The following is a 71,138-nucleotide window of genomic DNA, read 5'->3' on the forward strand; positions in this document are numbered from 1 at the left end:
ATACATTCAAAATCAGTGTGCGAAGGTTTAAAATTGGTCAATTTATATTTCAAAAAAATATATTTTTTAATTCACTCTCTTTATATTATTTTCTATACCACACACCATAATTGTCATTAATGTCATGACAACTGTATTAATTGTTATTTTTTCAAATTTGAAAATCGCCACCATTATTATCTCCTTCTCTTTTTTCTTTAAATCTATTTATTACAACAATTGTTATCTTGTTCTTCGGAAAATAAAAATCACGATCACTTGATTCTCTTTCTTTTGGTAGAAATATATAAATTTTTAATCATATAGTATGAAAATTAAGGAAAAAGAGAGAAAGAAATAAGGATAAAGAACGATGAAAACAGTGGAAAATTTAATTTAAAATTAGAATAAACTCAAATCTCAAGCAAAAAAAATCTAAATATAAATATTTGTATGAATATAACGAATATAGTTGCCTAACACTTAAAGAAAAAATCTTTTTTTTTCTTTACATAACATCTCAAACAGTTGTTGCGATGATACATATCAAAACTATAACTATTGATCCTTGTTAATAAGGCACAAACTATAGCAATTTTTGAAAAATTCTATTTTATAGTATGAGTTTCTAAATGTCGTTCCCTTACATCTTTTCGTTTTTAATAAAAGCAAATCTATTAGGCATGACACTTTTAGCAATTTTATAATACCCATATTTTTTTTCTCAAGTCCAACAAAACATAATTTTTAGATATGGAAATAAATAAAACAGTGCAAACTAAAAATTAAAAAAATACGGACCAACTTAGGATTTATTTTCCTAAATTGATACTATGATGTGAAAGATTAAAAATGTTAAATGTTCGATAGGTACACTAAAAAATTTATGCTTATAAGTATCCTATCATTCGATCAAAATGAGCTGAAGGCATTGGCATTAACATAGCCAAAACTGGCCTCAATCATGAGCAACAAAGCTTGCGCGACATGGCATGACATTAGCACCAGGGCTGCGCATCCTGGCAAGACAGTGGCATCAAAATTTACACGATGGAAAAACATTTACATCAAGGTTGATCAAGACATAACCTAGAGTAAAAAAAAAATCAAACATCAAATAGTAATATACACCAAGATTGAATCTCTTGATGCACAAATATTTCGATCAAAGTTGAATCATATCCTCTCCCTTTGAAAAATAATTAATGGAACAATAATATATATCACACTTGGACCAAATTTTTGCCATATCATACCTTATAAATTTAGGGTTAGTAGAAAAATAATAAGCATCATCCATAAATTTCCTTTTGACTACACTTACGTAACAACACTAAACTACCATAGTGATCGCATAGAGAACCAGTGAATCTATTACAATATTTAGATAATGGATAACTAAATTCTTCGCTCCTAGACAATATATATTTTATAATAAATATGAAAATGACATGTTACTTAGAGCCCATTTGGATTGACTTAAAAAAAAGTAGTTTTTAAGTCAAAAACAAAACGTCAAGTTGAAATGACTTTTAAGTCAAAAAATAAAAAGTAGGGGAACGCCTACTTTTGGGTTTTAACTTATTTTAAGTTATTTTTATATTTGTCAAATACTTCCATAAACTGACTTAAAAGTAGATTTGACCAACTTTTAAGTCAATTCAAACACAATATGGTCTTTTTAGTGCACACACACATCAAATAAAATTGACCCATATCATATTCACCAGGTAACTCGATCGCGCTACACACGAATATCAAATATTTTATTTATGATGTACACTATATTTATTATCAAAAATTAAAGATCTACAAATACTAATGACCTATCGAGCTTGGAGGTCATAACACCGTCTCCATTCTTAAGCCATGAGCCTTGTCCACCATGTAGAGATAATAAATCAATATAGTGTTATGCATGAATATAAATTTGTGGTATTTTTTTATTTTTAACTACTTGAAAATAAAGTAAAAGTTAAAATTTTAAATATAATACCCTAATTTCATTGGGATGTTTCACAAATAATTGATCAAATTGATTTTTTTTTTTAAATTATATATATAAATCATACACAATTATATACATATTATACATGTACATACCGTTTTAAGTTTAAGCGGCTAATTGACCAACTATCTACATTACTTCGATTCATTGAGACATTTGCTCTATTGAAACTAAACAATGTTTTAAGTAATTTGTACCCTGTTCGTACTTAGATATTTTGGGTTTCATCACATTGTCTTGTGAAAGAAAGTTTAGCTACACCTTATTATATGATTTTAACTTACTGATAAAACATTATTAGAAGGAAAATATGTACTAACCTTTTTGCATTATTCTGGACTAAATTTACTGGCGAACTTGTACAAAATAATGCCTGCAATCAGTTGTATTGTGACACCGCAAATAAAATAGACAGATTTTTAAGAAAAAATTACCTAAATACACGTCTTATTTTACCATAATCTCTAAAATTTCCTACCATTTTCAAAAAAAATTCAAAAATCTTATTCCGGATACATCACTCCCCTCTAGCTGATACATCCGTATCGCCCTCTCGGATACATCTCTTTCCTCTATGATACATCACTCCCCTCTCAGATACATCTCTCCCCTATGTATCCGGATGGCCTATCCCCTCTCTGATACATCCCTATCCCCTCTCGGATACATAGGGGGCATCTCTCCCCTATGTATCTGGATGTCTGCTGATGTCTTCGAAAGTTCAGTGATATATCCAAAATTCAATATTTTTAAGGGAATTTTATAATTTGAAAAGGAGTTGGGAAATAATATAATTAACTCTTAACACTATGAGATTTATGTAAATTATACTTTTTTTTAAAATTTGAATTGTGGAATGGGAAGAAACTAAATGAATAGGAAATTTAATTGGAAAGAAGAAGGTGTAGCATGTGCATATAAGAATTTGCAAATCCTCCTAAAAAATCAAATATATTGATTAAGTAAAATATTGAATTCATCTAAGACTGTTTGTTAATAATAAAACTTGAGGATTTCAGTATAGTAAATTATCTTATTATAATAGTAATAAAATAAGTTTATCCTTGCTTAAATTATTTTCATTCAATTCATACTTTTTTATTGAGGAATAAATCTTGACTCAAACATAAGACACAAGAGTCTGAATTTAACCAAATGATTTTCAAACACTAAAACCAATCCTTCATATGTTGAAAGAATGAAAATAATAAAATTAATCAATTTTAATAAAATAAGATAGTTTCCATTCAACATCCATATTCAATCCTTTTTGATAATGTAGCACATCTTAATAACTATATTCATAAAAAAAATCGGCTTACATAAAATAATATGGCAAGAAAATAATAAAGACCAAAGAGAATAAAAAAAGCAGAATAAACATTAATGAACATAAAGATTTTAAAAATAGCTGATGCCTTGCATGTAACAAAATCCAGTAACTACACCTTAAAATACTTTGAAATTATTTATTATCCTACTTCTCAACGCACAAACTTCTATCATTTGTCTGCTCTGTCTAGATCGAGAAGGAAAAAACAAATTGTTTCAATTAAATTTCATTTAGAATATTTTATTCATTTTATTCAATGTCATTGTATTTGATTGGATAACTTTTCACTTATGTAATATATTAGTAAGTAGTGAATGTAGTATTAAATGATTTAAATAATATCTTTTAAATGATTGTATAAAGGAAAAATGTTATTAAATGATATTTTTTTTATTTTATTAAATTTTAGTTTTAAATAAAAATTTCATGTCAATAAATTTTATTTAAAAATTTAATTAAATATGTTGACTGACTTTGTAAGTAAAACACATGTACTTGAGTGATTTTTGCCATTTACTGTCGTCTTCAATATTTTTACAAATAAAAAATTATAGTCTTGCTCTAATACCAATGTAATGTGTTTATTTGATTAAACACTAATATGTAACCTAAGAAGCTAAAGATTGAAGAATAACTTCTTAACAATAATATATAAAATAAAGAAATAGTTACAAGAATTTTGAAAGAAAAGAAATAAGAGATATTGTTCATTAATGAATTATGATTTGAGTATGCATAGCCATAAACCATAGTTAGCTTTTAACCTCCCTTGACTATTAACTATTTGGGTAACAAACTCTTTGATAAGTATCCTTGTATAATGACTACAATACCCCTCCTTAACCACATACTGACAAAAGACATGAATATCTTTTCTTCATAATTAGCATATAACATTTTGATTCTATATTGAGATTTAAAATTTAGAATTGTCAAACGTTTATAGTTTATTTATTTAATTATATATCCAACAAAATTACCAAGGATACTGAACAAAATTTTCATAACAAGAAAATAGAAATGGCTTAATTTTGATGATTTTTTCGGGATATATAATTAAATAAATAATGAAATTTCTTCATAACTAGAGAGTAGAAATGGATCGAATTTGAGCTTGATTTCAGAGTTTTTGAATGTAATCTAGATATATATTCATGAGTTGATTTCTCAATTTTCATATGGTCACTTATTCCTGTTGAAGAAAAATGACATTTTGAAACAACGGCTATTACTAATTAAGTATTGATTGATTTAAAATAAATCATGTACGATCCGAATAAATTTTGAAATATATTGGTGAAAGGTAAGCATGCATAATTGTTGAGATTCGTCAGAGCTATAATATGCTTGGGCATCCATTTCTCTGATCAGCTAACAAATCTTCAATTTATTAGTATTTGGAGACAAAAATAAAGTCACATAATTATTTAACTGATAAATAATTCAAAAATTAGATTCTCTTACAGCATATATAAATAGCTAAATATCAGTGTACTGGTACAAATACTGACGATTCTCTTCTAATACTACATAATTGATTAGAAGATTAAAAAATTGGATTATAAAAATAGACAAAATAATTATAATTGTATCACATGTTCTCATTTGCAGGCCATGCGGCATAACACGTGGTATAGATTAATATCAAGGATATTTTTGAGTTATAATATTGATGTCAGAGATATATAGGGGTCGAAAGGTGGATGAAGGGTAATTTTATACCAATTCAGTTAAAGAAAGTTTTAGGTCATTCTCTTCCGTTATAGCTATTATACCAAATAAGTAAAGTTCCTTGTGATTAGCTAAAATATATCATTTTGGACACTTGGAGGCTTTTGGCTTGTTTTTTATTTAATTGAAATTGTCACATTATTTGAATACATGAAATCGACTTGTTGGTCCCGAATTTGATAAGGATGCCAAGTAATCTTGACACGGCATGGATTTAGGCTTCAAAATAAATAAATCTTGCACTTGAGTTTTGTTAAATATATAATCTTTTTAATAAAAGAGTACAAATTAGCTATCCAATCAAAACAAACATATATTTAATCCAATAAAATTTATATATTTATATATTTTACTTAGCCTAAAGAATTCAATGGTAAACCATGAACGGTAAGACTAATTGATCAACTAGCAAATCTTCAATAATCTTTTAGTATTTGTTGATAGAATAGTCTAGGGCTGCGTATCGGTTGGTTCGGTTTTGAAGTTTATTGATTTGCCTTATTGGTTATCGGTTTGTAGAGATGCTAAATCGTTATAGAACCATTAAGATGTTGACTAATCAGTTATTGATTTATTGGTTATTGATCGTTATCGGTTTAACCGTTAAAATTTGACAAAACAAATAATGAAAATCACTTAGAAACAAGGTAACAAACCAAATGAACCATGCACATAAATTCACAAGTTTTACATTGTAGAATAACCAAGAGTTTGAGACAAAGATAAATAAAAGTAGGAAACCAAACTCCTAGTCAAGGACTTTATATACAAAATGGTATAAATATAATTATTTAATTTACTATCGAATTATCGGTTAACCCGTTAAGAAAAAACTTCAAACCGTTAAGAACCGATAACCCGATAAAAAAAAATTCAAAAATGTTATCAAAACCGCTAAACCAATAATCCATTACTGATAAATCAATAACTTTTTTCGGTTCGGATTATCGGTTTCAGTTCGATTTTGAACACCCTAGAATAGTCCCATTAATTAATTATTTAATTGATTAAAAAAATCAAAATTTAGAATCTCTTACAGCTTATAAATTAGATTAATTAAAATTAAATACTGAGCATCATTCTCTCTAATGACACTTGGCTCCCCATTTAACGAGTAGATCAATGTAGATACCACATGGTTAATTTATTACTTGTTCAACATTATATTACTGTTGGTTTTGTTTCTTTTTAGATAATTAAAAATTGTATTTTTAAAAAATAGACAAAATAATTATGATTGTAATTTGTATCACATGCACTCATTTGCAGGCAATGCGGCGTAACACATGGGTAGGAAAATCAAGACTTTCACACACACAATAAATAAATTCATAAAACAAATGAACTATTTTTATTTTATTATTTGTTTTTTTCTAATCTAAGTTATGGACTACTTATAGATCTAATTAAGTCTTATTTTTTTGAAGTTAACATAAGATAATAAAACTAATGAAAATAAGAAAAATAATTTCTTTAGTAAAGTAGAAAAAATAAGTTTACGGCATCTACTTTAGTTGCGTCTTCTTCATCCTCCGATATATTTTATTTTACTCCGTCCCATCCTCATTCCCACAACCTACACCCCTATCCCAACTTTATTTTTCATAATATTTATTTAAATTATATATAAACATTTTTATTTATATTTCAAACATAAATAAATTAGTATAATCCGACCCCACTTATTTTCAACATCAAAATTTCCTTCATACCGTTAGTGGGAAAACAATTAATGGTGTCCATTTGAACACAAGATTGTAGTAGTTTTAGATTACTAGTCATTTGCTGTCAACAGCTACACAATGATATTACAAACTGGGAAATCAATATTATTAGTTAGTAATTCTTAGAAAATACTAGGTTAGTGACCTAGATAATTCTACTAGTCTTGGTAGTTGTCTTTGAATTAAACTTGTTTGTATAAGTATTACTTTATTTTTGAACTGCTTCTATAAGTTTTTATAATTCGTACATTTATATTATTGTTGTCAATAGTCACTAGTCTATATTTCATAATTTTCTAATATTTTGAATGAAAAAATCTTTGATAGAGAACAATTTTTATCAAATGAATCTTATATTGTATGAATTTAGATTAATCAGACAGTAATGCTAATATTAAACACCAAATAAAAAACAAAACATAATTCTAACAATTGTTTTCTGTCATGTGTTATATATCAAATTTCAACTTTTCCTTCCTCCAATCCTTTACTTTATTCATTCAGTGTTTAATTTAGAGATTATTAATACAGTAAATGATAAAGAATGACGAAAGTCCCACATTAATGATTAATGAGATAGGTGGACTCCTTATAAAACTTGAGCAATCAAGTTAGGCATAAGACCTAATTTCACATGGTGTCTGCAAAGCTCATCTCACCCAATATTGGGGACCCAAAAAATAAAAAAATAGCCCAAAAGCATTGGGCGTGAGATGGAGTCTTAAAGAAGAACAAAAGTTCCACATTGATGAAATTTCATTAATACATCTCAACTTGATTAAAATAAACATTTTAAAAATAATATTTATAAAAGCTGGGTTGCTATATATACTCTTTTTCTTGTTCTTTTTTGTAGTTTCTCCCTAATATTTCATTACGAGTTTGAGTTTTCAGTCAAGAACATGAAAACGTCAATGTTTTGGCATGGATGCCTCATCTTTTGGAGGGATAGCATCAGAGGGACATTTTCATTTTTCTCCCATGGTCCAACTTTAAGAGATTAATTAATTTCAGGAATAAATTTGACACTTATTTCCTGGTAGGAGTAGACGACCAGACTAAAGATCAACTGGTGAGGAAGACATAATTCATCTTAGGTACCCTTCCTATAAGATATCTAGGCTTACCTTCATCTTCTAAGGATTGGAGTAAGATGGAGTGTCAACAATTGATAGACAAGATAACATCCAAGATCACTAGTGCTTATTCAAAGCAATTGTCCTATGCAGGTAGACTTCAAATAATTAATGTACTTTTTATCAATACATAGCTTTTGGAGTTCCGTATTCATATTGCCTCAGAATGTATTATAGAATGTGGACAAAAAATGTAGAGATTATTTGTGGGGAAGTACTGAGGAAGCAAGAAAAGTGCCATTAGTTTCATGGGAACAAGTGTGTATTTCTAAGAAGTTTGGTGGCTTGAACATCAAAGGTAGTAAGTTGTCGAATATGGCCTCCATTGATAGACTGCTCTGGCAACTCGTTGTGAAGGAAGATGTGTTATGGATCAAGTGGGTACATGAAGTGTATATGAAAAACAATGATAACATATGGATACATACTCCACAATTAGACTTAAGTTGGTACTGGAAGATGGTTAATGCCTTAGTAGAGATGCAAATTTGGTATTCATCTAGTGCTTACTTGCTCACTCCCGAGGGAAAGTACTCACTGTAGACACATAAATTTTATTAGATTAAATTCATACAAAATTTGAATTAAATCCATGCTCATTTGGGCTAAATGATTTATTTGAGTTTTACAAATAAATGAAGCCATTTTATTAAATTCAAATCCAAGGTTCATTTCACCTTAAAACCCAAACCCATGTCACGTGTCATAGTGACTAGGCATCCAAGACCAATAAAATGGCGCCACATGTCCAAATGAGGTGGTAGTCCCAATCAAGTGCAAGAACCAATCACAATCTGCCAAATGTCAAAATGACATTCTTTGGCCAATCATATGCAGCCTTGTCCACCCCCTACAACTACAAATAGGGGATGTACATGACATTCTAGAGGAAGAAAACTCTTCAACAAGCATTATGCAATTGGATAAAGCTACAACATCAACTACATAGCTCTTCTAAGGAGTGATCAACATATTTCCTCCCAGAGATCGACTTGAAATGACGAAGCACTTTCCGATGTTCCCGGAGATCAACAACATCTCAAGAAGGTCTACATCATCCAACAATTAGAGAAGTACGCTACTGAAGGCCCTCGAATCTTAGAGAAGTTTAAGAGAGTAGAATCAAGAGAACAACAGAATTGTACTCACAGCGATTCATCAATAAAAATTATATTTTTCTTTTATTTATTTTGCTTGCAGTCAATTTTCAGTTCTTAAGGAAATTTGTTGCGAAAAAATTTGGCACGCCTAGAAGGACCAATTCTGCTCTTCATCTCATTCTATTGCAAACCAGAAACTACAAAGTTAACTATTGCAATGGCTTTCAAAAAAAATAGTGATTTTTCTTACAAGGACTCTATTGATGTCGTATCTGTTGATCTCAGTCATGTTGGCCCGATTACTCGGCGTAAGTTCAAGAACAGTGAGCTAGATGGATCTGAATACTTCAGTTCTTTGGAGACGGTGAAAAACAACAACTCTGATATGATGATTGTAACTGCAACACCTGGTGTAGCCTTACCCTTCGAATTTTTAAACTTGGAAACAACTTTGATAGATTGTGGAGGGATATTTGGTGTCACATTGGACTTTAAAGAGTGATGAAGCTTTTCTTGAAGTTAGTCTCCTTTGGTTGATAAGGAAGCATCGTTTTTTTTCGAACCTCTCAAAATTATGTGGGTACTTCGTCTCAACAAAATCTCTCGATGGGATGGCCACCAGTCTGAATACTCGCAAGTCATTAAAGACCCCTTATTGGATGGACGCATTGGTATGATGATCTTCGAAGAGCTTCCAAAATGAATACATAAATTCCATAGTTGCACCAAAGCAAGCAATGAATCATCATAATGGTGCTTTATGAGTGCACCAGGAACATTTTGACAATACCCAAATTGTCGACTAAATCGGTGAGGGCTATAAGGCTCCACAATTAATTCATCATCCAGCCTCAAAGTGACAAAACTTGAACGGAGGCCTATAAGGAAATCGCTCCAGGAAGTGGACAATTTTCCACTATCATCAATATGCGGCTCTTTTCCTTGTAATATGGCCAGATTATGGAGGTTATGCAGATTCACTTGTTGAAAATAACTTGCGAGCGTCAACAAGATCAAAATGTTTTGCCATCTTTTCTCCATAAATCTATCACATTCGCACACCTCGTTGGGGGAGGGTAACACGGTAGTAGGTCTCAAAATACTCACATATACATAATGAATAGGAAGTAGTATGTCGCAAGCACCCAAGTTTGAAGAAGTGGATATATTTCTGAGGCCATGATAGATGCTTGCAAGGACCGAAACCGCCAAAGAAAATATTTTCCCATAAGCCATCAAGCTTGCAACTTTGAAGACACTAGCACGAATACAATCAACTTTCTTGTTAGGAAGAACTAACTTGCAAAGCCAACATGCAAGAAAAACCGCCAGATAAGTCTCATCTCTGATTGATTTTTTTGCGCCTAGCTCGACAAAATGAGCATTCTCTTCTTTAGTTCGTGGTAAAAATATCATGTCAATATTTCCAAAAGGATCATGATTCATCCTTGGCTTCGTACGATTTTTGGATATCATTGGTGAAGGCTCAACATATTTTCTCGATCTCCTAAATCAGAACTTTGTCCATTCTCGAAAGGAAACTCCATCGATGGAATATTTGGTAAGTCGGTAGAACAACGAAAACAAGTAGGAGCAGCTTCTTGGGAGAAAAGACTTCCCTTGATTATCTACATGTGTCAACTCCTTATCTCAGGGTATAACTTTATCATAAAAGGAACCATGAACAGGAAGGCCTCCAATGATTCTCCAATCCCATAAAGAAATAGATAACTCTTTGACGAAGGTAGAGACTTTATTGGTGGATGGACGTTAATTATCGCAAAAGGCCTGGAGAACATTTTCATTATGGTCACATGTGAACAGTGAAGCAAATATAGCATCATAAGTCTTGATGTTGTCCAAAGTCTCCTTGCAACGGGCAAGCACATCCTCTATCCACTCTCAATAGTCAGACGTCTAACAAAGCTCACCAAATTCGAGAGGAGGAACACGCCAGCTGCTAAGACTCTTATCACGGCTAGGAGGATGGCGGCAACAACATTTTGATGAGTGGAAGACTTCAAGAAGAAAAAATTTTCAGGTGTGACTTTGCCAGAAGAATTGTCCATGACGTCCATCATTTTTGTTGATGACTACTCCGAGAGATGATGAAAATTTTCCAACAACTTTCTAACAAGTGGGAAGGCGCCGATCAACAGAGGATGAACTTTCAAGGTGAGAACTTTGGCGCGCGAATGTTGCTTGTTCTCCAGGATCTCAAGGCAAGGGTATGGTGCCTCTCGTTCACTAAAGTCCATTTTTGTTGCTTGAAATCAAGATTGCACAACGTGGCTCTAAAAGAGTGTTACTTCGGCGAAAACATTATTGGAGAAATCAAAAGACACAAAAAATCTAACAATCAGAAAGGGGTTCAACATTGAAGATCAAAACTATAGCAATTAAAGAGGAATTTGGCTACAAATATTTTATATGTCGTATTTTCATATTTCTAGTTTCGAAAAAACCAAACGGCTTGTGACTTTAATTTTTCTACAATGAGATATGAATTTTACACTACGGATGCACAAATCTAACAATCAGAAACATGTTCAATATTGAAGATCAAAATTGTAGCAATTGAAGAGGAATTTGGCTAAAATTTTTTGTATGTCATAGTTTCATGTTTATAGTTTCGAAAAAATCAAACGGCTTCTGATTTCGATTTCTCTATAATTAGATATGAAATTTACACTACGGACGCACAAATCTGACAATCAAAAATAGGTTCAACACTGAAGATCAAAACTGTAGCAATTGAAGAGGAATTTGGCTACAAATATTTTAAATGTCATAGTTTCATGTTTTTAGTTTTGGAAAAAATCAAACGGCTTGCGATTTCGATTTTTCTACAATTAGATATGAATTTTACATAACAGACGCGCAAAGTTAAACCATCAAAATGGGTTATTGCAAAACAAGATTCAAAGTTACCTGAGAAAATAGCAAGAGTACTTTTGCTTGATGTTTTTGAGATATGATGAAGGCAGGCTACGTCTCTCGATTTGATTAAAAAATAAGCGACGCTGCAGTTGAACAGTTAAATACACTCGGATAACTTATTTTTTGCAGTGTCTAAAATTTTGTGTGATGAAATTCTTTGTGCATTGGAAATGATTATATAGAGATTCTTGCAAAAGATTTCTAATCCTTCCACAAGGTATAATAAGGTGAATTTGGAAGAAGAAAATCTGATTTGGGTTGAGATATTTGCTGTCCATTTTGAAGCCACACCAATATGGAAGGATGAACCAAAGAGTTAAGGAAAGAAGAATGAATATCTTCATTTACTTGGATACCAAAGGAAAGTTAATATTCTTTTATTGATTCAAAATTTCAATCAATCTTCTTATTTTTCTGACACCTTGCAATGAAGATCACATGAAAAAAAATATTACCACTCACTAGACACATCTATTTGAAATCAATATAGAGGGGCCATGTGGTTGTCGAGCAAGAATGTTTTAAAAAATAAATAAAATTGAGATCACTACAAACAAATCATTTGTAGTAGCCTAGTTAGAATACGACGACAAGAAACAAATACTCTTGAGGTCTTAACAATGCATTCATGAAGACTTCAACTCTCGTCATCAAATTCGGCAAGCCTACACGTGGAGAAGTCTCAAAAAATGAAAACACATTCAGGATGACTTCAACTCTCGTCGTCAAAATTCGGCAAGCCTATACGTCGACTAGTCTTGAAAAAATGAAAACACATCCATGAGTACTTCAAGTCTTGTCGCCAAACTTCGGTAAGCCTGCATGTCGACAAGTCTCAAAGTAAGGGGCATTTGTAGACACATAAATTTTATTGGATTAAATTCATACGATATTTGAATTAAATCCATTCTCATTTGGGCTTTACAAATAAATGAAACCATTTTATTAAATTCAAATCCAAGGTCCATTTCACCTTGAAGCCCAAACTCATACCACGTGTCACAGTGACTAGGCATCCAAGACCAATAAGGTGGAGCTCCGTGTCCAAATAAGGTGGTAGTCCCAATCAAGTGCAAGAACCAATCATAATCTGCCAAGTGTCAAAATGATATTCTTTGGTCAATCATATGCAACCTTGTCCACCCCCTAAAACTATAAATAGGGGATGCACATGACATTCTAGAGGAAAAAAACTCTTCAACAAGCATTCTGTAATTGGAGAAAGCTACAACATCAACTACATAGCTCTTTGAAGGAGTGATCAACGGAGTTCTTCCTGGAGGCCGACTTGAAACGACGAAGTGTTTGACGACAATCCCGGAGATCAACAACATCTCAAGAAGGTCTACATCATCCAACAATTCGAGAAGTACGCTACTAAAGGCCCTTGAATCTTGGAGAAGCTTAGGAGAGAAGAATCAAGAGAACGACATAATTGTACTCACAACGATTCATCAATAAAAAATACATTTTTATTCTATTTATTTTGCTTGCAGTCAATCGTCAGCGCTTAAGGAAATTTATTACGAACACTCACTCACACAGAGTTATAATACACTATTGGGGCAACATGCTAGACTTAGAGTGTGTGACTTAATTTGGACTAAATTTGCTCAACCTGAGCATAGATTCATATTGTGACTAGCTATGCAAGGTAAATTACTAACCAAAGAGAGACTTAAGAGATTAAATATTCCAGTGGAAGATGACACATGCTGTTTGTGTGATAAAATCAGTAGAGGAGACACATATTCACTTGCTTTCTACTTGTGAATGAATAATGAGAGTCCAAACTGAAATGTAACAATGATCTGGGACTTTTATTCCTATTGGAACTGTCAAACATATTCTAAATAGACTTAGAAGGAAGAATTGACAACAGTTTCACAAGGAACTTATTACTGCATTGTGCGGAGCAATGATATACCAGGTTTGGAATGCAAGAAACTGGAAATTGTTTATAGGCATCACTGTAAATATATACAACTGTGACACAAATTAAGAAAGAATTTGTAGATAGACTTGAGATAGTTAAACGGTCTAGAAAGGCAAATAAGTATTGTTGGTTGCTGCTGAAATTTGTGTAATTAGAGTTCTATTAACTCTCTTAATATCTTTCTTAGAGGGTGATTAGGAGATTGAGTGCTCTTTAAGTGTATTTGTTTTCTGTTTGTTAATGGTAATTTACATTGGTTACCAAAACAATAAAATAAAAAATTTGACACTTCTTCATAAAAATAATATTTGTATAAAATAAAAAAATAATGTGGCAATTTTTATCTAAATGGATACTGATATTTTGTTTTCATAGATAATTATGACATAATATATAAATATACCTTTGAACTTGATCTTATTTTATATTTATGCCCTTTAACAATAAGTTTGCACTAGTAAACACTTAAACTTGTATAAAGTTGAACAAGTTGACATATGAGTCCTATGTGGCATAATACATGTAGGACACCACGTATGACACAAATTGCCACATATGATGCCACATATGACACGTGTATCTATTTGCTTGACTTCATACAAGTTTAAGTATCTACTTGTGCACACCCAAAGTTGAAGGACATAAATATAAAATGAGGTCAAGTTAAAGGACATATTTATATATTATGCGATAATTATTTTTGAATGAATGAATCCCCTAAATATGTTATTTAATTTTACTTAAAATGAGGATGATGATTCATTTTTAGTGTATTAAGGGGTCGTTTGGTGTGAGGTATAAAAATAAATAGTCATCGGATAAAAATTTGATGTCTTGTTTGGTTGCCATGTTTGAGATAACTTATCCCGCCATTTATACCATAGTGATGAGATAAGTTATCACATATACATGGAGGGATAAGTTATCCCAGGATAATTAATTCTGGGATAACTTGTTCCTAACCAAAGAAATAGTCCATGTATTATGTATGTTATTATTTAGTACTATGTCTAGTAGGAATTTGAGCCTATGTATAACTAATCTATGTATTAGTTATACATTCTACGTGAAATTATAGGATGTATTACTAATACCTTTCATTTGGAGGTATTAGTAATACGTAAGATATAATGCCATGGGATAAGTTTATGCAAAGACAAAAATATCACTCAAATCATTTTAATTATTTTGTTTATTTACATGATTTTATGTTTTATATTTGTACTTGTTAATTTATTTAAATAAATCAGCTTACAAATTATTTAGAGAGAGTTGTTTGATACTAAATAAATCCAATATAAATCAATACAAATTTGAAATGTGAGTTATTAAACATTTACTAATTAAAAAGACAAATATATCACTACATGATGTTTGCGATTTATATATATATATATATATATATATATATATATATATATATTTGTGTAGTTTTCTATCTATTTGTATTTTGAACTATTTAAAAAATTATATACATATTAAAATTATAACTTGCAATTTTTATGTGTAAATGTAGATGGTTTATTCAATTTTACCATTGTTAACCATCTTTTCGATTTTAAAAGTAAATGATTTATCTTTTTTAAATTGAAAATTGACATGTTGTGAGTGATTAATTTATAAAGATGACAACTATTTATCCTCAAATAATTCAAGTGTAAAAAATAGCAAACATGACAACAAAATTGTTCTTCCCATAACTAGTTAGAAGGCCATAAAAAATAATATTATCCGACAATTATCTACGTTGACCCAATTACATAATAATTCAAGGGTATAATTGGAACGAAGATTTTTAAAGAGTTTAATTCAAACACAAGATGATGTAGGAAACAATGAACCAAACACTTAATAAAAATAAATTCTCCATTACTAATCTTTACGCTACTAATCCATGTATTACTATTCTCTGTGTTATAAAGTTTTGTAAGGGGTCGTTTGGTAGAGTGTATTAGGAAAAATAACGCATGCATTAGCATTGTGTATTACTAGTACCTTGTTTGGTACTCTTTTCCAACCTATGTATAACTAATGCTTGCATTAGTTATACACTCTATTGTGTATTAAGGTGTGTATTGCTAATACCATGGATTTCTAGGTATTAGCAATGCAGTGATTTTAATGCATGCATTAGATTAACTAATGACAAAACTACCCTCTAATAATAATAATTATTATTATTATTATAATAATAATAATCAATGTTACAGGATCACTGACCTGATACCAACGTTACAAGATCACTGACCTGGCGGTGGTCCGCCCAGTCATAGATCAAGCAAGTCAATATCCTTAGAGGTAGTCCAACTACATAAGAAGAGAAATACACAAGAATTTTAACATAGTTTCTCGGACTGCATGGTTTAATTATTTTACCCAAGCAAAGGGCCTGTTAAGAAGCTAATACATACTTTTATTAAGCCCATGTGTCTGATAGTTCTAACCGGGTATGAGGCGCCCTACTTATTAAACTCAATTTCGGGCTAAAACCACGACTCATCAGACGGAGTCATAAAGGCAAAGCCAATAAATGTAGTACTAGATCTGACTGTATCTCAATCTCAGAACCAAGTCGAGAAGCCATACTAAAATTCTTCTATATTTAAATAAAGCTTAGATCCGTTCATGATCTATATAAAAGAGAAGTTAGTTATCCGGCATAGATATAATTACTTAGCCGGACATAGTCACGACTTAACTTAGATATAAAAACTAAAAATAAAAGGAAGTACCTTGTAGCAAACAGCACACTATACTATTCCTCCGCCCAAAGTCCGGTAAACCTACAATACTTGAAAATATTTTACAAGTGGGGAGAGAGAAAGTAGAAAGAAGGAGAGAGGGTTTCTAAAAACTTGCCCTCAATTAAAGAAGAACAGACCTATTTATAGAAAAAGAAAATCATCTTTGTATAGGATACTGGGCCCCTATCTGGGTCCTGGTAACAGTGTATTTACTGTTGGTAAACAGTGTTTCTACAGTAAATACACTGTTACCAGGACCCAGATAGGGGCCCAATATCCTGTACAAAGATGTTTTTCTTTTTCTATAAATAGGTCTGTTCTTCTTTAATTGAGGGCAAGTTTTTAGAAACCCTCTCTCCTTCTTTCTACTTTCTCTCTCCCCACTTGTAAAATATTTTCAAGTATTGTAGGTTTACCGGACTTTGGCCGGAGGAATAGTATAGTGTGTTGTTTGCTACAAGGTACTTCCTTTTATTTTTAGTTTTTATATCTGAGTTAAGCCGTGACTATGTCCGGCTAAGTAATTATATCTATGCCGGATAACTAAATTCTTTTTTATATAGATCATGAACGGATCTAAGCTTTATTTAAATATAGAAGAATTCTAGTATGGCTTCTCGACTTGGTTCTGAGATTGAGGTACAGTCAGATCTAGTACTGCTTTTATTGGTTTTGTCTTTATGACTCTGTTTGATGAGCCGTGGTTTTTAGCCCGAAATTGAGTTTAATAAGTAGGGCGCCTCATACCCGGTTAGAACTATCGGACACATAGACTTAATAAAAGTATGTATTAGGTTCTTGACAGGCCCTTTGCTTGGGTAAAATAATTAAACCACGCAGTCCGAGAAACTATGTTAAAATTCTTGTGTATTTCTCTTCTTATGTAGTTGGACTACCTCTAAGGATATTGACTTGCTTGATCTATGACTGGGCGGACCACTGCCACTTCAGTTGTACGACTGAGAATAAAATCCTGAATCTCAGGAGCCCTTTAAATATGAACATCAGGCTGTTTTGACGAAGAAGCCTGTTCCGAAACTTGTTTCACAGATTTTAGCTTACTCTCAATTTGAACAATCAGATTAGACATGCTATCTAATTTTTTGTCTAGAGAACAAATATGTTCACCAATAACTTTGACATATAGGCTCAAATAATTATTTTGAGAAATAAGAAGATTAATTTCATTTATACTTACTGCGGCGACATCATTATCAATAAATTTATGAAAAGTAGTAAAAGTAGTACCAGTATTATTTGGTAAAATAAACGGAGCTTGAGGAGGATAAATGGATTGAATAATATTACCCGATTCATCTTTGTAAGATCGTTCAAGAACGTTGATGAATAAAGGCAAATAAGTGGTTATAAACCAGGACACAAAAAACATAATATGATTATGTAATGCACAAGTTTCATAAAACTCTTGAGAAATATTATTTAAATCTTCCTTACTATAAGTGTCAAAAAACCAAGTTTTAAACCGGTTCTATTTTTCATTTAAAAATTCGTTTTGAATATATTTTCTTGCCAGTGAACCTGGACTAAAATCAATTTGATGTTCACTCATCATTAAGTATCATTAAGATTAAAATCCATCTCGGATACAGAACGAATATCCTTATCAGAAATATCAGATGCTTTATCAATTCGTTTGAACAATGTTTAACCGAGGATCAATTTTAATTTTTTATTTTTCTGTAGATATAACTGTTGATAAAGTATGTAATGAAGCAACGCGATTTCTTGCTGGACCATAACAAGGTTCTATCAGAGAAATATGTTGAATAGTCAGTCTACTATCGGAAGCAAAATAATGTCTACTATAAGGAACACTTTTTTCATCAAACTGCATACAAATTTTTCCATCAGAATTTTGACTAATATGAGAATATTTAGAATTAGTGACAACATCGGCCATTTGCTCAGGGGGTATAACAGAATCTAAAATCCAAGTGGTAGGAAAATTAATTTCTTCCCAGTTTATAGGTCTTCTAGTAGTGACCTTAGATCTGGCGAAATTAGTTTCTACTAAAATAGTTTGATCAGATGTATCATATAACTTACATCTAAGATTCAAAGTAGCAAGTAATTTATAATAGATTCTTTACGACAAATAAATTAATTCAGATTCAGGTGCATAGTTATAACCATGCGTTTTAACATTCAAGGTTAAAACATCTAATATATTAGAATCAGTCAAAGATAACTGCAAATTGGGCTGAGCATTAAAATAAACTGGACCATAAGCCACCGTAGATTCTATCGAACCCATCAAGGATTGATGAAAATTTAAATTCCTCGCATCTCGTAGAGCAGCTAAGAAAGTCTCTGGTAACCATTTAAGAGTTAAAGGTTTAAAAACAATTTGAACCATGCAAATATGCAAAAATTTATACTGAGATTTATATAATTCAATATCATGCTTATTTAATAAACGAATAGTTTGTTCGGACGAGTTTAGCGCCAAGGATTGTTCAGTTGTTTTAATCAACTGCTTATTAGAAATCGTATCAAACCAACCATAATCATAAATGGTTTTAATATTAACTTTCGAAATAGTCCATTTGTTTAATAAATCAAGATTTTGAGTTGTAAAAGAATGTGGGGGTATTTTTGTAANAAGCCACTGTAGATTCTATCGAACCCATCAAGGATTGATGAAAATTTAAATTCCTCGCATCTCGTAGAGCAGCTAAGAAAGTCTCTGGTAACCATTTAAGAGTTAAAGGTTTAAAAACAATTTGAACCATGCCAATATGCAAAAATTTATACTGAGATTTATATAATTCAATATCACGCTTATTTAATAAACGAATAGTTTGTTCGGACGAGTTTAGCGCCGAGGATTGTTCAGTTGTTTTAATCAACTGCTTATTATAAATCTTATCAAACCAACCATAATCATAAATGGTTTTAATATTAACTTTCGAAATAGTCCATTTGTTTAATAAATCAAGATTTTGAGTTGTAAAAGAATGTGGGGGTATTTTTGTAAATAAATATTTTTTTAATAGTCTTTATACAAGGCTTGCTATTTCCAATACATCAAACCAAACAATGTATAAGAAATAATGCATGCATTACTAATACATCATATTCAACATTATTCTTATACATTCTACCAAACGACCCCTAAGTGTATTACTTAAACTACTAAGTAATAATTATTACAACAGAATAAGTTAAGTAAAAAAAAACATTAGTAGATCTATTCGGCATGAATTATCTGACATGAATTTAAATTAGTCAAACACCGCTAAAGAATCGTCCAAACAAGGGGTAAGAAAACGAGTGAGGGGATGGTGATGTATTCAATCATCCGCGTGTACAGGTAGTTGAAAATGGCGGCTCCGGTAGGCAACTTTCCATGGGGGGAAGATTTAAATGTAGAAACAATGATTGAACTCTCCCTTCCTTTTTACTGTATGCTTTCTTCTATCTCTTCCACTTTCTCTCCATTAATGCCTATTCATCTTCAATAATATCACTTCACCCATCTGGATCCACACTTTCTGGCCAATTCATACGAGTTACCACGTACAACTACAGCTAATTTATTCATATTGTTGTTAATACGAAATGGGTCATCATCATAACAACCACCATAGCCACCACCACTCCACCGCCACAGATGGCGTTCCACAGCGGGTCAATAGTCCACGATTCTCTGGACCAATGACTCGAAGAGCTCATTCTTTTAAGAGGACCAATAATACTAACCAAAACGCCCAAAATACTGGTAGTAGTAGTAGTACTGCTACTTTGAATACTCATCATGAGATTGATGTACCGCTTAACTCACCAAGATCTGAAACCAATGCGAATATTGCTGATGGGTATGAGATTTTAGGAGAAAAGAAGCATACCCATTTGAGTAATGTTATCCAAAGGGTGCATTTGAGGAAAAAATTGGAATCTTTGACTGTGGATTTTGGGTTTGGATTGGAATTGAAAGGAAGGAAGAAGTTGGGGCACTGGATGTTCTTGGTGTTTTGCGGGTTCTGCTTGTTTATGGGTGTTCTCAAGTTTTGTGCCTATGGATGGTTTGGATCTGCTATTGAAAGAGTTGCGTACAGTCAGGTTATTTTGTAGTTCTAGAAATGGAATTCTTCACTCCCATCCGTGTTCATTTGTTTTTCCTTCAAATTTGGTTTGTTTTTGGGTGTTTTTCAAGATCAATTGGAGCTTAATTTAACACTTAGTTTTGAATGATTAAATATTAACTGCAACACTTTCTGTTCTTCTTGAGGTATTTGCTTCTCAGTAGTGGTCGACTTTTTTTGGCTATTAATAGTATGCTTGCCTGTAGTAAACCTTCAATCTAGTTGGTTGTTCACATGATATGGTCCTGAATGTATCCATTACATGATTCCTACGAATTTTCGCAACAAAGACAGTGGGGATGTGACACAACGGTGTGTATCGTCTTTGATGCAACTATCAGGCTTTAGGTGAAACATGTAAAATAAAACATATGTTACATAGAGAACGAAGGAAAATGATGAGATAGGCAGATAGATAGCTTTGGGTTGTGTTAGATTTTAATCACGAGTTTCTTTGTTAGCCAAGTCTCTGTTTTGAAAATGCAACTAATGATTTTGCTGTTCTGCACTCTACTAATATCAAGACTAGTTGCATCAGTAAAGTTATGTTTTTTCAAATGTTCGACATTGCCCAACAGGATTCATATGACTCACTGGTCAGTCAGCTACGTCTAAGGGATCAAAGCACTCATGCCTATAGACATATGGAAGGAGATACCAAACATAGTGGAGAACGGAATCATTTGGAACAGACTCTAAATATGGTTGCATCGGGTGTTGTTGGTAACCAGAATAGCATGCTAGATGTAAGTTCTATCACAAATCTTCCAGCTTGTTAGTGCTAAAGGAAGTAACACTTCTAAATGTTGTTCTCTTTTTCCCTTTTCAGTTTTCAGAAATATGGTTGAAGCCTAATAGTGAAAATTTCACTCAGTGCATTGAGCGGACAAAGAGTCAGAAACGTAAACACCTGAACAACTGAAATTCGTTTTTATTCAGCCTATTAACTGTTTTTACCTTACCCTCATCCTTTTTGCTTTCTTTGGCAGTTGTAGATGCAAAGACAAATGGTTACCTTCTGATAAATGCAAATGGTGGCTTAAATCAGATGAGATTTGGGGTCTGGTTGTTATAGGTTTCACGCTTCAATTCCTTTTATTAAAGATTCCTATTATCTCCATCTGATGAACAAATAATTCTAGAATGCAGATCTGTGATATGGTAGCTGTTGCTAAAATCATGAAGGCAACACTTGTACTTCCTTCTCTTGATCATACATCCTACTGGGCGGATGAAAGGTGCTCTGCTTTTACCACTTCATTGAAATCATATTCATTATGAAATGGTTATTTTGATAGGCAAATGTTATGGAAGAAACCCACCACCCACGGCACATACTTTAGTTAGTTTGAATAACCAAAATTATATGTATCATGTGTGCTGGATTGTTTTTCACCTTAGTAGTTTCTTGTTGATCCTTTTGTGTAATGTGTACTGACTGCACCCTACTTAGCAGACCCATTCTTGTATAAAACTTATAAAGATCATTATCCATATGTAGAGCTCAAAACTATGGAAATATGGGCCCCTTGTGAATGGACAAAAAGTCTAGCATCAAAGAACAACATAGAGTCCTAAGTTCGGGACTCTGGTTACAGGTGCTTCTATTTATGAAGTTCGCAGTCTCATATGTCTGGAGCTAAGTTGCTCGGACTCTTCACTTTTGATGCCGCACCCGTGTCGAAACGACATGGGTGTGGGATCTGTGTCCGATTTGGTCAACCAATTTTGGGTAATTTGACCAAAATCGATGGGGAAAGTGGATAGTTTTAATGATTTTTCTAATCAATACAAAAGCTAAGGTGAAATTGTAGAAAATAGAATACCTTTTATATAGAAATTTCTATGCCACTCCTTTTCCTTTAATCTCCCAGATTTCTCCTCAAGTTCTCCACATAATATCTCATAATTTAGGTTTTATAACTCTATTTTTAGATATTTCAATTATTTTTAGGCGAATCCCCGCACCCGTATCCATACATGGATCCATATCCCTGAATCTTAAAAATTAAATCACGAAGGATCCGACCTCTTGATCCGCACCCGTATCGGACACCTGCACCCGAGTCTGAGCAACTTAGGTCTGGAGAAAAATGAGAATTCTGGGATTCTAAAGTAAATAGATGACCTTTGGCAGGTGCATTAGTAGATGTTGAAGGGGAAGCTTTAGTCATTAGATGATTCTTAGTTTCTCATTTACATGGTTGATGGTGGTCCCGTGTTGCAGCACTTATGTGCTAACAAATTCATGCGTCTAGCTTTGAGAGAAACTTTCAAGATATATCTGGGAGAAGAGAAGAAAAACAATTAAGTGAAGGAAGATCTCTTTTTTTTTTTTTTATTGACATCAAAAACATAAAAGGTGTATTTAAGAGAGTCATGTTATAATACTTGAAGTTTGTTCCCTTGTTCTTAAAGTAATCATTGAAGGAGAAATGAGGTAGAATGGGTGAATCCACCGTCTGATGGTCTTTAAGAGGGTCATGTTAGGTTAAAGACAAAGCGGTAGTCATTCTTTTCTGTGATCCTATGACCAATAAACAAACGAGGTTAGTGTTGTTCAAGCCCACAGTGTAATCTGATTTTTGCAGTTACATTACCAATAATTGACTGCGAATGGTATTCTTTATGGAACCTTTTCTTGATATACGTTACACAATTATGCTCACGATAAGAGAAAGAGTGTCTACTTGATGAATGGAAGCATCTCTCCAGGGCTGAGACTGATAAATCAGTTTCGGATGCATGTTGAGTATCTAGAGTTAGATAGCATGATTTATGAATGATGCAATGATGGAAAAATCCTCCTTCAAAGGAAGATTGTAAAGAACGGGCCTAATACTCAATTTTCTTACAGGTTTATTAGCCTAGAAATCAGTTGGCTAGTAGTGATGACACTTCGGGTTCGGGAAACTTAAAATAGAAGTGGTAAGAAAGAAATGTTAACTGAGGCATCACAATTCGATTTTGGAGGATCTCCTTTAAGATACAAGACGCTGAGGCAGTTGAAAGAGTCTCATCCTTGGGCTGCTACTTTTCTCTTTTTGTTGGGTAACAATTGTGTGTGCAATATGTTATTGAGAAATATACCCAGTACCCAGTATACCATAAGGGAAGCCACTTAACACAATATGACAGAAGTGTATTTAAATTCCACTCGCTGCCCATATTAGGTTCTTAAATCCAACTTTTAAACTGAAATTCCATTGTATACCACCATCATAGGAAAAATGCTAATTCCCACCTTTTTAAAGGGATTTTGTTTTAATTATACCCGCAGGTCCAATTTCAACCATTTATACCATCAATTTCTCTCTCTTCTTTTAAAAACTTTACTTGCAACAAAATCAGTTAAATTCATACCCAGTTTCTCTATATCTCTTAAATATTTCACACAATTGAAATAACATATATCCCCGATTTTTGACTCTTCATTCAAGTATTCAAATCAGTTCTACTATATTCAGATAAAACTATACTCAAAACAACACCATTCAAATAAAAGTTACAATATAACAAACCAAACTTACCAGTACTCAAATATTTCTCTTTCCCACATTCTCTTCTACATGCATAATATATGGCGTTTTATTTTCTTCTTGAGGCAAATTCAATTCCTCCATGGAAAAATTTGAAATGACAGATTGTTTGTTCTACACCAAAAGAATGGCGCAGAACACAATTTATGATAAAAAATATCAATAAATAGATGAAAAGCTTGATTGTGGATAAAATAGATAGAGCAAGATGTATTCCCATGGAAGCAACTTGTCTCGAAAGTCCTAGAAATGCTTCGTACCAATGCAGAATTAGCTAAAAATAGGGCATAATGAAGAAAACGATCCATATAGGGATAACTACTATTTTAGGATAGGTTTTAGACTTGTTAGAGAACTTCTAATATTACTATTATTACAACAACATACCCAATGTTATCCCACAAGTGGCATCTTGGGAGGGTTGGGTGTACACAAACTTTACCCCCTACCTTGGAAGATAGAGAGGTTTGTTTTTGATAGACCTTCGGCTCAAGTAAACACATTTACAAAGCAGTTCAAAAAACAAAATCAGTGTGAATAAGCCTAGAAAAAATGCTAAAGAACGCATGACAAAGCATCCTTAAAAAGGAATTGTTACTACAACAACAACAAACCTAGTGAAATCTCACAAAGTGGGTCTGGAGAGGGTAGAGTGTATGCAGACCTTACCACTACCTCTCTAAGGGAGAGAGACTATTTCCTTAAAAACCTCGGCTCAAGCAAATCAAAGTAGTAATGAAAAAGAAAACATGACAACTAATAGCAAAGTAGTGCAGAGCATATATGCAAGGAACCGTAACAATAACAACAAGGTGTAGTCACCTAAACACAGTAAACCGCAGATGATGTCGCGCAGCCACTGCCCGCTGCTCAGTTCTCACTTCTCAGGCTAGTATGCTGCTCATTGCAGTGCTGAGTGCTCGCAAGCAGCGCTGCTCAGTGTCCTCAACCACCTCGCGGGCCCCTGCTCAGTGCTTCGGTCATTGTCTCGCAGAGTCGTAGGCCACTGGTGAGTGGTGACTGGTCAGTGCTCATCGCGTCCAGCGTTAGTTCACAACTCTCAACTCTCATCTGAGCTCACTGTCTCTTCTTAGTCGGCTAAGTTTGTATCTCACACTTAGAACTTCACTGAGAGACTGCGGTGGCCATCGTGTAGCAGTCAACATGCGATTACTATGCATAGAAATTGCAAGTTGATACTTGCAAGATGTCTAATGCTTCTGCGTTCTGCCTAGTAGATTACTATGCATAGAAATGATACAAATCTGTTGTTGAGTATGGCACAATTCAATTCCTTTCAAATTCTAATTCCTGATGCGGAGGTTGTTAAAGAAAATTCCTTTTAGAGGAGGTGATTGCTAAGCTTTGAAATCAAATGGCATCTAGATGATCTTGTTGCTCTATTGATACTATTCTCCATGTGTTCTGTGAAGGGGAACTGCTAACTATTTTTGAGCTTTTCTTGAACTGCCAAAACATTTGCAAAGCAGTAGAATTGGATGTGACTTGTAGTAAGTTGTAAGAACTTGAGAGGTTGAAGAAATTGAACAAGAGTGATTGAATTTTGAAAATGTATCATTGTTTATTAAATTTGGTTAAACCGAAAATCGAACCGAAATTGTGATAACTGAATCAAACCAAATTTATTTCAATTTGGTTTGGTTTCACATTTTTACCAAACCGAAAACCGAAAAACCGAACCGAACTGACCAAACACCCATTCCTAGCTGGAAAGATATTGGCAGCAGAGATGCCAATGGAGATTGGAGGAGATCCATCCCAGCTTGTGATTGGTGAACATTGTGGAAGGAGAGAAATTTAAGATGTTTTGAAGGCAAAGGGACCAACAACCAGGAGACTAGAATCCAATGCCTTAGTTTACTTTATTTTTGGTGTAAACAAGATATGGTAGGCGATATAATAGACATAGTTGACTTCATAGGTAACTTGTAAAGTTTTATGTTGGGTAGTCCTCACTGAGGAAAGTGCACACACCATGTGTGGATCGTAAATGATACTCATCATTCTTTGTTGATGAGTTTTTTGTTAAAACAAAGTTACCTTTACTTAAAAAAAAAACTTCCCTCAGAACTCTGTCATAAGCCTTTTCTAGATAGATGAACACCATGTGAAGGGCCCTTTTCCTCTCGCTATATTCTCTACTAGTCTTGAACTCTCCGACATGAATCCGAACCGGTTCTCGAAAATAGATATGCTCCTCCTCACCCTCATCTCTACCACTCTCTCCTAACTTCCATTGTGTGGCTTAACAACTTGATGCCCTTATAGTCATTGCAATTCTGAATGCCACTTTTGTTCTTGTACAACGGGATCGTCATACGCCACTTGCATTTTTCTGGCATCTTTGCCGTCTTCAAAGTAAGCTAGCTTAATATTAAACAACTAGTCAACCATTCCGTGTATCTGCGCTCATCCAAAATTCCACTGGTATCTCGTTTGGCCTAGTTGCTCTCCCCCTACGCATCCAAATGAATAACACCTTTAACCTCCTCAATCTTTATACACCTACAATACCTAAAACCACAACACCTCCCAAAGTGCTCCAATCTCCATCCCTTTTTTCGTTCAATAGTTTAAGGAATAAGACTATCATCTCCGTCTAATAAGTGCCTCATCTACCAATACTTTTCCATCTTCATCTTGATGCACTTCACTAGGTCCAGGTCTCGATCCCTCCTCTCCCTTATCTTAGCTATCCTGTGAAGCTTCTTATCTCCGCTTTTGTCCTCTGGAATTAGGAAGATGAAAGAAAGAAAAGCGGAAAAGGGGGATACCCCATAGACCAAAAGGGCATAGATCGATAAGATCCAAGTTAGTTCTACATATAAGCATTCAAAAGTTGCTATTTTTCTCGTCGTAACTGCTAACTTTGCCTCCTTCCACACCATCCCCTTCCTTATTCGTCCACTTCTCCTCCTCATCCTTCTCTCCACCAACTTCGCACATGCCACCTTCTTGGCTTCCACTTTTCCTTGGACGTCCCCATTCCACCATGAATCCCCTCGATGCCCACCAAACTCCCAATCGATCCCAATATATTTGTAAATGAGGTGTAGTTATTGTAAGGCGTAGCTTAGGGCTTAACTCACTTGGCAAAGGTAGAGGATTTGAGGCTTAGGTCACAAATTCGTAGCCTACGTCCGACAAACAAGCCTAGTTTTTGAGTTTAAAAGGGTAGAGGGGCAGACCCATCATTCTCGAGTTTCGAAGGTTGCGGTTGATCCTAGGAGTTTGCTGCAAATAGATTTTTTGGTATCAAATAAAAAAGAAAGAGAGATAGAGTAAGGTCAGTTTTACATAAGAAATAAGATTAGAAAACGGAAAATGAAAAGGAAAATATAACAAATATTGAAGAAAAGCAGAAAAGAAAGGGAAAATAAGAGGAAGAGTCACCTTCTCAAAAAAGAAAAGAAAAGAAAAGGAAGACTCGTAAGATGGGGAAATATATGATTTTCTTCAAAGGAGCTGGTGGGTCCCTCCAGAATTTTGAGTCTTAGCTACAATGAGCGCATCCAATCATCTCTTAAGATTGTGGAGGCGTCTTTAGCCACATGGAGACTTCTTAAAAAGTTATGTGGATGAAATAGTGATGGCAAAATGAAGCCAATTTTCACTTACCTGCCCATATTTAAATAGGTTGAGTGAGTGACATTGATAATGAGTGAAGTTTGGGTTCAACCCATATTTAAACTGTGCAAAATTGGTCAGTCACAGGTCTGATTTGGGTTGTCTGCAGCTAAATCACTCACAGCTGCATAGGTAACTAGTTAAGATTTAATTAGTGTGCGTCACTCTTGAGATTTTTGAGGCCTTTGCGTCAGTTGTTTTTCCCGAGTTTGCTCCAGTACTTTTTAAGAAGTCTTTTCTTTAACTTTAAAAATAGTTTGCACTGGCATGTTTTATAGGAAATATATGCCATTATTAGCTCTTTGAGGATACATACATGTCCATGTGTCATACTCCACCTTCTGAAGCAATTATCCGTAGCTTTTTGCTATCTGCATCCTAAAACATAGACCCTACTTCCCTTCGGGGTGGCCCAGTGGTTTGGGCTTGGGACTTCCATGTTGGAGGTCTCAAGTTCGAAACCCTTGCCAGCAAAAGCAAGGGGTTTGCCTTCTGGGTCGAGCTCATCGCACCGGGCTTGCCTAGTGCGGGTTACCTCTCCTATGTGGTTTGCGAGCTATTGCATAGGAGCGGGGGTTTTACCCTGTGCGCACCCAAAGGGTAGCGGCTGTGGGTTTCCCTTGTCATCAAAAAAAAAAAAAAACATAGACCCTACTTTTTTTTTTAAGGACTGCAAGGTTATCCCGAGTGAAAATTGTACTACCTAACACAAGCTTTTGGTGATGGATCTGGAAATTAAGAGGGATNTTTGGACATGTGAAGAGACGGTGCGAAGACGCCCCAGTGAGGAGGTGTGAGGGGCTGGTCGTAGAGGGTACGCGGAGGGGTAGAGGTAGGCCTAAGAAGTATTGGGGAGAGGTGATTAGACAGGACTTGGCTCAGCTTCACATTACCGAAGACATGACTCTAGATAGGAAGGAGTGGAGGTCGCGTATTAAGGTTGAAGGTTAGTAGGGCTAGCGTGCTGTCCTTTCTCGCGAGGGTATGGGTTGCTAGCGGGTGTAGTGGTCGTAGCCTTTCACTTGCAGTTCTTGTCTGCGGTACCTATAGCCTTATGTTGTTTACGGCGTTTCACTTCTCTCATTGTTCTATTGAGGCTACCGCCTCCTCTGTTGATTATTTACTATCTTTCTTATTGGATGGTATGTGGTATGCACTGTTTTCCTCGCCTTTAACTTGGTTTGGTGTACTTGAGCTGAGGGTCTTTCGGAAACAGCCTCTCTACCTCCACGAGNCACCCAAAGGGTAGCGGCTGTGGGTTTCCCTTGTCATCAAAAAAAAAAAAAAACATACCCTACTTTTTTTTTGGTACTTGGTAACTTTGCATTATATCACAAAATAGTACATGGGTTGTACTATAACCTTATATACAAGTGTGCTCCTGATTTCACTTCTCTACGTCTAAATTGAGTCTAGCAAATCAATTATAGAGACAGTGTCATTAGAGTATAACTGATTACACCAAAAGACTAAAAGTAAAATGCAGTTTAGTTTAACTTCTGCACATTGTTCTCTATGCTCTCAAAACGTCTTGAATTCCTTTCTTTCTAAACAGCCCACCAGATGGCCCTTGGGATAACTCTCCATCTATCTTTGTCCTTAGCATGTACACCTGCTTCCTCCCAGCATAGTAATGCCTCAGCCACCTTCCTGGGCATTGTCCAGGAGATGCCTTTTAGGCTTAGGAATATTCTCCATAGATGATGGGTGTACTTGCAATGTAAAAATAGATGGTTAACAGTCTCAGATGTTTCACCACATAGGAAACACCTGGAACACAAGGTTATCCCCCTTTTCATAACATTGTCTTGTTGTAAGGACTGCTTCCTTTGCCATTGACCAGACAAAAAATGAGACTTTGTCAGGGATTTTGCTCTTTCATATTTGCTTCCAAGGCCAACTTGAGCACTATTGATCTGTCTGATCCATCAACTTGTAGGATTTGTTGATTTGAACACTCCCTTGTCATCTCCTGTCCACCACAATTTATCCTCTCCTGTTTGTAGTCCAGTGAAAGTGTCCACAGTGTTTAAAAATTCAGCAACTCTCACTTTCCCAATCATTAAGGTTCCTTCTGAAAGTGAAATTCCGTCCTTATGGTGACAATAGATCTGCTATAGTGCTTTGTTGAAACATGATTAGGTTGTAGATGTCTAGAAAGAGATCTGCCATGTTGCCTTTCTCATGCCAAATGTCCTTCCAAAATCTGGTCTTACTCCCATCCATTACTTTTGCCTTTGAGTTACTTTTAACTTCATTCCACAAGCTTTTGATGGACCTCCAGAGGCTAGTCCCATAAGGAGTGGTTACTTCTTTAGTTATTCAGTTGTCCTCTTCTTCATATTTAGCTCCAATTACTTTCCTCCATAGCATCTGGTTGTTGTTTGCATACTTCCACAACCACTTCATACTAAGAGCCTTGCTTTGCAATTTCAGATTCTTTATTCCTAGACCTCCATTTTCCTTGCTTGCCATGACTTCCTCCCATTTAACCAAATGGAAGCTTATTTTTTCTTTGTTGCCTTGCCACAAAAATTTCCTCCTGATACGATCCAACCTTTTAATGACCCCTGGTGGGATAGGAAACAGGGACATCATATAGGTTGGCAAAGCATCAAGTACTGAATTAATAAGGGTCAGTCTACCCCTCTTTGATAAGTACTGAGACTTCCACTTGGCCAATTTCTTCTCACACTTCTTAATCACACTATTCCATATGTCTATGGACTTGGATTTTCCCCCAAAGGCATTCCCAAGTATATAGTAGGCAGAACTTCTATTTCACCACCCATAATTGATGCTAAACAACTCATGTTGTTTACTTCATTTAGGGGATACAACACACTCTTCCTCCAGTTGATATGCAAACCAGAAATACCTTCAAATAAGACTAGAAGCACTCTTAGATACTTCAGTTGTTCCTCCTTCCTCCTCAGCATCACAGAAAATCAGGGTATCATCTGCATATTGCAAGTGTGTCACTTCTAGTCTCTCAGCACCTTCTCTGGCCACATCAAAACCCCTTAACTACCCTCTCAAGTTGGCAACTTTTATCATGTTGTTTAAACCCTCCATAGTAATCAGGAACAAAAAAGATGACGAGGGATCACCTTGTCTGAGACCTCTTTGGGTTTGAAAGAAACCTGCAGAGTTACCATTAATGAGTATTGAGAATCGAACTGTTGATATGCAAAGCTTTAATCCAGTTCAATCATTTCTTCCCAAAACCCATCAGATTCAACATCTTCACTAAGTATTTCCAGTTAACATGGTCATAAGCTTTCTCTATATCCAACTCACATAGGACACCTGACTTCTTTTGGTTATTTCTGGAGTCAACTGCTTCATTTGCAATCAAAACTGCATCCATTATCTGTCTCCCTTTAACAAAAGCCATTTGTTGTGAGTCTACCAACTTGTCCACCACCCTTTTCAGCCTTTCAGTCAGAACTTTGGAGATAAGTTTGTAGATGCTACCAATTAGACCAATTGGCCTGAAGTCCCTCAACTCCTTGGCACCTCTCTTTTTGGGTATAAGAGCTATAAAAGTTGCATTGGAACTCTTCTCAAAAACTTCATGTTCATAGAAGTTTTGAAAGGTGTCCATGATGTCTTGCTTTACCACATCCCAATATTTTAATAAAAAAAGGGAACCCATAGTAAAACCATCTGGACCTGCTGCTTTGTCAAAAGCACACAACTTCAAACATCTCAGCCCTTCACTTTCCTCAAAGTTGCTTTGTAGAGCCTGCTTATCTTCTTCTGTTAGGTTAGGACATTGCACATTTATGTACTCAAGTCTCCATTGAGATGATTCCTTATACAACCTTTTATAATATTCAACAATTTCCCCTTTAATTCTGCTTGGCTCTTGATTCAATTCTCCCTGTATCATAAGTTGATCAACGTTGTTGTATCTCCTATGTGCATTTGCTATCTTGTGAAAGAATTTAGTATTCTTATCACCTTCCTTCAGCCATAGAGCCCTTGATTTTTGTCTCCCGGAGATCTCCTTTTTGATCATCTCTTCAAATTTCAACATTAATTCAGATTTTTTGGCGGACTCCTCATTAGTAAAGATAGACCCTATTTTTCTAATCCTAGTTGAATAAATAATTATGTTGATCTTAGTGTAACAATGTCTAAAATCATAATTTGAACTGTACAAAAATTAAATAAATTGTCAAAAAACTAGCATCAAGTTTGAAAATTGTATAGAAATACTAACAATATATATTATTTTAAACAGTTTACCTATTTGGTGACTCTTCAAGGTTATAATATTACTAACTTGATAGTAGCATTACACTGATGTGCCTTCATCGGATATATTTTAATTGTTGCAAACGTGCTACTTTTAGAATACGTTTATTATCAAAGTTTCGCTATTAACAAAAATAATGCTTAAATTCATATTTGGTAATGTATAAAATCTAACAACAGAAGTTTTCATAACCCCTATATAAAATGGGTCAATCTTACCCAACCCATTTATAAACCTAATTTTTAGCCCGGTTAAATATGGGTGGGTTGAATTATGACTGTTTTTGCTCAATCTGTTTTCTACCCACCCATTTGCCACCACCATACATTTATTTTTGAGGATAGTAGCAGTAATCTATATATTCACATGTAGACTACATCCAAAATATGTAGTTCCCCTTCAAAAGGTATTACAGACTAATCATATTGCCGCCTATCACCTCTATTTCCTACAAATAATCTAAAACATCCAAGATATCTTCTGCTTGGACTAAAATATTCTGTTTACACCAAAAATAAAACAACTCTAGACAATTCATCTTGAAGCTCTGAAGTCCATTCTTCTTGTCTTCAAACACCTCTGATTTCTCTCTTTCCATGCAGTCCACCATATGCATGCTGGGACACTCTTCCATCTCTCCTCCTTTGTTGCTGCATTACCATCACTATTCCAACTATTGAGGACTCCTCTGATGTTCCCTGGCTTTACCCAATTTGCCACCACCATACATGAATAACAGAATTGCAGCAGAGGTAGATGGGTGCTAGTGCACCTTACCTGTACACATTGGTCATCTTAACTTTTGAAGCAAAACAACCATCTGCAGCCTACTTCAACTCTCATTGGAGTGGCCAAAGTAGCTACAAAAAATAAAAGACTTGGGTATAGTGTTCTAAACTTGGCAAATCAGTGGTAATGAAAACATGCAGCTATTAATTTACTAGATATTAATAAATCCAACTGACAGTGTTTGCAGTCAAAGATTGGGCCATCTTTTATCTTCTTGAAGATTGCTTTTATCTTCTTTTCATCTTTCCTTTCTTTGTGGAAAGCATGTGAAATATTTTGTTCTGTGGTTCCACTGAGACTTGAACCAAGAACCTTTGCTGCCATCTAACCGTTAATCACCTCATCTAAAAATTCAAACGGGTTGATGCGACACAATTTGATTTATCTAATTTATGTGAACATCGTCCTCTCCACCCTTTCCCCCAATGCCAATCAGCAACAATAGAATAAACAAGGGGCTCATGATTGTTTTATTCACAAATGCTTTGCATCTATATTATCTTGTTCGATTTAAGTGATAACTTTAGATGTTTTTTTCATTGACTTGGCTCCCCTTGATCTTTACCTTTGTTTCCTAAATGCAGTGGCTTCAAAGATCTTTTCAATTGGCAGCACTTTATTGAAACTCTAAAGGATGACATCCACATTGTTGAGACATTACCACCAGAATTTGCTGGAACTGAGCCTTTCAACAAAACACCTATATCCTGGTCTAAGGTGAAGTGCTTAACTGATTTATATGGGTATTTTTGATATTGATTGTGAGTACTCCTTTGAGTGAAGTATGAAACTAACAACAGATCCAAATGTTATGGTGTGGCGATGAGTATCCTGCTATACTTACATGATTCTCTTAGTTGATCAGGTTAGTTACTATAAATCAGAGGTCCTCCCTCTACTGAAGCAGCACAAAGTAATGTATATTACTCACACTGATTCTCGGATAGCCAACAATGGGATACCCAATTCTATTCAGAAGCTGAGATGCCGTGTAAATTACCAAGCATTAAAATACTCGGCCCCCATTGAAACTTTGGGAAGGATTTTGGTTTCGAGGATGCGACAAGATGGTAATCCTTATCTTGCTCTGCATTTAAGGTCAGTCGCAGCCTCTTTCTCTCATAGCTGTTAGAGCTATAGTGACATACAACTCTGTTATTGTTTGTCATTACTTTTGATTAATGCTAGGATTATAAAATGAAACATAGTGCGAGTCGAACATCTCTTGGGATAAAAAAGAGGAGGAAAAATTCTGGATACCACTTTTCATTTGAAGGATCAGGCCAGTTGATGTACTAGACATGCCATTCATTGTGTTAGCTTAGTTTGATTCTTCATTTGAATCAAAATACATTAAAAAATGGCTACTAGACCACGTCATACCTGTATCATTATGCTTGTGTTAGCTCTCTGTATACCACTGTAAATGAACTATGACAAAATTATCTAAGAAAGTTATGTAACTTTGAGGTCATTATTTTTGCAGGATCAGGATTCATACTTTGATGCTTTAATTGGACACAGTTATCTTAGTTTTACTTCTAATCTTATAGGACTGTTGCACTCTTAAAGCAACGGCTTTGACTGAACTTCTTTTTGTAGCTGCAGAGTTGTAATATCAGATAAATGTAGTTCAATTTGTTTCTCAATTATTTTGATGGATATAAAGTCATTTGGATGATACTGTTAAAGAATGACAAAAGTCCCACATCGGTGGTTAATGAGATGGGTGGACTCCTTATAAGGCTTGGGCAATCCTCCTCCCTTTGAGCTAGCTTTTGGGGTGTGAGTTAGGCCTAAGACCTAATTTAACAGATACATTGCACAAATTATAATGCTGATGTCTTATCTTAGCAGAGTCTGTTAAAACTGTTGATCTGAATCCTTTTCACATAAGCAGTTTATGATGCTACTTGCAGATACGAGAAGGATATGCTTGCTTTTACAGGCTGCAGTCATAATTTGACAGCAGAAGAGGATGAAGAACTCCGTAGCATGCGTTATGAGGTTGGCCATTGGAAGGAAAAGGAGATCGATGGTGCAGAAAGAAGAAAGCTTGGTGGTTGCCCGTTGACCCCCAGGGAGACTGCCCTTCTGCTTAAGGGGCTGGGATTCCCATCCAGTACGAGGATTTACTTGGTGGCTGGTGAAGCATATGGGAATGGAAGCATGCAACCTCTTCTGGAGAATTTCCCAAACATCTTTTCCCATTCAACTCTTTCAACAGAGGAGGAATTGAACCCTTTCAAGAATCACCAAAACATGTTGGCTGGTTTGGACTATGTTGTTGCTCTTCAGAGTGATGTTTTTGTCTACACATATGATGGAAATATGGCAAAGGCAGTGCAAGGTCATAGGCGCTTTGAGAACTTCAAGAAGACTATTAATCCGGACAGGTAATTATTCTTGCGATCTGCCTATTCCCTTGTTATCTGGCTAGACAGATTTTCTGTTGTCAAACTACGAGAATGCAATATTCCCAAATCAAAGCACCTTCGTCAACGTAACTTTTGGAATCTAATCATCCTTTTGCAGGATGAATTTTGTGAAGCTAGTTGATGAACTCGATGATGGTATGATCTCGTGGAAGAAGTTCAGCTCCAAAGTAAAAGAGCTTCACGAGACTCGTTCTGGGGCTCCTTATATGAGAGAGCCAGGTGAATTCCCGAAGCTGGAAGAGAGCTTTTATGCTAATTCCCTTCCTGGCTGTATATGCGAGAAAACCCACAGATAGCAAAGTTTGAACACAAAGTACGTAGTCTCTTGATCCCCTTGGAGTTCGGCTTGGGACATTATGGGAGGTATTGCCATGCATATGTTTTAAGAGCATGTGGATCGAGTCTCTACTAAAGAATTCATCTCATTGGGACTTCTCCCTGTGTAGAAACAGGTGACTTGTATATATGCAGACCATCAAGGTCAAATTCAGCATTTTGCTGCTGGTGCAGAGTTACGTATACCGTTCAACCATACAAGACATTAGTCCTTTTGTTAATTGGACATTTTACACGATAATTTATTGGCAAGGAGGATGGTGCTGCCAATATCTACATACGGCAGTGTATGCACCCTGCAGAGCCAAATGATAAGTTTTGTGGGTGGTTGATATAGAATGTATTATTTCTTGAGATACAAATGACCAAATTACATTGTTAATCACACATTTTTTCTGGCCTCCTTTCTATTAAATTGCTTGAGATGAGTTTTAATGCGGTGACATTGTCAGTGAAGATTCTTACCGCCGACTCTAACTTGTGTGAGAGTGAGACTGAGACTGAATTGTTTCTCTATTGAATAGCCATACTTATAGAAGTTATCAGATTGAATTTTTTTTTGACCATCTTTATGTTTTTTCACACTTTCCTTGCTGCAAAACTTGAATTTTAAATACGAGACGACAGGTGTTGCTCTTACCAATTCAACGTGGTTGCAGAACATATAAATGTCATTTTGATTGTAATCTTGAATGGGCACATTGGTAACATCTCTATCGGGGATGAGAATCACTAAGATTATGCTACCAATGGTCTCCCCAACAACAGAACGTCCCGATGCTATTCTCAGTGAAGATGTTGACTTGCTAGACTTTGGAACTTCTCTTAATAGAAAGGGGAAATTCGTACAGATTCAAAAAAATGAATCTATAAACAAAAGATTAGTGTCAAAGCTTCTGGAGGCAGAACTTCACAAAGGAAAAAAGAAAAAAGATTCTAAGAAAGAGCTAGCTCAACTTCCAAAAGTAGAGAACAAAACAAAACCCTCCCGTAGAATTCCATGATTAGTACAATCTTTTGGAATATTAGGGGAATGAGGTCCAAAAAAGCAAATCACAGAATCAAATACTTGGTCCACATTAACAAGGTGGTTTATTTGGCTATCCTTTGGTTAATAAGACTAAAATTGAGGGATACAGGAAATTTCTTGGATTCCAATATTGTCTGGATAACACTAATGGCAAGATTTGGTGTTTTTGGAATCACCTAGATCAAGCTGAAGTCATAGCCAATGAAGAACAACACGTTACCATCAAATTCAAAGACAAAAATGGCGCTAACAGTAGGTATGTATCTGCTATTTATTTATGCCAAATGCACTGACGGGGATAGAAGAGACTTATGGGACAACATGGAAGATATAAGTAGCTCTATTAATGATCCATGGTGTGTAGGAGGGGACTTCAATGATATCATGGATCCTGATGAAAAGTTAAGAGGCAAACCTCATAGGGCAACAGATGTTTTGACTTTATTAGCACTATGGAAGCTTGTGGTCTATCTGATTTGGGTTTTGTTGAACCTAAATATACATGGTGCAATAATAGAAGACCTAGTAAAAGGATTGATAGAGTTTTTGTTAATGATCTATGGGCTCAAAGTTATCATACCAATACCATCAAGCATTTAGCTAGGACGGGATCCGATCATAGGCCTCTTCTCATGCAAACCCTTTCCAATCAAAACGACTTCATCAGATACTTTAGATTCTTAAACTTATGGACTCAACGGTCAGATTTTTTGAAGACTGTTCAAAACTCTTGGAACATGAATGTGGCAGGCAATGCACTGTGGAGACTCCAGTGTAAGTTAAAGGTTCTAAGCAAAAATCTTAGTATATGGCCTAGAGAGACCATTGGGGATATTCATGAGCAGGTTAACAAATGGGAGACCAGAGTCCAACTTCTTGAAGAACTGGACACTCTAAACAACAATGAACAAAGCAGGGAAGATTTGAACAGGGAGCATGCAGAATATGTTAAATGGCTTGAAATGCAGGATGCTTTACTAAAGCAAAAAACTAGAATCAATTGGTTCAAAGATGGGGACTACAACAATTAATATTTTCACAGTGTGCTAAGTGACAGAAGAAAGAGACTTCTTATTCACAGAATCAAAGACGACATAGACAACTGGATTGAAGGGGACAACATGATTGCAAGGACTGCTATTAGACATTACAAGAATCTCTTCAATATGGGGCAACCTAACCTGGACAGTAGCACCTTGGATTGCATACCAAAGCTGATTACTGAAGAGGATAATGATATTCTTCACAGAGCACCCATGGAGGATGAAATTAAAAATGTTGTGTTCAGTATGAGTGCAGATAGCAGTGCAGGACCTGATGGCTTCAATGGTAAGTTTTTTCATACATGTTAGGATATTATTAAATATGATGTTTGTGACTTTGTTGTTGAATTTTTCTCGGGAAAAAAACTCACTAAATACTTCATTCACACGTGTTTGGCTCTTATCCCTAAAATTGAGTCCCCTTCTAACTTTTCTGAATTAAGGCCTATTAGCTTAAGTAATTTTTCTAACAAAATTGTCTCTAAAATTCTAGCTAGAAGGCTCAATCCTATTTTGCATAGACTCATATCTGTTAATCAAAGTGGTTTCATTCCGGGCATATTGATTACTGAAAATGTCATGCTTGCTCAAGAAATAATTCATGGTTTGTCTAAGCATAATACTGGTGGAAATATTGTCATCAAATTAGATATGGCAAAGGCATATGATAGAATGGCTTGGAATTTTCTAATGGATGTTCTTAGAAGATTTGGCTTCTCAGATAGATGGATAAATTTAGTGTGGAATTTAATATCTAATGTGTGGTATTCTATTTTGATTAATGAATCTAGAAATGGTTTTTTCTCTTCTGCTCAAGGTTTAAAACAGGGTGATCCTCTATCCCCCTCTTTATTTATTTTGGGTGTTGAGGTCCTCTCTAGAACTTTGAATAGTTTACTTACTCATGATAATTTTATCCCTTTCTCGATGCATCAAAGAGGTCCTCAGATTAACCATTTAGCATATGCTGATGATATTGTTATTTTCAGTAGTGGTAAGAGCAAATCTGTTAAGCTCATCATGAAACAGATCAACAACTATGAGAAAGTTTCAGGGCAAGAAGTCAATAAGAATAAAAGCATCTTTTTGACTAACCCTAAGGCTAGTGCTTACATAATCAACAGGATGAGATAGTGTACTAGTTTTTTGGAAAAGAATTTCCCTTTTACTTACTTGGGTTGCCCTATCTATATTGGTAGGAAAAAGATTTACTTTGATGATATGGTTACAAAAGTGGTAAAAAGACTCAATGGTTGGCAGGGTAAGATGCTTACCTATGGAGGTAAAATTGTTTTGATCAAAAGTGTTCTTCAATCACTCCCTATTTATACTCTCACAGCGATTAATCCTCCCATTGGTACTATTAATCTGTTAGAAAAGCATTTTGCACGATTCTTTTGGGGTTTTAATGAGAACAGAGACAAGCACCATTGGAGATCTTGGAAAAATCTTTGTGTTCCTGAAGATGAAGGTGGTATAGGTATTAGAAACATGGATGACATCTCTAAAACCTTGGCCATTAAAAGATGGTGGAGATTTAGAACCAATAAGTCTCTCTGGGCTGATTTTATGAAAGTTAAGCATTGTCACAGAGTTCACCCTTCTGTTAAAGCTTGGACCTCTGGTAATTCACAAGCTTGGAAGTTCATGGTTAATGCTAGACACGTTGCTGAACCTAACATTCTCTGAAAAATTAACAGTGATAGTTGTAATATGTTGTGGGACAATTGATGTTAGAAAGGGCCTCTGGCTATTTTGTACCCTGACAATGTGCATAACAACAACGCCAAGGTTATGGATTATATTGATGGTGGTAACTGGAACATGAATAAATTAAGGGAAGATCTCCCCGAACATATAGTCCTATATATTGCTAACATTTCTATCGGGGCTGCTAATGATAATGACTATGCTGTTTGGAAAATTACTCAGGATAGTCAATACACAAATTCTTCTGCTTGGCAGAGCATAAGAGAAGTAAGACAGAAAGATGTAATCCTGGGTAAGGATTGGCACAAGTGCTTACCTTTCAAAATATCCTTTCTTACCTGGAGAATGATGCTAAAAAAGCTACCGTTTGATGAGGTACTCCAAAGGTTTGGTAATCCAATGGATACCAAATGCCTATGTTGCACAATACCTCAAAATGAATCAATTCAACATGTGTTTAGTGATAGTGAGATGGCTAAGCATATATGGAATTACTTTGGAATCCCCCTTGGAATTAATCACCAAGGAGGCAACATTAGAATTCTCTTCAATGTTTGGTGGAATATGAACACTGCCAACAGTGTGCATAAAATGGTACAACAAATCACTCCCATGTGTATAGCATGGGAAATCTGGAAAAATTGGACATCTTGTAGATATGGAGATCAGACCAAATATTTGATATCTAGAATGGAAGTGCAAATTTTATGGAACATCAAAACAGCTATTGTGTCGAATTTTTAAATTTATAAATCAAACCAAACCATTGTGTCGAATTTTTAAATTTATAAATCAAACCAAACTAATATACCTCGGATTTTTTCAGATTTTTGGATTTTTTCGGTAAAGTTTGCATACAAACATATAATTAAGGGAAAATTATACATAATGGCAAACTATTAATTCAAATTAAATGGTATAACCACACTTTGATTTAATTGTGCCCTGTAGCAAACTGTTTGTCAGTCGCCTCTCTCCCTCAAACTCTCGCTCGCCACTCTCCCTCTCTCGCTTTATACAAACAGAAATGTATAAATTGTGTTTCTGTTTGTATAAAGTGAGAGAAAATTGTATATACACATGCAAATACATATATCTTCGTCCTATACACTTATAATTATACAATACAAATATTCCCCTGCCCAGTTTTCTTTTGCCTTTCTCTCTTTCTCGCTTTATACAAACATAGATTATACAAAATACAATGTATAATTTATGTTTGTATAAAGCGAGAGAGAGAACGATATTTGATATACAAACATTTTATTTCGATTCAATTGTATACAAATTCAAATTTTATACATATATACAAACACATAAAATTAAATTGAGAGACTCTCAACGATTTATACAAACGAGAGGCTGACAACAATTTATACAAATGACCTGCCAGTGAAATTATACAAATCTGAAGAGGAGCCATCGAATTATACAATTGTTTCTTTTGTATATATGTATAGCGAAATAGCCTAGTCATAGCATGTTTGCTATGAAGTACAATTATGCAAATTTTGCTATAACATACAAATATAAATTTTGTGTTTGCTATATGTGAAAGTTGCTCTATAATTAACTTGTGCTCCAAATATTTCTTTAGTCCGACCAAAATACAATTATCTAAGGTGTTTCTTAAGAAAACAACACAAAATATGAGATGAGTACTGATGACACTAAAATATTCAATAAAAAATAATAATGAAATCATCATATAAAATAAATATTACAAAGTCATAATGAAAATGATTATAATTTAAAAGTACTAAATCATGCTAAAATAAGTATTATTTACATTACTAAATATTTAAGGAAAATTAAAATTAAATCATGTATTTTGATTGTTTAAACCAATGTAAAACTAAAGAACAAATATTCAATATTATTGTCATTCACTCATTCTTAGTGTTGAATTGATTTTCTTTTTACATTAGTATTAATTTGATTTTGATTTAAGTTTAATTATAATTATCAACATCTATGAACTATAATCTTTATTGGACCATTCCGAATTCTAAGTTTTAAACTTGAAATAATATATTAAAAGATAAAAACTATGAAATAGTATAAGAAATATTTTAAAATTATATCAAAGTAAATATTTTTATGTATAAAATAAAATTTTAAAATTACATATATAATGTCGGGTTGGTTTGGTCGCTGGTTGATATTTTTTAGTTAAAACCAAACCAACCCAAATATAGTTGGATTTTTTTCCCAATACTAAACCAAGTCAAACCAAACCACTAGTCAGGTTTTTTTTCCGATTTAACTCGGTTTGTGGTTTGGTTCAATTTTGTACACCCCTAGTTATAGACATGGTAGGGGTCAAGCCTAACCCCACACACACACACAGAGACCGTTAAAGTGATGGCTTAATTTATTTATTTTTAAAAAAAGAATGGGCAATTACAAGTGCAGTAAAAGGAACTCAAACTGCATCATCCCTAGCTGGGGAAAGCTTAGTTAACCTCCAATTCCAAATATAACTACCATTACTTTTCCTCAAATATAGTCTTTAAGCTAAGATATAGACTGGCATTTCCTTTGCAGTAACACACACACGCACACACACCAAAGGAAGCAAACTTGTAAAGAAGTTTCTTCAATTACAGTGAATGCTAGCATAAGGTGGTACAATTCAATAATAAAAATCATGGAAGTTCATATAAATGGGTAAATTCTCGAATGGTCGGACAAGTTCCCACATCTTTTGGGCTTTCCCTGTCCATCATCAAAACCATCTTCTCCTCACACAAACTAATCAATGAATGATGAAAGAAAGAAAAATAATTGTAGAAAATGAATTGAATTACAACATCACTAAAGCTGCAGAATAGACTCAACGAGCTCATAGAGAGGTGCAAGCTCTGCCTTGTCAATTAAGCGGAACTCCTGTATCAAGCAAGAGCATGCATCAGTTTTCCTCAATCTACACTAACCACATTCTACTTGTATAGATATATGATGCACTACAAATTCATGAAATGCATTAAATCAATAACATCAAATGTACTTAGTCTACACTTACCCATGTGAACAGAACAAAGTGCTTAAAGCAAGTATTCATATGAGCTTCTTCTTTTAGACTGATAATCTTTTGGAAATGTGAATGATAGATATGAGCATATACACGAAATAATCGCTTAAATATTGTCTTCACAACATCCTGGAAGTTAGACGGAAATGGCGCACCTGTAGAGCATACCATTGATCAGACAATGAATTTGGAATTTTTTATAAGAGTAATATGCACAACATAAAGAGAGATTACCCACCCAAATTTTGGGGAAAAATTGATTCATCATCTAGCTGAGTTTCTATCCAACCCATCAAATAATCCACATATTTTGGAGCAGAAACTTCTATGGGTTTCTTTATATTAACTCCGTCGGCCCAACGATACTCGTACCTGCCAAAAGTTATATGCAAAAAATGTATCAGCCATGCCAATTGCCAGAGACTGGAGGACCACAAATTATTCCAGTGAGACAATCTAGTTATGGTTTGATTACCCATTCTCTTGTAGGGGGGTTCGCGTGGATTTTAAGGTGGCAAAAGCCACAGGAGTTTTTCTATAGAAATATAGAGTGGCTACAGGAATGAAGAAGAGACGGGAGGGGAAGCGGGGTGAAGTTGTTTTAAGTTATCAAGTCATTTCACAGGGTGCCAAAGTTTTTTTCCAGGTTCAGAAAGACTGGCATTTGATTGAGCATGACGTGGTCTGCTAGTCGCGTTAAACCATCCAAAGGAGTACCGTCAGCCCCCAAAAGTGTTTTCCTTCTCGCGCGAAAGAAAAAAGATGTTTAGCTTTTTTGTCTGCCTCCAGGCGCGATAGCTTCACTCTTAACCCGCATTATCTGAGAAAAGCATAGAAACAATTCCCTCATCGCGACTCAGCTTCTCTCTCCGATACAGGAAATCATCTGGAGAATGATGTAGGGGGAAGATATGGAAGAAAATATGAGATACCAAAGAACTGAAGAAGGTAGTTTTTTTCACTTGGTGTGCTCTGAGGGATGCAATATTGATGACAGATGACTTAAGGAAGAGAATAATAATGGTTATGAGTTGGTTTTCTCGGCGTAGACAATTGAGAAGACAACTGTCCAGTTTTGTTGAAAATTCACTACACATGTATAAAATCTTGCATTTCCACTACCCAATGTTACAGTGGAAATACCCAGAAGACTGGAAGAGACTATTATGAATAGGAGGATTCATAAGATCAATATATGAAGAAAGGTAATCTGAAGAGTTAAACCGTTATGCATTTTGTGACAGTTTGCAATGAATGAAATAGAAGATAGTGAGAGATACAGATAGTCCAAAATATTCTTTTTGTTTGATGAACTTTTTGGCGTAAGGAGGAAATTTCCATTTGCACCATAATGGTGGTTAAGCCACTCACTCACTTTTTGCATTCTTTTACACAAAGTTGGTGTTTTCAATTAATGAACTACTATGATTTCTCCAAAAACGAAAATCGGTTAGCTAAATACACAACTAATGCACTTCTACTTTGAATGTCCTAAACCTGTGAACCAGCATCACCCCCTGATTTGTTGAAAGACATAAAAAATGTTCCTAGATGCTTTTCACTAGGTTGCAAAGACCTGGGGAAGAGCAACTGCAGACAAAGTGCAATTGAGTTTTGATCTAGGACTCAAAAACACAGCATAGGAAAGAGGTTGTTCAACAGCTACTCAGTCTGGTATCACCAAAGCACGTGGCACACAAGTTGGAATTTTGCTTAACATCGTGGCTATCATGCAATTCTTCTAGCAGTTCCGAAGCTGGGGTAATACAATTCTTAAAACATCTTTCTCATCCATTCCTCTCATCCTGAATGCATCTCTAAATGATCACTTTTAAAGTAGAAAATCATCAGGGTAACGACAATTTAATCTCTCGTTACTTTATATTTTGTTCAAGAGGAGGTTTATGGTACTTAGGATCTAAGAATATGTTACGCTCTGCCACTTGAAGAGTTTCACTTAACTCATATTTTCTTGGAGGGTTTAGCTATATAGACAGGGAATGATGAAGCTTCTTTCATCAATAGTGTCATGCTTAATATACCAAGATAAGTAATGTCAAACATGTTGGTCAAATGATGAGGAAAGTTCAAGGGTATTATATTATTGCCATCATGTTTTCATGCTGTGGCTTCTCTGCAGTACGTTCCATCATATCATAGTTACCAATTGGACTCTCTTTGGACATAGAGAAGCCAAGACTTAGCATGGCAGGCATAGTTTTTCGAAAAGAAGAATGGACCATGAGTGACCTTTGTTGGTGACTAAAATCTTAGAATAGGGGTTGTCCGAATTTTCTACTTTGTTGATTGGGGACATTTGCAACATCGTATCAGTTTCAGAGGTCTCTGCAGACACACATAATAGAAAACTTGGAAGCATAGATAGGTGCTAAAATTTTTGGGACAATAATCCCAAAAAATATAGCAGTTAGGAATCGAGTTTGGCATTAGATATGAACAGGTACAGCTAGTTCAAAATTTTGCAATGTTAATGGGTAATAACCTTCTCTTTTGATGATAATTATACCTAGAGGGGTTTAGTCCGCTTTAACTAAATTCTAAGCAAACAGATTCAATCATGATGGATAACATTGCCGTGTAACATATCTTACAATGGTTACTTATGTACTTAATAAATAAATAAATAGGATCTACCACAAAGTGAATAGATTAAAAAACTTACTTTGGCCCTGCAGACATTGTCGGGCAGCTCGATGGAGTGCAGAACTCCGTGAGAGTGCCATACAAGATATTCACTTGGTTGAAAAAATCAACAGCTGTAGGAAAAAAGAAATATAAAAGTTAGGATCAACAGAAAGGTGCTTAAGAAATTCAAAAATCATCATATGTATGGATGCACAATATCTGAGTACTTGGAGCAAATATACAGACAAGGGAGGACACCAGACAACTTAATCTCAAAGGATATTATGGTTTATGCTACAAATTGAAGAGAGGAGGTTGTGGGATAAAAATTCAACATAGATGTCACAAAGGGACACCAAAAGTTGTTAGAAAGCAGTATATATCCTTATTGTAAAGTCAATATCATGGACACCAGTTCTGATACTGTCCCCAAAGAGTTGTCACAACGAACAAGATTTATTGACATCTGTTATCGTCTGCCTTTTCATCGTACGAAGCCTCTAGAACGTCTGAAACAAAATCACTCCTCGATAGAACTTTTAGAGAAAATTGTACCATTTTCAAGGTTATATGGCAGAAATTTGTGGTTCTAGCAATTACCAAAAGTTTTGATTCATCCGAAACCTAATATGTAAATGTCTGTAGGCAAAGGTGAAGTTAAGGACTAAGTGAGGTTAATCCACATTCTCACAAGTCGCGACATGAGAGATTCTAAAAAGCCTAGTGTCAAATAATTAACCTGAAATTATTTATAACCTGATAGACACACCATCTGCCATCCGAATACTCAAACAAGTATATAGAATCAACAAAACAGAACAGAAGCAATTGATATTTTCCAGTTGCATTCTTCCTACAAATAGAGAACATACTATTTACAGCGAGCCACTCATGAAGATCTTCTCCAGGCGGTAGGCGTACTGCTTCCCTCAAGTTCCCACTACCCAAAGTAGCATCAATGTGTTTCTTAAGTTGTGCACCCTGCAATTTGGAAATAAGATAAAGAGAAAGAAAATCACAGGAGCAATAACAACAAAGGTAAATAAAACTATTTGTCATCTATCATTAATACTGCTAAGAAGTGATAAAAGATAGAATTATAACATCAAATATCTAACCTTGCTTCCTGATGGAGCATTCTTTTTAGGACGAAAAGTCTTCTGGTTTCTGAAATTGATTGAAAAATTAAACAAAGTTGGTGCAAATGGGGAACATCAATTCTCAAATTGGGGATAATCGAAACAATCGTAAATAGATATACCTATTAGCAAGGCCAAAAAGACTCATGATTGAAGATAGTCCAAGGGTATGGAATACTCCTAATTTGTAGTCATTATCATGATATGATGATTGATTGATATAAATAAAAGAGGAAATGAGTGTGTTACAGACTGGCACTACTGATGAAGGACCCATTCTCCATCTATAGGCCAACCAAGCAGGCAGGTCGTCTTCTTTCTTTGCCATCGCCATGCTTACCTGGCTCTGCCCCGCCATCTCTTCATTTTTCTACTACACATTCGGTGTTAATGGTTGGCTCCATACTAAATACACATCTTATTTTATTACTATAATTTTTGAAAAATTTCAAAAATTCCCTCTCGAATACATCACTATCCTCTTGGTGATACATTTCTATCCCCTTATCAGATACATCACTCCCCCTCTTATTGATACATCATTTTCCCCTTTTGGATGCATTCGCCCACCCTCGGATACATCTCTCACTTATGTATCCGGATGTCCTATTCCCTTTATGATACATGGCTCCCCTCTCGGATACATCTCTCCTCTATATATTTGAATGTCTGTTGATGTATTTGGAAATCCTATCCCCTCTCTGATACATGCTTTTCCTCTCGAATACATCCCTCCTTTATGTATCTGGATTGCTGATGTATTCGGAAGTCTAGTAATGTATTTAAAATCCATAAATTTTAAGGGATATTTGTAATTTGAAAAAGAATAAGGAAATTGTGTAATTAACTCTTAACACATTTAAAAAAAAAAAAACTCTTAACACTATGAAATTTATATAAATTACATAAAATAAGAAAAAATATTTATTTTATTATTTAAAATAAGACTTACGACTACCTAGTAAAGCAATATATGCTATGTGTTTATTATATATAAGTATAGTTTAATAAAATTATAATTCGTAGGTCAGAGCTATATACTATTCATTTTATAGTTATTTTTCAATTCAAAAGTGTATCTTTCAATTAGCGTATTTCTAAACTTAATTCTAAGCATTGTATTTATCAATTATCTTTCTTCTTTTCTATCTCCAAATTAGTGTATAACCCAAATTAATACATTCTTTCCTCTTTCATGGGTGATTATTTTTTTATTCTTTTCTTTCATGGACGATTCTTTTAAATTCTTTTCAAATTCAAACTTAATGACGTTGTCTTCCTTTCTCCGATAAAGCGTCATCATTATTGGCTCGAGATGATTTCCGAAACTTCATTGTCAGTCACGAGAGAAAGCTTTGAAACTTAATTTCAAATTACAGATTCATGAAATTGTTACTACAATTAATCAATGATGTTTTAAAAGATTGGATATATTACGAGGAGTTCATATCTCGAATTTGAGGGATTTTTGGTGCAAATTTGAGAACTTTTCAAGGAATAAAACACATATATATATGCATTCTATTCATGTATCAATGTACCTATATTTGTATTGTATTCATGTATTTGAGTGTATTTGTTTCACTGTTACTGCATCAAATGTATTTGTTTGTATATAATATTGATCACACATTTGTATCAATGTATCATATTTATTTCTTGTTATTCATTTTGTACCAATGTATTATGCATCTTCCCACTTGTTATAAATTTGTATAATGTATCAAACCTATTAGCTCTTTGTTTTACATTTGTATTATGTTTTTTTTTGTTATAGGTTTTTTTCACTTGAAAACATTGGTATGCATTGATATAAATGTATTCTAGTAATGAATACACTATAGAAATACTCAAATATATTGATACAAAAAAATATATATGTATCAATGTCATACAAGTAATAATTAGTGATACAACAAAATCAATGAAAAAGAAAAGATTTTGTAGTACAATTTCTTTGTTTATTATGGAAAAATATTGTGAGATTTCGTAGTTCTATTGATTATAGAAGATTGAGATATTACACTAAGTTTCCTTTTTAAAAAGATATTGTTGCACAATTAATGTACTACATTAAATGTTGTATTTATATTTGAAGTAACTGTCTAAAAATAACATATCTATGCTAGAATACAACTACCAAATACGGTGAATACATTTAGATAAAGCTAGATAGCTAATTAAAAGTTAGTTATAAATAGTAATTATCTTAATTATAGTTAGTGGACTTTATTAACCACTATACTATAGTCATTTCGGTAAGTTCCTCAAATATAAATTGAGGTAAAACAAAAGTTTTAAACTTTTTTCTTTTAAAAAAATATTACTCTCTTTCTGTTCATTTTTTACTTTTTCACTATTTTAAAAGTAGAATTTCATTCTTACTTGTCACTTTTAACCTATCAAGAAATGACAATAATGTTTTCTATGTTTTTTCTTACCATTAATTATTTATTTCTCAAATCAGTTTTCAAAGATTTAATACTAAATATCAATTAATATGGATAGTAGGATAAATAGTCATGTTAATCATTGTTTTTCTAATGAATGCGTCAAATCCAAATATGATAAGTAAAAGTGAACTGGTAGGGGTGTCAATGGGACGGTTTGATCAGTTATTTAAATTTTTTTATATCATCCCAATTCTTCGGATGTTTTATAATGTATAAACAAAATTAGATTTTGTATAACCACCCCAATCATATCGGTTTCTCTTCGATATCGGTTCGATTTAGTTAATTTTCATTTTTTTTACTTTTAAAGTATCACCTCAAAATATATCATTATTAAAATATATTTTTTTCACCATGTAAAACTTTGTAGTTGCATGGTTTGATCTTAAAATTTTAATAGGAGTATTTGCATAGATTTTGTTGTATTATTTGATGGAGTATCTATATAGAATATTTTAGTTTTATAACTAATTAATTAAAGGCTAACTAAAAAGCAAAAGGCCAAAGTCATCCCGTCACCAGAAGCGTAGGACCTAGTTTATATTTATATTTGAAAAATGTTATAAAATATATTTATATATATTAAATTTAACATATTCTTAAAATAAAAAATATATTTTCATACATGTAAGGTTATTCGGTTGATCCCAATTGTTCAGGACGGTTATACACTTAAATAAAAGTTCATGATTTTATTGAAAAATGATATAAATTGATTCGATACGGTTAAATTCGATCGATTTTTCATATTCTTTTGACACCTAAACTGGGAAGTAAAATGGTTGTAATATCTTATATATGATAGATTATAAAAATTAATGCCCGTTAAATTGAAAAAAAAGAAGGAGGAATAATTATTTTCTTTCATGGTTAAAGATTCAATTGCCCCTCAATTTTTTTAAACATTATTTCCACCATATTTGTGGAGGACATCTTTGTAAATAAATAATTTTTTTAAGAATATGCAATATATGTTATTTTTAATACACCAAATCAAACAATGGATAAGAAATAATATATGCATAATTAATACACTCCATTTAGCATTATCATTATAGTGTACCCTACCAAACGATGATAATATCATTGATTTTCATGTATTAGTAATACACACCTCAGTACATAGACGGACAAAGTATACCAAATAAAATACTATTAATACACAAATTAAACTAATACATGCATTATTTCTTCTAATACACTTTATCAAGTGATCCCGACTTCAACTTTCAAATGTACCTGCATAAATAGGGTTTATCCTAGGTGGATTATACTTTACTCTGCATCATGGGTACATTAATTGACAAGTAGCTTCTAGTTGGTATTATTCTGTTGAATATATATGAAGACAAGTCAAAGACGTGCAAAATCAATTAAATGAAAAAATAATAATTCTAAAAGAAAATTAATAGTGTCATGAATAAATTCACCCTTGTCTTATTTAACACAATTGAAAAATATAAATTTCAAAATTATAAAATATAGAGCAAAAATAGAAATCATAGGGTTTTGTAAAGTTTTTACTGGAATAAAAAATCCTTTAATCATATTCATGCTTCCGCCTAATGATGAGAATCAACAAAATAAGAATATTTCAAAGATAACATGCTACAACTTTAGTTACAATGATTGGAAAAGCTAGTCCAGAACAAAATTTAATGGGCTTTCTAAAGCATGGAGGTTGGTAGGGTTTACTTAAATAAATTTTGTTAGTTTGATTTGATTTGATTTCATCAAATCCTCCTTGTAGTGGAGGGGTTTGGCATGACCTCTAATCTCTATCAATATATTTTTTTGGAGAACTTACGTAAATTTCACTAATTTAGGACATAGTCATTTTATTATTTTTAATGAAAGAGGCATACATACATCACCATATAATTAAAAAAAAAATAATCAGATACACTATCATTTACAATATTATGTATCTTTTCGAATTTTGGTATGTTCAAATACGTTCAGATACATCTAGATACATGTATTTAGGGGATACATGAGGTCAAGATCATGTGTAATTTGTTCTAGATACATTGTATCAAAGTTGATTCAAATGTTTATGAGATATATAACAAATCTCCACCTCTCTCCCATCTTGCTCGCCACTCTCCTATGTATCTGGTATCCCAGATACATGTGAATCACATCAGATACACAGACACAGACAGATACATGTATCTATCTATATATGGTGTGATTTACATGTATCTGAGATACATAATGAATATCGTTTGTCTCTCTCCTCTTCTCGCTTGCCTCTATTCCTAATTTTATGTATCTGATAGCAAAAATACATCTATCGAAGTGTATTTTCCTTAATTATGGTGGAGAACTCTTAATTAGTTGTAAGATACATAATATTTTAAAAATACAGGTTATAATAGTATATATGATAGTGAAGTATGTCTAATTATATAATTTTCCCATATTTTTAAGTAAAAAGAATTACACAGGAGGATAAAGCCTTCGTGTGCATTGTGGAATGAACAGTCATTCCATTTGTCCTATCAATATAGACAAAATTACTAGGCAAGTATTTGATATAGTGTCTTTTCCTTAGTGGGTCTATATGTGCCCAAAAAAATTCTTAGGTTTAATTTTGAAAGTTGTCAAGCCCATCTAATCCATCTTCAATTGGGCCCTAACATGCCTTAGGCAATGAGACATTTCCGCAATGAATAGTTCTACTTTAATCTAACACACCCCTCTTAGTGAGACAACCAACAACCTGATTTATTTTCTAAAATAATGATAGATTTCAAATTGTTACACAAAGAAGAATTATGAATCTTGAATCTTCTCAAAAAGTTGTCCAAAGGAAGTTTATTCTCCACAACTCCACATAGTTTTTCTTTTTGAAAAGAAGCTTGTTATGCCAAATTTTGTGTAACATCTCGCTAATTGAAAGAACTAGAAAGAGTTAGAATTGGAAATAGTCATTTTAGGAAAGAATGCAAAATCTGAAAATTTGTTAAGTTATGTTAAGTTTGGGTTTTTGGTCAACTTCAAACGACCATAACTCCTAGATCAGGATGAGTTAGGTGTGCTTCCAGATACCGTAGGAAAGATCTTGAAATTATCTTTCCAATGTCGCCGAGTTTGCGCGATTCTGAGTTCATATGAATGAGATATGCCCATTCGAAGTTGGGCTATTCAAATAAGGAAAGGGGTAATCCGGATTTTGGAAAGGTAGTTTGGTCTTTTCCTTACCAAATTACTTTATTTCGTTTTTAGGAGTTTAATTGGGTTCTAAACTGAACTTGGTCAGTTTACGCTTTTGAAAACTAAGTTAGGGTTTTGAGAGAAGACAAAAGAAGAAGAGAAAAGAGAAGTAGGAGCAAGAATCGTCAAGTTCTTCAAGAATCGCTTGTGGAATTCGTCAAGGGGTAATCCTTACGAGGTATGTGAGATCACATAGCGCTGGGTTAGTTCACTCACGCGCCAATCATGATTCAATTCAGCGAAGTTATATAGTTTTGAAAGTAAATCCTATGAGTTCTTGATGCAAATTCGATTGAAATCTTGTGGGTTCTTGTTGTTGAAGTTTCTTGAGGTTGATTCATGTTTTTAGGTGTGATTTCGAGTTGAATCTTGTATACATTGAGGGTATAGTCGATTCTAAGTGTTTGGGGAAAGAACCAAGTTGATTTAAGGGGTTTAAAGTTGAAAAACGAGCAAGAAAAGTTGGAACCCACCTGGGCAGAGGCCTGGGGCGCCGCCCCAGCCAGAGCGCCCCAAAAGGGGCTCTGAAGTTTGGGCTCTGGGGTGCCGCGCCAACCAGAGCGCCAGCGCCGACTCAACAAGATTGGGGGCCTAAAGTCAAACCTTAAAGAGGTCCCCTAATATTTTTATTTAAAATCTAATTTTCTAGCCTTTTTAGATGCGAGCCGCTTATTCTTTGAGATGACAAAGCTCCCCACTTGACGCAAATTGCTGAATCAACACCAGGTAGTATAGGAGTGCTTTCTCTGATTGGTGTTCTCCAGACCAGAATTGAAAAGTCATTAATTACTGTTTTATAATCGATTTATTTTAGTAATTCATTTTCAATTGATAATATAGCTAATCCATTCAATCTCTCTCGAGACATTGCTGATCTTAGATAAGATTTTATCAATTTTAGTTCGAAAAACTTCTTTCGGCTGAGGTAACAGTTACATGAATTGTTAATATTATTTTATAAGCAATATTTTTTTATTTAGATTTTTATTATTTGTTAAAAATCTATCAAGGGCTCCTTTTTGGGATTTATTTAATTCTTCAACTTTTCTCTTTTTCTCTCTTTTTGTAAATCCGGAATCATATTTTTCTCGTTAACATATTTAAATTTAATAATTTTAATAGTAACTAAAACAAAAATATATATACTTATAAACTAAGAATATCAACAATAACAGATTTTTCAAGAAAAACTATAAAATAAAGTTAGACTAATAAAACATGGCTCACAAATTTGATAAGTTGATAAAACAATATTGAAAGTATTGTGTTCCTTCAATATAATGATTGCTTGTTGCACTTGAAATTTTGAAGAAGACAACCACAAACAAATTTTGTTCTTTTGTAAGTAAGCAACAATAAATAAAAAACAAATTGTAGAGAATAAAAATAATAAAATAGAGAATAAAAAAGATGAGTATAATGTAAATAATAATATAGGGTCAGATTTTTAGGAGATAGATAAGGAAACACAATTTCCCACTTAAGGAAATTATTCCCAAAAAATGTTTCATTCCCTTAAAAAATTGGGAAAACTAATGGTCATTGTACATGTTTTTTTTTTTATAAAAAAACTTAAAAGTATATATAATTTTTTAAAAAATAATATATATAAGTATTTTAAAATAAAATAAAATTGGGGCCCCAAGCGTGGCTTTAGTGGCCTAGTGGTTAAGACGGCCCTACAGAGCGCCCCAACCGAGCCCCTGAAGTTTTGCCTCTGGCACCCCACGTCGCTCAGAGCGCTAGGGACGCCAGGTTTCCCACCCTTTCCCCCTTCTTTCCGTACTAGTTCCTTAGCAACGTACCTATGTTTTCTAGTTGATTCCAACACTCTAAGGTACGTCTAAACATAATGAAATCATCCATAAACATAGATCATGAACCTTGAATCCATAATTCATTTCAAGGAAAGTTAAGAGTCAAGTCAAGAGGTTAAGAGTTAAGTCAAGAGGAGTTCATAGAGTTTTCCAAAAGTCTTTCACAAACGTTTTGACTTTGTTTTAAGACTTGAGCAAAGAGTAAAGAGTTAAGTTCATTTCTTCAAATGTTTATACGGGAACTAAGTATTCCCAAAAGTTAAAAGTGTTTTCACATTTGAGCAAGAAGGAAACACCGATTTCCAAGAGAGCTTTTAAGCTAAGTTTTGAGTAATTATCTCAAATCAAAGAAAGAGTTTTGTTTTTACAAACACCTGAGCTAAGTATATTTTGGGAGTAGTATTGGGCATCGATATGGGGACACGAGTTCATATTAACTCAAGTCTCCATAAACCATGTAGCCATCATGGGTAGAAAAGGTCATATATACTTTTTACATGACACCTGAAGTGCTTTTTAACAGACTGTTGGATCCACTTAGTTAAGGCGTTCTGTATGACGACAAAGTATATGACAGTTCTGGCAGCATGGGCAATACGTTGTATCACCACTTAGTCTCATAGTGGTGGTTGTCGGTTAGAGAATCTCCCACGGTATTATATTACTTTTATGTAATTGAGTTGTTATTATATATATTTTTTTTATTAACAACTTGCTTTATTAACCAAAAAGTGTCAAATTACAATGCCGGATAGAAGCTGACCATCTACCACCTCATAGACCTATCAGTAAACTAATCTAACTAGTTAACTTCTTACAAAGAAAGAAAAACAATCAAAAGGCTATCTCCTAAGGGAAGTGATTCAAAGAGCTCAACATGGTCGGCCAAGATGCCTTGTTTCTTCCTTGAATGTGCAGGTGCATTGCGATGTCTTTACAGGTATGTGAAACTTCTACTTGTCTCCTCTTGAACCTCAGAGTGTTCCTGTCTTTCCAGATATTGTAAATAACCATTGCAAAGGTACAACATATAGCTTCAGCTTGAGAAGTTTTCTTCTTTGCTATTCGACTCACCCATTCTATTTCTTGTTGCCATGGACCAATGCTTCTGTAGTTTCCCATCCATTTCAGCATTCTTGTCCAGATTTGATTACTATAAACACACATGAAGAACAAATGTTCAAAAGATTCCACCTCTTGATCACAAAAAATGCATAACATTGGAACTTGGATTCCTATCTTCTGGAGCCTCTCCACTGTTGCCAATCTCTGTTGTATTGCAAGCCATATGATGAATTTGAATCTTGGATGTATGGATTTATGGAGAGTGATGATCTTCCATGAACTTTAGGGAACTGGGGCTGCATAGCTACATAAGCTTTCTGTATTTTGAACTTGTCACCCTGCACCATTCTTGCCAAAGTCTGGTGAATAGAACCTTGAAAGAAATGTTGTGTCATAATACTTTGCCGGCGGCTGTCAATAATCTTCTTTACAACCCAGGCTGCATTACTGGGACTGACCATCAACTCTAATGTCTTTCTTTATAGATATGGCCCATATGTGTTTCAGAATGGCAGCTTTGTTCCATAACTTTAAATTAATGATATTTAAGCCTCATGCAGATCCTGGTTAACAAATTATGTCCCATGCTACTAGTGACTTCTTTGAGATTGCGCCTTGGCCTGTCCAAAGATAAGTTCTACACACTGACTCTAACATTTTAACCACTTTGTTTGGCAAAATAAAGATTTGTCCCCAATAGCTTTGCATTCCAAAAAGGACTGATTTTATAAGTTGTAACCTCCCAGCATATGATAACAATTTAGCAGACCAGCAATGAAGTTTAGCTGTAAACTTCTCTATTAATAGTAAACATTGTGATACAGACAACTTTTTTGTGGACAAAGGGACCCCTAGATACTTGAAAGGAACCCTTCCTTCCACATACCCTAGCTTTTGTATTATTTCTAATCTGATGGTTTGGTTAGTACCTGCCATATAAATAGAGCTCTTCTCAAGATTAGCCTTCAATCCAGAAGCATATGAGAATTTGTCAAATGTTTCTTGCAATAATGAAATTGAATTCATATCAGCCCTGCAAAACATTAGCAAATCGTCAACAAAAACATATGGATCAGTCCAAATCTTTTGCATCTGGGGTGGAAGTGGAACTGTTTGTTCATAGCTAACTGCATCATTTCCCTGTGTAGATATTCCATGGAAATCACAAATAGGTAAGGGGACATGAGATCCCCTTGCCTTAAACCTCTTCTAGCTTGGAAAGGTTTTGTTAATCCTCTAAACAACATCAATGAGTAGGACACAGTAGTCACACATTCCATTACCCAGTTAATGAACTTGTAAGGAAACCCCAACTCAGTGAGCATAGCTCTCAAAAATTGCCATTCAAGTGTGTCATAAGCCTTCCTGATATCCACCTTCAACATACACCTAGGAGATATCCATTTCCTAGTGTAACCCTTTAATAGCTTATGACTCAGTAGGATGTTATCTGATATGCTCCTTCCTTCAATAAATGCAGACTTTGAACTTCCAATTAACCCATTTAACACCTTCTTCATCCTATTGGTTAGTATTTTAGCAACTAACTTATATATGGATGAACAACATGCTATATGTCTAAAATCCTTCACCATAGTAGGTGATTGCACCTTAGGGATCAATGTGACTGCAGTACAGTTCCAGGCCTTCATCATCTTCCCTTCCAAAAAAAATTGTTGCACAGCATCATACACTCCCTCCTTAACCATTTCCCAGTTACTAGTAAAGAATTCTATAGGGTACCCATCTACCCCAGGACTTTTGTCATGTGGCATACCTTTTATTGCTTGATCTATCTCCACTTTTGTAACCTTTTCTATCAACCATAGATGTTGGTCCCTATTAAGGCAAGGCCCTTTCTTGATCACCATAGAGTTAGGACAAGGCAATTCTTTAGTACTATCACCCATTAGTGAGGTGAAAAAGGCTACAAATTCTCTTTCCACTTCCTTTGGTGCAGTTAACTTAATCCCATTTTCAGTGTAAATAGAGGAGATAGTATTATGAACATTTCTAATCTTCATCTGCGCATGAAAATACTTTGTATTAGCATCTCCACTATCAATCCAACAAGCTCTAGACTTTTGTCTCAAGACTCTCCTCTATTAAACTCCACTTCTGAATTTATGCTAGCAATACCTTCTCCTGATCAAATAAAGCTTGATCTAACAGCTGCATAGAGATCTGTCCTTGCACTCTCTAGTTGTTGTCTTGCCTAGTTAAGTTGTTTAGCATAAGAAGCCATGCATGCATTTATGCCCTTCACTTCCCCCTTTAATTGTTTCAAATTCTCCCATAGAATCTCCATTGCATTTCCTCCTCTTTGCCTTTGCCATACTAGTTGTACTATCCCCTTGAAGTTGGGGTGTTCCATGATAGTTACATATAATCTAAATGGCTTAGGATGCAAGTTTGTCTGTTGCCTGCAATGAACTACAGCAGGAGAATGATCTGAGACTCCTGGTTACATATATTCAGCTTTAATATGTCCATTCTGCTGCAGCCATTCGAAGTTACCAAAGACCCAATCAATTTTGCTATACACACTATTATCCCCCTGTTGCTTATTGCACCATGTATAGAAGTACCCTTTTGATCTAAGTGGAGTGAGTTGTAGATTATCAATCATGTCCTTGAACCCCTGTACTTCTGCTCCTGTGACTGGCTGTCCAATTCTTCCTTCCGCATTAAGAACATTATTAAAATCACCACTAATCAACCAGACACCCTGCACACTTGCACCAATATTTTGCATTTCATTTCATAGTTCTGTTCTCTGAATTAATTCATTTTTTGCATAAACCACTGTAATTTCAGCTGAAAAGCTAATGGCTAAGTCTTCCATCTTACGATGGACAAATTGTTCATGCACATGTAGAACCTGTACAGTAACATGTTTCTTCCATAGCAACCAAATTCTTCCATTTGCACCATGTGGATAGTTGCAAAAATGATTCCATTCCTTATCAAATTTCAACAAAATTGTCTTGGCTTTCCCTTCCTTTATTCTTGTTTCTAAACATCCAAAGAAACTAATTTTATTCTTCCGCAGAAAGAGTAACACCTCTTTCTGTTTGTAGGGCTGATTCAGCCCCCTCACATTCCATGTACTCACTATCATGTTATTGTATTTCTTTAAATACATTGAGTTGTCATTTACTGTTTTAAATGCTTTATATAAACTATACCTTTATTGTTGTTTTTACTTTGCATTGAGTTGAGTTATTTATCAGTTGAGTAAAACCAATGTAAGTGTTCCTTTCAGATTCCTTTCAAGCTTATGTTATGTTTAGTGTTCCCCTCGCATACTCGTACATTCAATGTACTGGTGCCAGTTGACCTGCATCTTATTATGAGGCTTCATAGACAGTCAGTAGTTCAGTTGTATTTACATTGTTATTTCTTATGTATTAAGACTTGAGTTGCCATTTTGGCTAAGTTGAATGTTTTATCTTTAAAACGTTCTAAGTTATCTTTTAAACAGTTGAGTAAAGTGCATTTGAATCCTTGTATTAATGCTTTAAGTCTTCCGCTGAGTAGTTAGCTAGGCCAATGGTTTGCTTGGGGCCAACAATGGTTCTCGAGTGCCAGCCACGTCCGGGGTGTAGACTCGGGGCGTGACATTTTGGAGCTACTAAGAGTTTAATTTTTTTTTCTTTCTTGTAATCTTCCAAGCACTTTTACAAGAAAAATATCATTTTTTGCTCTCGTTCACAGAAAAACATCTTCCTTATTGTTTCTAACGACAGTGTGGGTTTGAATGTATTTTGAATATCACGAATGAGAAACATATGATGACATAGTTTGAATGAATTTTCCTAAAATATAGTATTATATTAACATTCAAAGTTTAATTTTATTCTTACAATTCAAATGGTACAATAATTTTTAAAAGAATGTTAGAATATATTTTAAAACACACACACACACATATATATAATGTCAAAACAACGTTATTTGCATATTCATGTATATCTTATTTATATGTTATGTATACTTTGTATATGTTGTTTGAAAAAATACCTGTTGAATATTGTTGGTTGACGGATACAATTGATTTCTCACAACTTGAATTTTATACATCAGAGTAAGGACCCGCTTTGGTCTTACAGTTTTGAACACACTTGTTGCTTACTTCAACAACACTCTTTACTTAGTCACTCACTTGTTTGCTATCTTGCTTACTTACTTTCTTACATGGTAGGTTACAACTCAAATGAACCACCTCTATCTAGCTAAGAGTTTTTCTTTTATATTCTAGAACGTTCTTCTAAGTACCTAATTCTAGAACTACATTTTCTAGAATATTTCTCGACCTTTCTCTCTAGAGTACTCATTCTAGAGATCTTCCTTCAATTCTCTACAACTTCGAAATATTCTAGATTTTCTTGACTCATCTTAAATAAATAATTAAGTTGATGATGAGTTCTTTACACTCCCTCTCAACACTAACTTAATTTTTTCTTTGTGTCCATTGTGAGCGATTCCTAAAACTCTGCAAGCTTCATGACGTTCATGTCCTTTGAGGATCTCCACCTTCGTCATATTATTCTAATCCTTACTCTTTGAAGTTTCTTCAAAGATAGTAGTCTCTTTGATGTTAATCACCTCTATTAATGTTGAATCTATGTACTTGGTATTTGAGAAACTTATATTCTGCTAAAGAGCGCATTATCTTTATCTTTTATAGACAAGGCTTGATAATGACTTTTCTGGATCTTCTTCATTTTCCAACATATTTTTCAACTCAGATAAAGTTGGTTCTGTGGCCATCTTCGTGTGACTGCAATTATGTCTTTGTACTCTGTGTAGCTATAATGATGTGTTATGTAACTATAATTAAGAGGCGTGTTAAAATTAATTTAATTTATGACTTTAAATTTTAAATTTGACTAGTGTGAAAAGGTGTAAATTGGCGAGAAACCAAATTCAACTTTATTCAATTACAATTTTATCTGATTGGAAATTTATTTAATTACAAACTTATCAGGAAGTTGTGTAATTAATGACATCCACAATACAATGTATTTATAAAACGCACCTAATTTTCTCCAATTTCAAGGAATTCAAATAAATTTCGGCAAAGTACTTTTTTTAGTTTGAGAAATTGCAAGTTTGTGGTAATATGAACTCTTCTTTTTGTTATTTGTCTCATCTTCATTTGCTCATGGCCTAGTGAATTAACTTACAATTTTTTTTAAAGAAATCAACCCGTTTTTATTTTGTATAATGGCGGCTTAAGATGAACTTAAATAGAAAAATATATGATCTGAGAAAATTCATATAACTGATCTTAATTGGTTTGGAATCGAGAATTCAAATCGATTTTGTGTATTATTTTCCAGAGGTAGCACCAATGACATACAAGATGTGGCAAGGCCACAAGGCCTACAGAGAGATAACTTTCTCAAGTAGATCATTTTTTTTATTGATTATTTGACCTTTCTGAACGCTTAATAAATACAGGAACTTCAAAAAGGTGATGAGATGATAAGTACTCATCTGAAGATCTAAGATTTGAGATCTGGATATAGAATTATTTATGTTAGAAAATAAATTACCTTAATATGAAATTTTTCGGACAAATTTTAAATATAATCGAGTTTCAATACGAAAATCAAACTAAAAAACATTCAAAGAATATATATTCAAAGCTATTTGTCCTAATTTTTGCGCTTCAAAAACATGACAAGGTATTAAGTTTGTACCATTCGTATTCAAATAGTTTTTTTTGTCCTAAATTGATGTTCGATATCTGTTGAGATTCAATTAGTTTAAATTCATATTTGAATTTTTTACTTTAAAATAATACGCCTCTTATTAAGAGGGAAGAAAATATATATTATGGTCTATCAGTAAATATAACTTGAATTATTTTTTTCCGTATTTACGGTTGTTGTACACGATTTCCATTTTAATAGTCCTAGCTATCCACTCCACTATATGATAGAGTGTTCGTCTCAACCCCTTCTCAGGGGTACCTTACCTTCTAATTAAGAAAAGGACTCGAAATTGACTCCCCTCAATTCGAGATTCAAAAGAAGGGTACGAAGTTTATCCAAAAAATGCTCTCCTCTTGTGGCTCCGTTAGGTGATTGGCCAAATGAATGTGCGCAAGCTTTTAGCAGTGGATGTGATGGTGGACTACGATGAAGGTGGACCAGATTTTTCACATACCCCAGGCAAAGGGAACCCTCCTATAGGAGCCAAAGTTTCTAATTAATTTTTAAATGTATTTTCTTTATAAAACTATCACTACTAAAAAACACCATTCAACGACGGATATTAGCGACGAACTATATTCCGTCACTATATAACGACGGATTTGCGACGGAATTACCATTTTGTTGCAAAATTAACAATTGATTTTTTGATTTATAATATAGCGACGGATTTGCAACAGAATATATTCGTCGCTAATTATTAGCACGAAATTTTGGCGCCTAATTTTCCCTATGGATTTAGTAACAAAATAAGGGTGACAAATTCAATTAATATTTGGCGACGAAATTAGCGACGGAAAAAAGGTTGCTAAACTTTTATATATATTTTTATAAAATTTATATTATATAGTGACGAAAATATCCGTCAATATAATATTTTCTAAAGATATATATTTATTTGAAAGTGACGGATGTTATAATCCGTCACTAATTCTGTTGCAATTTTTTTAAAGTGATATATTCTTAGGGCACAAAATATTCACACTCACACTCACACTCTCGTAACATTTTAGAGATGAAGCTCTGAAACTCCAAGCCTCCATCTCTGAAACTCCATTTCGATTTCAAACTCCATCTCGAAGCTGGTAACACTCGAAGCTCTGAAGCAAGTCTCCATCTCGAAGCTCTGAAGCAAGTCTCCATCTAGAAAGGTAAGTGCTCAAACTCCATTTCGATTTCAAAGCTTCAGTTTCCCCAAATGGATTTGTTGGTTCAGATATCAAGGGGAATCAATTTCCCAAGATGGGTTTATCAAGAACTAGTTATAAAATCAAAACCCTAGCTCCAATTTGCAGTATTTCAACATATAGGCCAGCTTCGATTTTGACGACTTTCAACTTTTTCTCTCTGAAAAATAGGAACCCCCACTAGGAATTTTGGTCAGATTCCTGCATTAGGATATCAGATTAACTCGACATACCATTGTTTTCCAGTTTCAACTCGACATACCATTGTTTTCCAGTTGCAAAATATGAACCCTAACTACGAATCGTTTCACTCGACCACTAAAAATAGAGATTTTAGTCATTTGGGTGTTATAAAAATATGATATTTTAACTATTAACTCTTTCCATTTCGTTTAGCTTGAAGTAAAATTTGGTAATTTCTCTAGAAATTTGAATGTTCTGAAAATAGAGGTTTTTTTAGAAGTAAAGTTTTCTGAAAATAGGTGTTAAGGTTCAAGAAAGCATCTAGAGTTAGGTACAAGCATTTTACATTGATTTCACACTGATTTGTTTTAGTTTTCTACTGCAGGTAACTTTTATTGCTGTGACTGCTCACTACCGACTCATTTTCTCTGTAAAAGGTGTCTCTCTTTTTCTCACCTACATAATATCTTTCTTTTTTTCAGAAAAATGTGTTGATATAAATTTCCTGTTTATACTTTTGTTTGGGTTCATTTTTTGGTGATAAATAATGTTAGTGTAATATTGAATCTACTGTTAAAAAGTTGCTTCTGGTTGACTTTGGTATTCTGATTTAGGATCTTTTGAACTTGTGTGATATATAACTTCTTTTTGTTTTTTTCGATTGATATTCTAAAGTGGATCTTTATGTTTTTTCTCACTTGAAATGTACTATGAGTGCTCTTGCTGGTAGTGGTCTGGAAGTTATGGTTGTTATTCCTAATGATCAACTTTCTGCTATGAATTATTATGATAGAGCTAAAGATTGGGTTAAACGTAATGTCACACGTTACAATTAAACTTGACTTGTTTTATGGTTTACATTGATGATCTGTGCCGCTAAATAAGCATTTGTTTAAAAGAGTGGACTTTCTGGTGCTTTTTCTTGTTGTAAATTGAAAGAATGATACTATGGTTAAAACTCTTTCTTGTCAGTTATGAATATGTATTAAAGGAGCTTAAAAAGAAAAATAATTGTTTCCTCCGAGAGTTTATTAAAATAGCCTCTCTATCTAAACCAAAAATATTAGATTAGACATTTAATAATCATCAAATTTTTTTGTTCAATGAGAGAATGATCAGTTTATACACTATAAAGTCTAGGCTAGATGTGGTAAAATGAGTTGTTACTGAAATAAGTGATGTGAAGCTTCAATAACATGTAATATAATGAAATAAAGGATTTCTCAAAGTGCTAAAACAAGCCTCAATATTCTGTTGAAATAAGGAACTTCTTAGAGTGCATTTATAAACGACATTGGATAATCTAATGTTCCATGTTGAAATAAGTCTCAATTAAAGCTGACGCCTCCTAGAAGCCGACATTATCAGTTGTAGAATTGTTTGAAATCAATTCTGGTTACCTGCCAGAAAATCAATACATCATTGCTTTTTCAGTTTAAGTTCATCAGTGTCTTGCTTATCTGCCAAGTGTTTAGAAGTTAGTGCTATTTTGTTTTCTCATGGTGCCACAAGCTTACAAGATTGGGAGCTATTTGATTTACTAAACACGTAGTTAATAATATATTCTAACACGTGCTAGTCCTCATGATGGAAGAGGCTAAATGAAGTAAAACTCTTTGCATTTCATCAATGTGCTGCCTGATTAAGTGAACATGGTGAAGTTTGTAATAGCATCTGGTAGGAGGCCTTTACACGTTCTTAATTCGCCAATTAAACTTGAGAAATAAAATTATATATTGTTTAAATGTTGCAGGTATTTGTTGTTGTAATTACGAAGTCAATTTAATGTTTAAATGTTGCAGGTATTTGCTGCCATAACCTCAACATCAAGATCTGGTTGATATTCGCTCGAAGTAAGTCTTGCTCTTCATTTCTATATCTGCTTTAGCTTAAGAATTAAGTCCCGAGGTATTTACTTTACTGAATCTAATAGTGGGTGCTTAAAATTAGAATGCTTCAATTGTTCTATAAGTTGACTAAAATTAGAATACTTTAGTAACTGTTATGTAAGTTTACTATAATCACTAATTGTTTTAGTAGCTCATAAGCTTTTTTTAAGTCTGCCTAATGAACAACTTTAGAAAATGTTCTTGTTTTGTCAATATGCATATTTTGTCCGAATTTGATGAATATGAATAAGAGTACCTTTTGGTAAATCAGTTTTTGCTTGTTACTTGCTACTTTGTAAATTTAAACATTATTAGGAACATGAATAATCTAGAGCGTGGTTGGATGTATGAGAGGTTCGATGGACGAGGGGCTATTAATTCTAATTTCTTAACTGGAGTATAATTTTATCCAATTTGCATGTTGGCAACAGAATCGTATGAGCGGTAACAAAGTTAGTTGTCCATGTATAAAATGTCATAACTTTAAGTTCATGGATGTTGAAATTATTAAACATCACCTTTATAAGTTTGGATTTGTTGATAACTATTTTGTTTGGAAGCATCAAGGGGAAAAAGATGTAATCGGTGAGATTTCTTCAGATCAGGATTTGTATAGTGTTGCTCAACCGAATCAGGATATGATAATCCGTATCGACAAATGATTTTTGATGTAGCTGGTCCTAACTTTCCCCAAGGTTCGAGTTGGCAATCTTTTAGAAATATTGAACCCAAGTCATCTCATCCTTGTCAACCTTCAATGGAAGAAGATCCTAATCCAGAGTCCCAAAAATTATATGATTTGCTACAGGCAGCTGATGCAAAATTATATCCAACACCAAGTGAGTTACATTTGCACGTTCATACACATGGTCATGATGGAAAATCATTTGTTGGTGAGCGTTCTTGAATTGACCATGTAAGTCTAAAACTTTAAAGCCTATCTAAAAATGTAAATGTCAGGTCTCATAGGTTCAAAATCATATTAGTTGCTATTGTTTTTGTATAATGCAGGTGTTGTTTTGATGCTTTTTTGCTGCAATTTTAGTGTTGTTTTAGTGCGATTCTACTGCTGTTTTAGAGTGACTCCAGTGCAGTTGTTTTTTGTGCAATTCTAGTCGTGTTTTAGAGCGTATTTATTGCTACTGTTTTGGTATAATGCAGGTGTTGTTTTAATGCTTTTTCGCTGCAATTTTGGTGTTGTTTTAGTGCTATCCTACTGCTATTTTAGTGTGACTCTAGTGCAGTTCTTTTTTGTGCAATTCTAGTCGTGTTTTAGAGCGTATTTGTTGCTGCTGTTTTGATATAATGTAGGTGTTGTTTTAATGTTTTTCCACAGCAATTTTAGTGTTGTTTTAGTGCGATCCTACTGCTGTTTTAGTGTGACTCTAGGCAGTTGTTTTTGGTGCAATTTCAGTCCTGTTTTAGAGTGAATCTGATGCTGCTTTAGTGTAATTTAGGTGCTGTTTGAGGCTTTTTTTTGGTGCAATTTTAGTGTAATTCAGGTGTAATTCATTATCCAAAAAGATTAAACTTACATTTGGCTACCATCTTGACCATGTAATCATTTTTCTCAAATACTACTACTGGCAGTCCCTATTTAGTGGTGTTAACAGGGCTAGTAAACTCAATAGGAATATCATTTTGGGACTGATTGTGTCTTAGACGAGCATCATATGATTGAATAATCGTATAGGGGCCTGGTTCAGGGATTGAGTTAACTTTTTGTTAAAGGAAAATGGATTCAACAAAAAGTCCTTCTTGGTATTATTTTGAGGAGGCTGTTGGTGATTTTGATTGTCCTGGGCTGTTCTTGTCCATTTGATGCTGGGTTCTAGTATTTGTCAACTGAGAATTTTATGTTATCAGATAAAATCACAATCTCCCCATGGGCATGTTTATGTGCATTTTGCAAAGGAGTAACATTCTTGCTAATTGGTTCATTTACACCATTGTGTAAATGACCTTCACTGTTAGTGTAAGCATCATCACAATTAGTGTTAGGAAAGGGCTTACCTGGTTTCTTCATATTGTCTTGAATTTGTTGTTCTTCGATCTGACCTTTTTGCAGCTCTTGATTATCATGTTGAGTAGGCTGGGTTCTTTCGACCATAGTGTGAGTGCTTGCAGGTTCCTTTCGCAGTTCAATTTGAATGAGAGCTGGAGTAGATACCATTGGGTTGTCCTGAATCCCAAATGAGAAATTTGAGAATTGTGCATCATCAGAGTAGTTCCCTGCAACTTGATTCCTTGATTTTTTTATCATATGTAAAGTGCTTTTTTATCATTTACACCATTGTGTTTTAGGGGGTATTGAGACCTCTTGCCCTGTTTTGTGTGTGTTTTGGGGGGTCTTGAGACCTCTTGTCCTGTTTTTATCATATGGTTGAAAAATGTACACTGCATTTAAGCTTATGCATCTTTCTGTATTTTCCTTCAAAATTTAGTTTGTTCCCTATCTTTAATGGTTTCTCATTTCCTCTACTTATTATAGGAAAAATATGAAAAAATATTACGGGAAAAAATTGTGTCTCAAACTGATATTGATCAATGTAAAGCATATTACCAAGCTCCGGGGGAGGTGGGGGGAGGGGGAGAAAAGAAAAGAAGAATATACAGTCTTGGATCTGAAGCAAAAAATTACTATGGGCAGAATCGTTGTGGCTCATCATCATTACCACCTCCATTTTCTCAATCAACATTGACAACAAATATGGATGAGTTTGTAAAGCAAATGATGCCTACACTTACTAGTCATCTTATTCCTATTATTGTTGAGCAGGTGCAAGCAACGATTATTGATCCCTCTGGCAACCCATCGCTTGTGACACCCATAGTGCCTCCTACTACTAATGTGGATGAGGTTGATCCCTCAATTTCAAGTGATGATTGTATCTCTTAGTCTCCCGTAACTTTAGTTTTTGATATTGTCATGTTTTTTGGAAACTACAAATTGTGTAGTAACATTTTGATGAACGTAGGTTCATTTAAGAGTACTTGATAGTTTTCTTTAGATATTTTTAACCAAAAACATGTAGTTTAGATTTTTCTATTTATATATTATGAATCGTCTATGAGTATTATATTATATGAATGTTTGTTATTTTTTGAGTATTTAGTAATTTAAATTTAATTTATTTCTAATTATAAAGTAGAAATAATTATAGAAGAATAATTTTTAGCAACAAATTTAACGACTATTTGGTCGTTGCTATGTAAAGAATGTTGGTGACGGATTAGCGACGGATTATTAAAGGCCTAATATGTTGAGACAGAATATGTTGCGACGGAAATTTCGTCGCAAATTTATCCAAAATGACGAAATGAATTATGAAATTAGCAACAAAACTATATAAATATAATGACGACTATGTTCGTCGCTAACAATGGCGATGGAAATATTTTATCACTATTATGTCGCTAAACTTGTGACGAAACTCATTTTTTCATCCTAGAATTATGAAAATAGCAACAATCTTATATAAATATAATAACGACTATGTCCGTCACTAACAAGTGGCGACGAAAATATTTCGTCACTATGACGTCGCTAAACTAGTGATGGAGCTCAAATTTTCGTCACTAAGAGCTTATTAACGAGCGTAATAGCAACAGTCAATAATCCGTTGCTAATCCGTCACTAATCATGTTTAGTGACAAATTTTCATTGGATAGTGACAGATTTTGCCCGTCAGTAAACACTGTTTTTTTTTTTGTAGTGATGAACAACGATTCTCCTCATTCTTGTCTCCGTGATAGCATTTTCAGGATCTAATTTTGATATTTCATCAGATAAAAATTTTACGTTTGAGAAGTATTAACTTATTGTCATATTTTGTTGAAAGATCGACAAAGCTCATTTCAAGCCTTTGTAATCTCTCATCATTCTTATTTATAAAAATCGTTGCCAAGGTGAGCATACTTGACTTTCTAGCTTTGACCTTCCACCTTTTTGTTGATTCAACAACTGTTTGTGGCGTTGTATCTGATCCACCGATGATATCCGATAATTCCTAGCCGAGAATGTAATATTGTATTCTCATTTTCCATGATCGTAGTTGCTTTCAATGAGCTTCTCAATGCCATTGATAGTGCTTGCGAAATCCGCCATTGATAAGTGTCTCGCCACTTGTAGCTTCTAACAATAGCTTGTGGGATATTCTTTGAGTTTCTTCCTCGATCTTTATCCACCAGGCTCTATACCACTTGTAGAATATTGTTGGTTGACAGACACAATCGATTTCTCACAACTTGAATTTTATCATATCAAAGTAAGGCTCCCGCTTTAGTCTTACAATCTTAATCACACTTGTTGCTTGCTTCGGCAACACTCTTTACTTAGTCACACTCTTATTTTCTATCTTGCGTACTTACTTTCTTACTTGATTACAACTCAAATGAACCACCTCTATTTATCGATGGTGATGTAAATATTCTAAAATGTTCTTCTAAGTACCTAATTCTAGAACTACCTCTTCTAGAATATTTCTAGACTTTTTTCTCTAGAATGAGTACCCATTCTAGAGATCTTCCTTCATTCTCTACAATAGCTAGATTTTCTTGACTTATCTTAAATACTAGATGGGCAACGCCCGTGCCAGCACTTATATTTTCAAGTGGTGGATGCTTCACATTGTATTGAGTGACAGAGAATAGGCATAAAGAACAAAAAAAATAAAAATATCTTCAACAAAATTGCGTGTGTACATGAAATTATGTTAGCATCTTCAAAAGTGAAATATATTGAAATGTACCAGACATAGCTGCTACCTTGCTAATTTATCACACAGATTCTCCATTGTCCTTATAGTTTCTCTTGACTCAATCAATTCTCAGCTCTTTTTTTTTTTCATAAAGGTGGTACATCCTCTTTGCTTATACACTTTTGTATATGCAGTATACAAATTACACATTCGAGAGCAAATAAATTAATCTCCACAACAGATTATACTTCCACTTTCTGCATTTGGTACGCATAGATTTATTGAATGTCCACTGCTGATTGCAAAGTAATAGATGATTTTTGAGCATTAATTATAGGTATTGTTGCATCTTGCAATTCTAAATGTGGTCCATCCAGCTAGAACAATTATATATTTGACGCGCTTCGCACTTTATCCCCATCTGCCATCTCGAATTATCAATTAAAGACAATACTTAAGAAGAAGAGAGATAACAAAGACAAAGCAATCAAAGTATTAAAATATTTGTCACATTCTAGCTCTTTGACTTGTTCACAAAGAGAGGAATTATATTGATGCACGCATATTAAAGAGGAAACATATTTCGATAGTTCAAATACTCAAAATTTCTAAAACACTTGAAGAAGATGTATTTGCTTGGGAAGAATAAAGACGGGAGCAAAATTTATGATTAATTATGCAAAAATACCTTAAAAGTGGGAAAGCTAAATTTGACATGCTAATGACACCAAGTTATAAAGTTCAGCTTAGTAGTTAGCCTTTGCTAGTCCAAACACAACAACATATAAGAAGTTTTATATTACCTTCATGACAACAAATCAATAATGGACATATATACATGTGCTGGGAGAAAAGAATCTTTAGAACAACTGATTTTGACAATTTTCTAAAAATGTCTCTATATATTCATTCCCTTTGTCTTACAAGATTTCCAGAGAAAGAAAAAACAACTTCTAAGTATTTTTTTTTTCTTCTTTTCTTTAAAATTCTTCAAATTTTATTATCTTATACTTCAGAACTCATGTAACTTTGAAGGTACGTTGTTATTCTAGCATTCCAATTTTCACAAAGGACAATAGATTTCGAGTTGTCATGATAATAAGAATGATAATAGATAGTTGTACTAAACAAAGAATAGCTAAGGATATGATTGCATTAATGGTTATTACAGATGTCAGAAGAACTCATATGAAAAGCAAACTTTGTAAGCTGAAACTTGGATAACCAAGTGGTGTCGATGATCCTAGTTTCAGCATCTTGACTGAAGTTTCAAATTTTGTTACTACTACTTTCCTTTCTTGTTCAATTACAGTTCAAGAGGTTATTTTCTTTTTGTTTCTTTCACTGACACTTGTAATCCAATGCTTTAGGATGGTATAGAAGTTGAGTACTGTTACTCCATATGTACACACAAGGGTACACAGTCACGTAAGTAGTGTAGTGGCTTTAAAAGAGACGGATTATCGAACACAAAGAACTTGTCAATTAACTATTTACTAAAGTGTACTAATTCTGATTATTTATTTAAGGGGAGGATTTCAAAGATGAATATAAATGAACTAAACTAAAAATAAAGATAAAATAACTAAGAAATAATTAACCAAGAAAAGATTGTTTTTTAACACAATCAATGAAATAATCGATCTAGGATTATGATTTAACTAACAATCATATTTAGTATCAATTTCATCAACTTATTTGATTATCTAGTTGTTGATTCACGGGATTGATAATATGGTCATGATCTCCCGACCTCTAACCGTCTACCATAATTGACAGTCTAACTACATCATTGAGCGGGGATAGACTGAACCAACTATGGAGCATTATGTTGTCTTCTCGTATTTGAACCAAGAAAAACAACTAGGTATATCCCTATCCTAGACACAAATCAATTCAAGTGATATGAAAGAAAAGATCATGTTCCTTATATTCCACGTTCTATTCCTTTATTCCTCTCCCGAGTTCAAAAGAAGACAATAAATTTATTTTAATGGTGATCAAACATCAAAATTGTAATCACAAGAATATAAGAAAAACCAATATGATAAATAAATATGTAAAATCAAGATTCACTAAACAATCATTTTATAAGGTAACTGTCACGACCCGAGAGCACCCCCTAGTCGTAACCGGCGTACTCGACCTCGAAGAGGTCTAATACAAGCCTCTTAGCATTCCTTCATCGCATAGACACTAAAACCATAAAGAATTAAAAACTTTCTTTACCAAGAAAACATTTCATAAAAAAAGAAACAATAGCAAGCGGAAGACTTTATACATGATGTCTCAAAACCATCTAATACTTTAGAGTACAAAATTCGGGACCAATCCCATACACAACTTAAACAATACTAAAAAGACATAAAAGAACATATAGGGTATTGTCCTCGAATATATGAGGACTCTCCAAGTCTTCATCTTCAACACTTAGAAACCTATCAAATAGCCATGACATGTCATCATCTCCAAATCCCTACACTTTAGTCCAAAAAGGGAAAGAAAGGGGTTAGCACAATTAAGTACTAAGTATGGAGACCATGCAAAAA

General features: G+C 34.0%; 3 protein-coding genes across 6 annotated transcripts; 2 read left to right on the top strand and 1 right to left on the bottom strand.

The window, feature by feature from the left end:
• Positions 1–19,992: 19,992 nt before the first annotated feature.
• On the top strand, positions 19,993–36,179 carry LOC125876789 (O-fucosyltransferase 35). 4 transcript variants are annotated; one of them, XR_007447541.1, is made up of 10 exons: positions 19,993–20,714; positions 21,316–21,483; positions 21,567–21,639; positions 21,727–21,797; positions 21,887–21,975; positions 33,562–33,694; positions 33,843–34,075; positions 34,897–35,373; positions 35,513–35,778; positions 35,862–36,179. XR_007447541.1 is itself a non-coding variant. In XM_049558043.1 (9 exons), exons 1-9 carry the CDS (start codon positions 20,214–20,216, stop codon positions 35,709–35,711), a joined length of 1,944 nt encoding a protein of 647 aa, XP_049414000.1. In that variant the 5' UTR covers positions 19,993–20,213; the 3' UTR covers positions 35,712–36,179. The 4 variants fall into 4 exon arrangements, 2 of the variants coding, with proteins under 2 accessions (XP_049414000.1, XP_049414001.1); XR_007447542.1 differs by having other exon boundaries at positions 35,868–36,179; XM_049558043.1 differs by having other exon boundaries at positions 35,513–36,179.
• A 5,908-nt stretch (positions 36,180–42,087) lies between these two features.
• On the bottom strand, positions 42,088–46,736 carry LOC125876803 (MOB kinase activator-like 1A). The gene is made up of 7 exons (XM_049558062.1): positions 46,476–46,736; positions 46,333–46,381; positions 46,087–46,195; positions 45,252–45,345; positions 42,807–42,940; positions 42,560–42,723; positions 42,088–42,423 (listed from the first exon to the last, which is right to left on the bottom strand). Exons 1-7 carry the CDS (start codon positions 46,709–46,711, stop codon positions 42,352–42,354), a joined length of 858 nt encoding a protein of 285 aa, XP_049414019.1. The 5' UTR covers positions 46,712–46,736; the 3' UTR covers positions 42,088–42,351.
• Positions 46,737–66,279: 19,543 nt separating this feature from the next.
• Positions 66,280–66,788, top strand: LOC125877319 (uncharacterized). The gene is made up of 2 exons (XM_049558650.1): positions 66,280–66,312; positions 66,381–66,788. Exons 1-2 carry the CDS (start codon positions 66,280–66,282, stop codon positions 66,786–66,788), a joined length of 441 nt encoding a protein of 146 aa, XP_049414607.1.
• The last annotated feature ends 4,350 nt before the right edge of the window (positions 66,789–71,138 follow it).

The sequence above is a fragment of the Solanum stenotomum genome, chromosome 9, assembly GCF_019186545.1.
Source record: "Solanum stenotomum isolate F172 chromosome 9, ASM1918654v1, whole genome shotgun sequence".
NCBI lineage: Eukaryota > Viridiplantae > Streptophyta > Magnoliopsida > Solanales > Solanaceae > Solanum > Solanum stenotomum.

What these genes read in the sequence shown, in the direction of transcription:
- LOC125876789 (XM_049558043.1), top strand. Translation starts at nt 20,214, where the DNA reads ATGGGTCATCATCATAACAACCACCATAGCCACCACCACTCCACCGCC. An exon ending in AAAGAGTTGCGTACAGTCAG is followed by an intron (nt 20,715 to 21,315) that starts GTTATTTTGTAG and finishes ATTGCCCAACAG; the next exon opens with GATTCATATGACTCACTGGT. An exon ending in ACCAGAATAGCATGCTAGAT is followed by an intron (nt 21,484 to 21,566) that starts GTAAGTTCTATC and finishes TTCCCTTTTCAG; the next exon opens with TTTTCAGAAATATGGTTGAA.
- LOC125876803 (XM_049558062.1), bottom strand. Translation starts at nt 46,711, where the DNA reads ATGGCGGGGCAGAGCCAGGTAAGCATGGCGATGGCAAAGAAAGAAGAC. An exon ending in CTTTTTGGCCTTGCTAATAG is followed by an intron (nt 46,382 to 46,475) that starts GTATATCTATTT and finishes AATCAATTTCAG; the next exon opens with AAACCAGAAGACTTTTCGTC. An exon ending in ACAATGTCTGCAGGGCCAAA is followed by an intron (nt 42,941 to 45,251) that starts GTAAGTTTTTTA and finishes AACTTTTGGCAG; the next exon opens with GTACGAGTATCGTTGGGCCG.
- LOC125877319 (XM_049558650.1), top strand. Translation starts at nt 66,280, where the DNA reads ATGTACACTGCATTTAAGCTTATGCATCTTTCT. An exon ending in TTAAGCTTATGCATCTTTCT is followed by an intron (nt 66,313 to 66,380) that starts GTATTTTCCTTC and finishes TACTTATTATAG; the next exon opens with GAAAAATATGAAAAAATATT.